Below are 60948 nucleotides of genomic sequence, written 5' to 3'. Positions count from 1 at the left end.
ACTGCAGGTTGTTTGTTATGTGAAAACACATACAACCACTGGGAGTGCCAGTGACTATAAGACAGAGTTGATTAGATCAGTTACCAGTATAAAATGGACCACTGGTGTAGGCTATTCTTCTGAACTGGTTACAATAGCCTTGGCTACAACATAAGACAAATAGTCGTTTTAACATGGTAATAGGAACAGTAGGCTGTTCCAGTGTGTTCTGTAGGTTAGATATAATATTTCAGAAGTTATTTGGCCCTGGTGGTGAGGGAAGTAAACATGTAGGCCTAATCATGATAGATCATAATATCTTACTGCTCAAAGTAAGCTAATGCTTTGGTCTTTTGCTTGGAGTGGTTGTCAGGAACTTTACAATCCTGCATGTAACTGAAACCAATCTAATCTGCTATTTTAGGGTTAGGGCAGTTTAGCATGCATAGCCTATAACCATTTTTTTTTTTTTTCCACTTGTAGGCTAGTTTTGTTTCACTTCAGTAAGGGCTCATTAATAGCCTAGTGGTTTAGACATGTGCTATGCTCTGATGTTTGTTTTTGCCCACGGTGGCCGTCGCTGTTGAAATTCCGTGATTAATGTCGCTTTAAGAGACGCGCTGGTGGGGGCAGACGGTATTCCTACTTGTACTCAGTCGAAGAGTGGAGGTGGGTAGGGCTACACGCTTTCGTCCACGGAGCTGCGCTTTAGGAACTGAAGCCATGGCAACAGCAATAGCAGGTGAGGCAAAATACGCTTTTGAAGATAGTTAATCTTAGGATGCACCAAAAAAAACATTGTATGATAAATTGTTTGAACTGCTCCTCTAGGCTTACAGTTTACTGACAAACCATTTTTTTCTTGTTATCTAGCAGAAGCGGAGACCCGTCAGCGCTTGCTTAGGACCGTCAAGAAAGAGGTGGGTGTTTTTTTCCGCTTCAACTGAAGTCTAATCAAATTTAAAAAACAAACAAGCGCATGGACATTGGGCCACACAAGCTTTCAACACGTGAGCCAGAGTGGATGGTTTAGTTTGGGATTTAGTTTAAACCCGTCATAGGTAGATTTAGGAGACTCGGAATGTGTCCAAACGCATATGGTTGAACCACAGGATGAACTGAAGTTGTAGTCTATATATTTTTTTCGTCGGACACAGTAACGTGATTTAATATCACTTGATAAACTGTCTGTCTGGAATTTATTAATGTTCAAGTTTAAGCCTATGCTGAAATGAAATACACTTTCTCAGTGCCTTTCCTGGTCAATTAACCATAATATAACTTCCAGGTCTGTTGTCTGTTTTGATGAAAGCTATGAATGGTGGTGGTAATGCTTCTCCCATTTTGATCTATTATCATCACCATGCCCCTTGTCTATTGTCAGTGGTCTGGTCTCTGTATGTGCCAATTGTGCATTCTGTGGGCTCCTCAGTGTAGTCAGTCCCCTGTCAATATAGTCAGTCATCCTTGCAGTCTTTATTCTTGATATCTGAGCTTGGAGGAAGTCAGAAGAGGACAATCATTAATCAGCTAGTATTATTGCATGAACAAAATATGTCATCATAGTTCAAAGTTTCTATAGGTTATCACAATATGTAGTCAGTGCCCTTGTGTTGGCAAAATTGGGCAAATAAAACAAGCATAGAGACAATTTGAAATAATTAGGTGAAGAGACTACAACATTGATGGAACCTGGAAAACCTTTACAGTAAATTGTGATTCGTCCGTGGTGAACGGCAGGTAAATGATGGTGGTGAATCAAGAGCTGGTGTTTATTGTAATTCACGAAGACGTGGCTTGTTAGTGTTTTGCTGTCATGAGTGATGAGTCATCGAGCCTTTTGGGGACCGAAGAAGACACCGAACTACAAGATAGCCTAACCCAAGACAGTGCTTGTGAAACCTCTGGTGCATTTCAACTCCATGGTCTGTAATGAGGAGTGGAGATGGAGAAATGTTTGTGATTATTTCAAAGAGCCGGCTTATTGAATTTCATTTCCTGGAATGGTTTTCTTAGGCAGAAGCAACCAGTCACGGAAAATGATTTTTTAAGGTACACTAAAATGTAGATTACATGTCTGCTGTCTGCACCAACCAGAGGCCTCTGGTCATTGACCTTTGTTTTGCTTCAGCATGGACAGACAGGCTTCTTGTTGCAGGCATGAATATGACTATAACTGGCCTAGAAGTGCTGTAGCAAGCAGCTGAATATAAATCAGCTCCATTACCACCAAGATGCATCCTGAATTCCCATTCTAATTGACTCGACTGACTCATTGAGCTTGAATATTGATTTCATATTTTAAGGCAGTTTGCTGCATAATGCATCTTGGTGGAAAGGATGGACCTAGACATATGGGTCGTCTTCTATTTTTTGTTATAAAGGCTTAGATAACCTTTTGACTAATACATTGATTCATGCATAAGCAAAACCCTTACTTGTGGCTGGACTGCATGTAAGTTCTCCTCAGCTACAGACTTTTCAAGTAGCCATACAGTATGCCTTAGTCATAGGCTTTGGGATCACATTGTTCATGTGTAAACATGACAGTTGATCCTGCATTTCATGAGTTCTGACACTGTGAAAAATGTGATGTCCTGGATCAAGATGTCAGAGGGTGGATGTCTTCCCTAACCCATCCCTTCTCAGACTTTCCCTCTCAGGGGTCAGACTGGTGACCGTATTCATGGGACATCATTTTCCCTGGCTGTCACTACAGCTTGTCTCCATGTTCAGTTTTGTTGGGATGGATTTAAGGAGCGTTGCAGAGCTCACCAATTGTCCTACCTACATCACAAGTCATGGAATATTTGAAGATCACATTTCTCACTTAATTTATGACTCAAGTGATCTATTTTAAAGAGCGGAACATCATCAAGAGCAACAGTACATCAACATCATATGTGTGATGTGCAGTAATCAATGATATGGAATCTATGGCAAAAATTCATTAGCTTAAATAACATCTCATGGAAGGCAATTGGCCCATGTCTCCTGGCCATTTCCTCTGCCCACTCTAGGGCTGCTTGTTTACGGTAAAAATCATTATCATAATTATTTTTGTTCAATATTGAGATCTCGATATTGAACGTGATTACTCAGAGATTTTTCAACTGTCATCCATCCATTTTTTGAATGTTTAGAAGTGTAAGATTCAATCCAGTTGGAGAAAAATAAAAGAGACAGTTGTTATAAAACTGAATGTAGTAAAATAATCATTACCTTTTGATTATGTTATTTTCATAATTGTTGGAAGTCAATCACGATTAATCGGCCCTAGCCCGCACACAGCACCTCTCTTGAGGGCTTCCATCTTGATCACTTCACCAGTCCATCGCCTTCAATTGCATTTCGACTTCAGCTAAATGATTGCAGAGTGGAATACGTACTGCGATGCCCAACAAAGTTAGGCCAATGCAATGTGACAGATATTAGATGATGTAGTAAGCATTGATTTGCAAAGTTCAGGGACCCCCAATTCAGGCGACGCTGTCACATTTCTTCTGGAGCGTAATTGTTGTGGATGTTGTTTATTGGTGTTGACACAACCTTAGCACTCCCTTACTTGGGTAAACAAGCCAATAATGTCATCTTGTCAGTGAGAAAAGCAATGATGAACAGCCCTCAAGTAGGGAAGGATATTGAGGGATGCTCTTCGCTTTTCGAGGAAGGATTCACATTTGGGTTGTTGCGTGATCTCTTGGCTACATCATGGCATTTGGCAAAAGAAACCTTATATTATACCTTTCAAAGCCTGCCGATAAAGAAAGCAAACATCGAGCAGCCAGATTTAGGACATACGGTATATTCAGATATTCAGATATACTCTTCCATTGTCATGCATATCAGCATATTAATAAGGACCTGCTCAATGTGTTCTCAATTATGCCAATGTGGAAAAATATTGAGAAATTATCAAATCCAAACCTCTTTCAGCAACAGTCTGCACATGCGTGTGCGCGCGCACACACACACACATAGACACACACACACAGACACACACACACACAGACACGCACAAGCACACACACACACACACACACACACACACACACACACACACACACACACACACACACACGCTCACTCACGTGCAGGACACACCTGTATTTGCTGAATGACAGAGCCAGCTCAGTAGGGCCTGAGCACACACCCAACCACGGCAACGCAAAATTTATTTACTTTTCCCTATCTGGTCCCCTCCCCTGCCTCTGCCCACACAAGGGGATAAGGTTTCAGTTTAAGGCCACGGCCATGCTACAGTAAATCAGCTTGACCTGAGGGAACCCGTGTGTTGTCTCTCTGGCCTCGGGCGCGCGAGCGTGTGTGTGTGTGTGTGTGTGGGTGTGTGGGTGTGTGTGGGTGTGTGTGGGTGTGTGTGTGTATGCCTCTGTGTGTCGCGTTTGGTGAGGATCTCTTAGGAGGGATCTCTAAATGTCCTCCCTCTCGACTAGTAATGGGGCTCTGCACGTTTGTGTGTTGTTCGTTCACTTCACTTCCCATTCGCTTGGCACCTGAAATCTCTGACGATTACCTGTGATGGGTAATGGTGTTGTTGTGGACATGAATGTGAGATTTCCTATCATGCATCAGAGAACAGCAATTCCAATAACCATGCATCATCCTTTCACTCTATTTTTCAGTGTTTTCTCATTCTCTCTCCCTCTCTCTCCCCCTCTCTCCCTGTCTTTCTCTCTCCCAATCGCGGGCGCACGCACACACATACACACACACACACACACACACACACACACACACACCTGGAAACCAGAAAGCCAGGCAGATTGTTTGCTTCAATTTGGTCATGGTGATAGCATCTTCCATCCAAATATTGCCTGTTTTTGCCTGTTTGATAATTGGAGGCAAATGCAAAGGTCAGAAATGTTTTACAGAGCCTAGATAATGTCTCCTTTTTAAAATTCAAATGACTCTGAAATGGAGCGGCGTTGCTTCAGTGCTGCGTGTACTACATGGACGCATGGATGAAAGCACATCACACACAACAGAACACTAGCAAAGGTATCGTGACTGTGCAACAAGAATTTTCACTCAGATGATGTATTCCAAATGTATAGGTCAGCGAAAAGAGAGAATATTTGGTCTTTTTTGTGTCATGAAGCAAATTCATTTGAGCGTCTGGTGTTTTTGGTGTCTGCCATTTTCCATGAACTGCTTGTTTCAAAATCACTTCTTGAAACAAGTATTTTAAGAAAATGTGTCAGAGGTATCTGAAGTACACAGCAACAGAGCTCTAGTGATAGAGCCCTCATTTATTTACATCAATACGTATGTCAATGAACTGCTAGCTGTAGCAAAGGTTATAACTGAGTTAGTGAATGCTAATGCAACAGCTTGCATTTGTTATTGAGATATTGCATTGAGATTCCATTTTCAAACAGACTTGCTTTTTCAAGCAGTAGCAGCATTGTAATCCACATAAAAAGCATCAGTTAGTCACCACATGAATCATTCCTTTTCAACAAAAGAGAAATAATTCGGCACAAAACGAGAGGGATGACATTTCGCTCCGAGATCACTGACTAATTAGTTTGTCATCTTCCTTGCCAATTTCTGGCAGGCCACATACATCTGCTGTCTTGAGACACAAATAAATGTCAAACGAAAACCTTGAATTCTTTTATGGTCATTATACTAACAAACACTACATGGACAAGCCTGCAATGCAATCAGTACTACAAGGAAGAAAGAGTGACGAGTAAAAAAAAAAAAGAAAAAAATTAAAATTAAAAAGCTAATACAAGCTATAGTACCTTTTCCAGCAAAATACATTTAATGTAAGACATTCATTCCTTCATTCATTCCTTCATTCATCCATCCATCCATCCATCCATCCATCCATCCATCCATCCATCCATTCAGTAATTCAGTGATTGATTCATTCCTTTTGATTGAGCTTCATAATGTTTCTCTCCCTTTCACTTTTACGTGTGGCCCTTGTCACCAGCTCATGATTGGTGAAACGACACGGGTATGTAGGTTGCAGCACGAGGTGCCCGGCAGCGTTTGACTCGTTGCGTGGCCTATCGATCCCTCTCCTCGTCCTGATTGAAACAAATGCCAGCGCTGCTGTTGAGCACCGAGAGAGGGCCTCTCCAAGTGTGTGTGGTGACGCACCTGGCCACACCAGCGGGGATGCAGCACTGATTTCACACACACTCAGAGATGTGCAGGGCTTTATCCCCACCTTATGATAGACGTCTGTGCTCTCATCACGCCCCCCCCCCCCCCCCCCCCACCACGACCACCACCACCTGAGTGAGTCACTCTGCAGAAGGCTTGAGAGGACAACCCTCCCCCACCCGTCCCCAAGCCCACCTGTGCCCCTCACTCCCCGTTTCCCCCAAAGCTCCAGGGGGATGTGGGATGATTGGCGAGGCGAGGCGGTGCGAGGCGAGGCGCTAAGGTGGCCGCTGTGAAGGTGGCGCTGGTGACGCTGGAGAAACTCCCACCTCTGATTGGGTTTGAATTTGTTTGTTGTTGTTGGTTTTTTTTTTTTTTTTTTTTTTTTTTTTCTGCGACCACCGGAGGGGATGAGTCACCACCACCAGTGCTGGCAGAGCTGTTGCTGTTACTGTTAACTGTTGGCACAGGTCCACACATGCAGACACAACACAGTCATACTGTACTCACCACAAGAGCACGGGGAGGTGAAGAAACAGACCGCGGGGGGGGTCTGTGCATATGCCATTCCATTTCAAGATGTGTAGGCGGCTATATGAAGAGACGCTGTCCTATAGGAAGGAAATTGAACACAAAGTGTCTCCAACAATAGCATGGTGTTAGCAGAGCAGTGGAACAAATGAGAAAAAGAAAGACATTGCTGTCTGGAAGGCTCTGCTGTGGCAATCATTGATAAGAACATCTTAATGACTTAAAGCCATTGTGTTGGGAACATGGCAAGTTATGTAACTGCACATTTTGTCTGTCTGTGTGTTCGTCTGTGTGTGTGTGTGTGTGTGTGTGTGTGTGTGTGTGTGTGTGTGTGTGTGTGCACGTTTGCTTTAATTCTCTGTGTTGGCCCTTATAATCTCACATCTGGGGAAAGACACACAATAACAGGAAATTGCTGGTGCCTCGGACTGATTATCATAAGCCTGATTAACTGGTTGCTTGGCAGCACTAATTTGATAAAGGAATGGCATGTGTGTCTGTCCTTGTGTCTGTGTGTGGCGAAAGGTTCAGAAGCTCTGAACACTGGGAATCCCTGGAGCACTGGCTCTCTGTTAGACTCCCATTCGTCATTCTCGCCTCACGATCAAAGACTGCTTGTAGCAGTCTCACCTTCAAACCCTACACCTACCACCAAGCAGTTGGAGTGCTCACATTCTTATATATTGATTCACCGCAACCCATGCATCTTTGTGTGTGTGTGTGTGTGTGTTAGTGAGTTTTGTTTGTGTGTGTGTGTGTATATTTGTATATGTGTATATGTGTGTTAGTGAGTTTGTGTGTGAGTGTGTTAGTGTGTGTGTTTGTGTGTGTGCGTGTGTGTGTGTGCGCGTGTATGTGTGTGTGTATGTGTGTGTGTTTATGGTTGCATGAGGCCGTGGGCCGGTGGATATTGTTGATGCTGAAGGGCCGCTCAATGAGACTGGCGAGGCACGGTGCGGTGCCATCCCCGAGGCGCTCTGACATTCTCCCGCTCCCTCTTCACCCCGGCGGCCCTGGAGCCCTCCGTCTGAGGGGCTTTTTCATTCCTCCTGATTTGATCACACCTCCTTAAAGATTCAGCCTCCCCTCCTACCCAACTGAACTCAGCCAGCCAGCCACCCACCCCAGCTCACCTCTGTGACTTGAGAAACCGGCGCAAACTGGCTGATGACTCATTCTCTTGAATGTTGTGCGCTCGTCTCGCTCTAGTCTCTCTCTCTTTCTCTTTCTCTCTCTCTCTTTCTCTCTCTCTCTGTTTGCGTACTCCACTCTGCTTGACGCCTCTCGTGTCATCGTTTGATTACATATCTGTCTGTGTCTTTCAACTTTTTTTCTTTCATCTGCCTTTTCTTTCCGCTCTCTCCCTCTCTGCCCCATCCATCTGTCAGAATTATTTCCCCGACTTGTTACTCTCATGTAACTCCTATGTAGTCCTCATTTGTGTCCTGTGCAGCGTCGAGTCGAGCGTCACAGGTTGATCATGCAACTATAAGAATGGGAAAGATAGATAGATAGATAGAGTATTTATTGTCCTATATTCTTTTTCACACATATCATTATTACATTCCACAAAAAAATTAGTGACACCATGTAGCAGTGTAATTTGCACCACACGGCACACAGCCATCAGAGACGGCAAGTGTTTATAACGGAGGCAGCTGTGTTCGATTTATAAATATCCACCTCAGATTAATCTTAGCTGATATAAAAAGACTGGTTGGGAGGATGTGGGTGAGGCCACTGTCTCTTTACCTGACAGAAAACAGCTTGTTGCCAGTGCTTTCTCTGATCATCCGTCCCACTCCGTTCACCACCCACTGAAGGAGACTCTCTCTCTCTCTCTCTCTCTGCTTTGTTTCAGGTGAAGCAGATCATGGAGGAGGCCGTCACCAGGAAGTTTGTTCATGAAGACAGTAGCCATATCGTGTCGTTCTGTGGTAAGGCTGCTGGGAAATGAACGGCACAGAAATTCATCCATTTGCAGAAATTCTTTTGCAGTTTTTCAAAAGGCCTCAGCGGATCGTAGCAAATATGATACTTAATAACAGCCAAGCATTAAACTGTAGAGCAAGAACTTCTCAGTAGCCAATTATGGACTGCTTAATGAGACTAGAATTTTGTGATCAGATGAAATTGAACATTAGGCTCATCATCATTTCCGACAGAACCCTCTACTCACTCCACCCCACTGGCTAATGACACTTGACTGGCCTGTGAAAAGTCATTAGTATGTCCACAGCAGAAAGAGCGAGCAAAAGAGTGGGTGGACACTGATGGCTATTTCATTCCACTGGCCACTGACTGAAGACTCAAGCTGAGTGATATAGCATTTAGAGTGTGACTCGGGAGAGAGGGAGGAGGGAGGCACTTTATGTGTCCTGAGCCCATATTGAGGGAATTGCAAAATATTCCTCTCTCATTGAGGTGTGTGTGTGTGCGTGTGTGTGTGCGTGTGTGTGTGTGTGTATTTGTATTTGTGTATGTGTGTTAGTGAGTCTGTGTGTTACTGTGTGTGTGTGTGTGTGTGTGTGTGTGTGTGTGTGTGTGTGTGTGTGTGTGTGTGCTTAAGTGTGTATTTGTGTGTCACTGAAAACATATAGCATGTTCCCCATAGCTCCTTTGAGTGTTTAAAGTGGCTGTTCAGAAAGCCACCAGTGTCTGATGTGTGCGATTCCTGTTTTGATGTGAGACCTCAGTGTGGTGGCAGAGGGCAGGTTTGCCACCTCTCCCGTGGAGTGTCAAGTCAGATCCTCCAGCAGACAGGGCATGTCACGCTGCATTTCCCCGCTAATACCTCCGTAGCCATGCTAGAGGGAGGAAGGGAGAGAGAGAGAGAGAGAGAGAGAGAGAGAGAGAGAGAGAGAGAGAGAGATCACTGAATTCCAATCCACTGGGAAAGTTCACTTACAATAAGGGGAGGTCTGGATGCGCACACAGGAAATTAATAAGGTTATATCAAACCATTGCTTTATTTTACAATTCTCCAACAAATCACTTTTGTGCAGACATAGTCATACTTTTCATAATATCCTCAACAAACATGGTAGGGAAGTTCTACAGCTCTGGGCCTGTACATTGTTAACAGCAGAGGACAAGAGGTCACTCTCTGGGCAGATTCTCTGGGCAGCAGTGTGATGGATTATGCTATAACACATTTAGACCCAAGCTAAATAGATGATTTATTTCATGGTGATGCCACAGCAGCTTCTGCTTTGTCAGACCATAGACTCATTGTTCTATCTCTAAAGGAAAATCCTAGAACACCCAAAACCTTTATCAGCGCTACACCCTCTCCCAGTAAAATGACAGTCAAGAACAGTACACAAACTGCATTTAAACTGCATTCAAGTTGAAAACATGATCTACTCCTCCATGTTCAACAAATTCGAGAACAATAAAGAAACCATCAACTCAGCCACTGAAAAAATAACAGAAATATTTGCTACAGCAGCTAAAAGATCCTTCAATACAACAGCCAAAAATAATGGTTTGATAAAAACTGCCAAACAATCTCAAAAGAATTGAGATTAAGCAGATTAAGCCTTAAGAGGACCAGAGGACCATTGTGAACACCCTTCACAAATAGGCTACACATCTAAAAACTAGACTAAGATGCAGAAAGCTGACCAAGTAAAATAAATAGTTCACACATTTGACCAAAATTACTTGGGCCTTTGGAAAAACCTGTTGGTAAAACAACATCATTAAGGGTATGAAAACAAGAAATGCTCACATAAAAAAAACAAATAGGTTATTTCAATTAGACAAAACAGCCACAAAGATTGGAAGATCATCATCTTTAGGGCTTACATCTTTGGGAAGAGACGTTTCTCTTATTCTCACCAACTGCCAGGGGACTGCACTATCCTGAATGAGTAGCATGTGGGCCCTTCCAATCAACATGGATGGATGGATTGAAATGAACACAACTTCACTATTGGCATAAAAACTTCTTGAACAAGCAAGAACATTTTGTTATTTTGGATTACAGTAATGATTTTTTCCTCAGGACATATTCACAGAGCAGTCAAAGATTTAACAGAAAAAGCACACAAAACGTATTGATGATGTGAAAAGATAAGAAACTCATTAATTAAATTTAATCCCTCAACAAAACAAAGCTGTTTGATAATGTAATAAAGCCCCACATACCAGGGAAGTGTAATTTGGGCACCAAAAGGTTTACAGTACTATTGAGACGTTTTTGAAGCATGGGATCAAAAGCCCCATGCTGGTGAGTTGTTTCACCAGACTCACTCACTTCGTGAAGATTCTCTACTCTCCGTTGGTAAATGTTTCCAACCTTAGCATCGTAGTGGGCATAAGTTTCTTAGATACTTGGTGGGTGGGTGGGCAAGGCTACCAAAAGCCCACCTGAGCCACTACATTTGGAGTTTGGCAAGAATATTCTGGAGCTAAACAGCAGTTGCTCAAACCTGGACTGTAGGTCAGAACTCGGACAATACGCTCTCCTTATTACTATACAAAAGAGGGCAGCAGAATTATACAGAAGAGCAATCCAGAGCAATACCACCGCACTGCTGCCCAGCCGAGGGGTGGACACCCAGAGAGTGACCCCCTGAATTACTTTAAGAAAGCCATTAACGGCCCCAGCCGTGGCACGACTGGCTGGGGCACCTGCACCGCACGGCAACGACCCGGGTTCGATTCCCGCCCCGTGGTCCTTTCCGGATCCCACCCCAGCTCTCTCTCTCCCACTGTCTTCCTGTCTCTCTCTACTGTCCTATCTGATTAAAGGCATAACAAAAAGCCCCCCAAAAATAAAGCCATTAACTAAGTACAGGCTCAGTGATCATAGCCTTGTTATTGAAAACGGGAGACACCGACAAACCTCAATATGCAAACAGTTTAGCAATGGAATAGTAGAGGATTAGATTTTTCTAACTACATTTCTTTTCATTTTTGTATTTTTCATACTTAAGGCCTCTAGAGCCGTGCTATGTGACAAGGAATTGGATGCTTTGAGTGACAGACGGAGGAAGAGAGAGAGTCTGTGGGCCAGATGTACTAACGTTTTGCGCACATTTTAGGCGTAACGTGCACGTAATAGCATGGCGATGGTATGTACAAATCGGCCGCAATGAGGGAAACGCGCAGACTGCCTGCCGTGGGAGCTGAGAATGGCTATTTGCGCTTTTCCGTGTCATGCATATTAATATCTGGGCGGATCAGCTGAAAATGGGTGTAACGCGCAAGTACAGGGGAGGAGAGGTGCTAATAGCGATTGATTAAGTATTCCGCCATATGTATGAAAACAGCGCACGTCTAGTTTGCGTTGAAAAACTTCCGCCTTCTGAAAGCAGGTGTAATCCAAATTGCGGTTAAATGCATCTATTAGAAAGCGTTTGGAGACAGCTGAATCAATATTCAGAGCATCAGTTTTCTTCATTGTACTATGTCAAAAGCAACCTTAACTTTTTGTGTTTTCTCTTTCACGACATAGCCTACACTTCCCAATCTGTTAGACAAGCATTAAGTCATATCCTTAGTCTACGTGCAGTAAATAGTTCACAAGTAGACTATTTTTTAAGTGGATTATTAGAACTACTAGGCCTACTCTGTTTGTCGCAGCTCGTTGACATCTCTTTGTATCATGTATGATCGCTAAACTTTTCTTTTTAATGTTGCAATATTCAACTGCGCTTGTAGTTCGAGCTCTACACACGCAGTTAGCGTTGTAGAGGGGGCGGGAACGGGCGGGGATGACCGCTGTTAACGTAATGAAGTGACAGCTTAGTAAATTCCGCGCAATAGAGCAAAGCACAGCGTTCGCAGTCTGCGTATACAAAAACTCGCTGTTAGCGCTGTGTTAGTACATCTGGCCCTGAGTGTTTTCGTGTGATCATGTATCAGTGATTTTACACGTCGTGTGTGTCACAGCGCGCTGTGTGTCTCTGACGTTACATATGTGTCCACGTGAGAGAGTGAAAGTGACCACCTGTCATGTCCTCTCTCCATTCAATGTCCAGCCTCAGTAGCCCCACCCACCATCTGCTTCAGTCCTCCTGAAGTGGCAAAGTGAGTCACTCACCACTCCTCATCTGCCACTATCTGCCCCCCCTCCTCTCTCTCTCTCTCTCTATCTCTCTCTCTCTCTCTCTCTCTCTATCTCTCTCTCTATCTCGCTCTCTCTGTCACTCTCTCTCTCTCATGTCTCTCTCTCTCTATCTCTCTCTCTCTATCTCGCTCTCTATCTCGCTCTCTCTGTCACTCTCTCTTTCTCTCTCTCTCTCTCACGTCTCCCTCTCTCTCACACATAGTTGCAATGGGATTTCTTCTTATTTACATAAGCCTTTCCTTGCCTTCTCTGTCCTTTGTGTGCCTGAGTGCATGTAGTACTCCATTCCTGGTTACTGAGGTGGACTATTAGCAGATGGGTTAGCTGCTCTTGTTGAGCGCAGGTATGAGGAGCTGTGTGCACGTGACAAGACTCTCTTCTGGACTGTATGTGTGAACGAGTGTGTGAATGTAAGAGTAGGTGAGAAAAAGTAAGAGAGAAATTGCTTTGTAGTTTGAGAGAAATATGCAGGTGTTTGATCAATACAAGGAAAGCACACTATTGAACTCATTGAACACAGCCAAAGCGAGAGACAAAGGACAATCAGATACGAGACAAACCTTGTCTAATTGCCTCTAATTGCCACAGGCTGTGAAGCACTAAACAAAAGGCATTTTTTAATTTATCACCAGATATGTGTGTACATAATTGAGTTGAAGCCAACGTCTGTGCTGAAAATGAGGTATTATTCACTCATGAAAACACTAATCTGAACACCAAAGCTTTACAAAAGGCAGTACACAATGTGATGTACAGTAGAAGCCAGTTGTACCACAAAAACATGGTAAAAAATAATCAGGAAGGAAAAGGCACCATTTTGGTATCTCTGTGTATTTGTTGTCATTTGTTTAAACTGAAGCAAACATTTTGGTTTCATTTGTGTAGTTTCACACAGCTGCACGAAACGGACGACCTGTTGCATTTCTCAGCTCACAGTGTAGTGTGGAAACAGATGGATAGCAGCCTCTCTCTCTCTCTCTCTCTCTCTCTCTCTTTCTTTCTCTCTTTCTTTCACTCCATCACGTTATTTGTTTTTCTTTTCTCTCCCTGAGGTGCTAAACAGCATGTCTGTGCCTCTCGATCATGTCTGCTCCACACCATGTGGCAGAGACACAACCGCAGCGCCCAAAGCAGTGTGAGGAGGAGGGAGAGAGGCAGAGAGAGAGAGAGGGGGGAGAGAGAGAGAGAGAGAGAGAGAGAGAGAGAGGGAGGGAGAAATAGAGATGCATTAGAATGGCAGCTCCACAGTAATAGACTTGACCACAGTGTCCACGGTCATTGCAGTGGACAGGTTTAAAAGCACGACTGCTGGACAGTTACCCATAGTAGACCGTGCACAATGCTTTTGCCAGAAGCATTCAGCTGAGAAGCGGGCAGGATTGTTGCTGTCACACTCTGAACAGGCTCCTGTTTGAAGTGTGTGACTCTAGTGACAAGAAGGTGCCTTTGTTGCCAAATGTGGCAAAGAAAGTGACGGCGAGGTCTACTCCCCTGTCAGAGAGAAAGAGAGAGAGATAGAGATAGATAGAGAGAGAGAGAGAACCGCTGCTCACAGCTCTCTCACTCCATAACGGTCACTAGCGAGTGGCAGACCTCTCCTCTGCTCTGCTCTCCTGTCCTCTCCTCTCCTCTCCTCTCCCCCTCCTCTCCTCTCCTGCCATGTCTTATTTAGTAGCGTGACAGAGCGATGAGAGGCTCTTACTCGCGGCTGTGTGATTGCATTTTTCATAAGAGCCTGCGGTGCAGGGGAATCTCCACTCGGCCCCTCTCCCCCCACTCGACACAATTAACCCCAGGCCCCGGTGTGCTGCCGTGGATATCACAGTGGCAATAACGCTGCCATCTGATGTACGGTGGCCATCACCGCCCAGGTCTACGATGCTGATGGACAGTGCTGTCTGTTTTCTCCAAGGGGTATATTTTGGGGCAGAGTTTCCATATGTTTTTTTGTTTTGAAAGTGTGTCATCAGGTAGGAGTGGCAAGGGCTTAGAATTATGATACATTGGTTGTTGATATTTAAGCTCTACATCCAGTCAGATTGCATCCATTCCTTGTGTTCCCTTGAAGCAATGTGTTGATTGGCTGGAGTAATGCATGAGTGACTTTCCTTGTTTCCCATTTATCACGAGTCAGGATCTTGTACGCACACCACAGTTTTGAGTACACACACACTGAACTGACAGCTGAGCTAGCCTACTGTAAACCTTTGCTGAGCTTGACAAAAAGTCTGTATCTGTAAGCAACACATTGATGTTACATGTTCCCATTAACATAGAAGCCTTGTCCTACAAAGAATGGTTGCCCATCTTTTCACATTTCACAGTCAATCTCTTCTATGTGGTTGAACTGTGGATTCGGCAATTGGTTGGCTGTCCATTGCTGAAGCAGGCTCCAGTGCCACGGGCACAGATTGCATTCAGCGTCTGCACACCGGGAGGCCATGCTGGTCTGTTTGCTGTGCGCTTTATGCTGCTTACTGTAAGTGGTGTTCAATTGCAGTCTGTGAATTAATGTTATTGTTTGCTTTCTGTTTCTCTGCGTTGTTGTGCTTCCAGTAACAAGCATTATTGGAATCTCGCTGTTGATCTGAAATGAGAGTATTCTTATGGCTTGAACACAGCCCTACAAGCAAAGAGCAGAGAGTTAATGCTGTGTAGGCCTACTTCAGCAGTGCAAACTATTCACTCGTCTCCAGGAAAACAAAAACACGTGTTTCAGACGATCAAAGAATATCACACACAACCACCTCCACCTCCACTCCGCGTTCTTTGTTGTTTCTTTCCTCAACATCTTCAAGCCCTTTTCTCATTTTGCAGCTCTGTCTCAGCAGAGCCCAGCTGATGCTGGTGAAGCAGTGCTGCGAGTGGTATCAGGTGCAGCTCTTCTGTCCTCTCCACACCTGCTCACCAGCACTCCCTCCTCAGCCCGCGACTCAGAGCCCCATTGTGTTCCCTCGGCCTCCATACACGCCGATATTGATCCCCTCCCGTTCTTTGCGTTTTGCCTAATAGCCATAATAAAGGCCTCTCTCCACTGCAGACCACCTTCCATTAGTGGTGCTGTAGCACCAGGGAGAGCCTAAATGACCACAATCGAGTCTGGAAAGGACACTGTGTGTGTGTGTGTGTGTGTGTGTCTGTGTGTGTGTGTGTGTGTGTGTGTGTGTGTGTCTGTGTGTGTGTGTGTGTGTGTGTGTGTAAGGACCTCCCACCTGGTGAAGGCTAAAGGATAAAGAAGAGATTGAGAGAAGGGAGAGTAGAAGTCAGAAGACAGGGAGAGAATGATGAAAAGAAAGAAAGAGAGAGAGAGAGAATCATAGGCATCACACGATTAACTGATCCTAATTGAGACAGGAAGAAGAGACAGATGGAGACAGTGAGAGAGAGAGAGAAATGGAGAAGGAAGACAGGAGAGGGAAGTGGAGAATGAGTTAGGCTTGTCAGAAATAGATGAAGAGGATTGCAGAAAAAATAGAGACAGAGACTGAGAGAACGAGGAGAAAAAAAGAGAGAGAGAGACAGTGATAGAGGAATAGGGGGAGTAAGAGAAAGAGAGAGAGACAGAGCGATAGAGGAATAGGGGGAGTAACAGAAAGAGAGAGAGAGGAGAGATGGATGAATCACAGCCCAGCTCTCCACATCTCTCGGTTTTGCCAGAGTGCACCATCATCAAGGGTTCCCATGACAACGGCCTTCCCTCTGACCCCATGGCGAGCCAAGCCACAGGATGAGTCCTGGGAGATCGCTCTCTCTCTCTCTCTCTCTCTCTCTCTCCCTCTCTCTCTCTCTCTCTGTCTCTCGGCAGCGACAACACAGCCTAGGGCTGTGCCACGTAGGATTCAGCATTGCCGTGTCTCTGTGTGTGTGTGTCTGTGTGCGTGCGTGCGTGCGTGCGTGTTTGTGTGTGTGTGTGTGTGTGTGTGTGTGCAGTAATGGTAATACATGTGTGGTATTCATAGCAAAAGACCCAACCTGGTAGAGAGGTCCCATTAATCTTACATGCAGTCATCCTGCTTAAGGTCACCACAGTCCTCTGAGCCCATTATGCAGACTTGATGATAAAAACTACATCTAGAGAATCAATGAAGTCTACAACTTCCTCATCGATGAGCTTAATCAGATGTGTTCAACCACTCAGGAGTGGCGCTGTTGAGAATTGACTCAGGGTTGGTCAAGCAGGAATACACAGAAATGGCACTGGGCTGATTGCTTCTATTACAGTTAATATTGTCAAAAGACTCTGTCGGTGAGTGGGTTCTTGAACAAATCAATGAAACAAAGCAGGACTGGTAGGCATCCAGCTTTCTCCCTGTGAGCTTAGCATTATAAACGTCTGTCTCAAATCAATTCAATTCATTCAGCTCCATGCAATAAGGTCTTATGAGTATGGACAAAGCATACAGTAGTAGAGTACACACACTAATACGAGTACTGACCACACACACTAGTACTACTGACCACACACAGAGTAGTACTGCTGACCACACACAGAGTAGTACTACTGACCACACACACAGACTAGTGCTACTGACCACACAGAGAGTAGTGATGTGAAGTCATCATAAAGGGAGGTACAGGACAGGTCAGAAGGTGAAATAAGCAGACAAACAGCAGTGACCTCAAACTAGAACATTTTGTGCATTTGTGTTACAGTGATACTCTTGTACATCTCTTGTACATCTCTCTCTCTCTCTCTCGCTCTCTTTCTCTTGCTGTGTGTGTGTGTGTGTGTGTGTGTCGCTGCCTCTGTCCAGCTGCGGTGGAGGCGTGCGTCCTGCACGGGCTGAAGCGGCGGGCGGCCGGATTCCTGCGCAGCAACAAGGTGGCGGCGCTCTTCACCAAGGTGGCCAAGAGCTTCGCCCCCGCCGAGGAGCTCTGCAGGAAGGCCCAGGAGATGGAGCAGGTCATCGAGAGCAAGTGAGGGCAAGCCCTGGCACCACAACACCCCACCCCCCACCCAACCCACAACCCTGGCACGGCGCTGCGCACACTCTCGACCCCTTTAGTAGGACACACTACGATGTGCTCCGAGGTGCTCTCCGCTAGCAAAATAAATAGTTCACCACACACAGATAGAACTTCACAGTTTCAGATGTTGCGTGGGAACGTCTTACTAGCTTGTCCTTCACTTTCAACTAAATTCCATTGCAAAGTGCTATGGAAGACCTGAATTAGAGAAGCACAAACTCCGGTGCCATTGACAGCGGTCATTATTTTTTTCAGAGGTCCTCTAGCACAAAATAATGACCGGTAGAACTTTGGGAAATCCCATTCAAGTCAATGGAGCGTTCTACTTGCACTGTGAAGAGCCGTATAATAAAATGCATTACATAATCTGGTTTTACTAGAAGGAAGTCCCCTGTCTGTGCAGCTCCAGTTGACATACAGTATTGAGCTCCTGGTAGTAGTTTACAGTAAGTGCTTGTAATAATGATTTCCAAATCTCCATGCTAAAAGAAAGCAAGAGCCAATAATACCATGCTGATATTTTGTATTAGTATGTGAAGTGAAGAGGGTTCAGGAGGTAGCCTAAATGTCCTGCCATGTTATTTCTCCACCTTGCTGCCCATACCCAGCTGACTTCAATCAGTTGTTTTGCCTCAGGCTGAGCGTCCGTTATCTACCTTCAGTACAAAACACTGAGGCGGTCTTGAACTCTCAGTACCCGGTGTGCTTTGGCCCAGTTTGATGTCCTGTCTGTCTGTTTCTGTGTCTGTCTGTCTGTCTGTCTGATTGTGTGTGTCAGGAGGAGTCAGACCTTGCCCCACCAGGACAGCACACGTAGGCTGCCCAGGCTTCCTAGTCTGTCGCCGCAGGGCTTCAAGCATCTGTGGATCCGCACCGCCCTCATAGAGAAGGTGCTGGACAAGATCGTGCTCTACCTAGTGGAGAACAGCAGGTGAGCTCAGACAGACACGAGGCCTGTACATGCATTAAGTTATAATGCTTCTTACAGTAAATATCAGACAACACTCCCTGCTACAAAAGCTACTGTATTGTCTTTGATAATGAAGTGTAGTTCTCATAAATACTGACACTGATGTCTCCTTATGTTCTAGTAAGTTCTATGAGAAGGAAGCCATTATGATGGATCCTGTGGATGGCCACATTCTTGCCTCTTTGTTAGGTATGTGTTTTGTATTAGATATATAAGGAAGATTGATGGTTTGTGTAATTCTATTAGTATAGCACTCATATAACTCTAGCAGATACACATAGACATCTCCATTTGTTATGCACCCAGTATGGCATTTGAAATGAACTGGTGTCCTCATAAAAGAATATGTGATGAAAGATGCAGCTTGTGATCATGGTGCTTTGATGCTGCACTTTAAAGAATGATAGTAATATTGTGGGTCTGAGCAGCCATCAGACCTCATTCAGATAGTAGACCTCTATCTCTCTCTTTCTCTCCCTCTCCCTCTTTCTCTTTCTCTTATCCCTCTCTCTTTGTGTCCATTTTCTTTCTTTAAATGTATCTTCCTCTCTCTCTATCACTCTAGCTATCTTCCTGTCTCATTTTATTCCTTCTCAGCTCTCTGTTTTGGTTTCATCCTCCTCTGTGCCATCTCTCTCTCTGGCTCTCTCTGTTTTTATGTTGTTTGTTTTGCTGAAATAAGTATAATATAGTAATAATAGTGTATTTTACTGTTATGTATGTGTTTGTTTACATGCGCAGGACGGTGCTGTTGTGACAATCAGGTTTCCCTCAGGGTGAATAAAGTATTTCTTATTATTTTAGCTTATAATAACTGAGACTTCCTCTCTCTCTCTCTATCTCTCTCTCTCCTTCTCTCTTCCTCTCTCTCTCTTCCTCTCTTTCTCTCTTTTCCTCTCTCTCTCTCCTTCTCTCTCTCCTTCTATCTCTCTCTCTCTCCATCCATCTCCTGCAGTGGGTCCGTGTGCCCTGGAGTACACTAAGATGAAGACGGCCGATCACTTCTGGACGGACCCGTCGGCGGACGAGCTGATGCAGAGGCACCGCATCCACAGTGGTCACTGCCGCCAGGACTCGCCCACCAAGAGACCCGCCCTGTGTGTGCGTAACTCTGGGGACCGGCACGGGCAGTGGGCACGGGGCCAAAATGACCACACTTCCTCCGTCTGTTGAGTAGTGACCTTAAGCTGTGAAATATGCCACGGTGTAATGTTAATGCCAGATTGGGGAAAATGCGGAAATCCTAAAGTCGTTGTGTCATACACTCCTATGGTTATGGCTATGGTTATGGGGTCTGGCAGATGCTTTTTTTTTATCCAAAGCGACATGCAAATAACAACAATACAATACAGATAACAGATATTTGTCTGCACTCCTCCTTCAATTGAGTGTTTGACCAGTGTTGTGAAACCGCACTACGCCATAATGTGAAAATTAGAAAATCCTGACACCATTCATGGATTCTTATTCAGTTCAGTTACAGTTAGGAATGTAATGATATGCTCAACTCACAATTTGGTACGATTCACGACTTTAAGTTCACAATGCAATTTTCTCACATTTAAAAAAAAAAATTATTTAGTCGAATGCAGATAAAGGATGACTAAAATCAGATTGTGCCCTATTCTGTTTAAATGCATTTTAATGCTTTTTTTTTTTTTTTATCTCAACACAATCTTCACACATGTTTATTGATTTTGTTACATTCTAACATCCTTAGTCACAGTTATTTCTGAAATACAGTATGTGAAATGACTCTTATTCAGATGCATCTGCTACCTGTACCAGTACCTTTCTTTTCCCCCCTTCGGTATATCATTGATTCATATAGATGCAGTGAGCTGCAGAACTTAGCTCACTCACACACCGATGATTAAAAGCCCTCTGTGGCTGGCACAGTGAGGGATGTGCCGTGATTCAGCGGAAAGAGCCGAAGATTTTTTTCCCCCTAGCAGCTCCCCCCCCCCCCCCCATTAGTTACATCTGTTCCAAAAAGGCCTTCATGTGGCTGTAGAGTACCCTAAGCCAGAACAGCTCATCTGATCGCACACTAACACCACAGACACACATAGACACACACACACACACACACACACACATACGCGCTCTCTCTCTATCTCACACACACAATAATAGAGGTGCTTTTTGTCCCTCCTTTTCTCTCACCCAGGGAGAGAGAGAGCACAATCTAGTGTCCATCCTGAGAGGCGAGCAGAGATAATGTTGCTGAAGCCCATTTGGTAATGCATGGTTAAACCCCTCCGTGGTCATTGTGACCTTGAGAGCGTGAGGAGGGGACGTGCTGGGGTAATTAAACACGGCATGGGGCTTTTATGGGCCTGTTTGTTGTTTGCCTTCCCAGAGCGTCAAGGTGGAAGAGGGAAGGTGTGTTAGATGGACCATGGGGATTGTTAAAACATTGACAGTGACAACAAAGGCGAAGTGTCGTTAACTGAGCTAAAAGGGACTGTAGACCAGGGTAAAGCTGGTCTGAATGCTCCAGACTAGATTTCTAGTCTAGATAGTTGCATTGTATACTCCATGAATTATTCAGCCATTGTCTGAAATGTGTTTCACTGCATCAATGTGAAAGTGCTTTGTTACTCAATTGAATACAGTAGTTCCTCATTTATAATAGAATGCCGTAGTGCCTATGATTACTAGACTATAATTCATTCTGTGAGAAATGTGTGAGAAATTGTGTTTTGTTCAGATACGGGGAAGCTGTTCTATTGTGTCCAGTCTCTTTTGTTTCAGGCTAAATTCAGCAACGCCATTTTGACTATTGTGAGAATAGATGCAAAGACACATACTGTAGATGGATGCACAGATTAATGGATGTGTAGAATGATGAGGAGATAAGACAATGATGAGGACTAGTGGATTTCTAGATGTGTAGAAATGTGGATAGGTGAAATAGATGGTGGACTAGTGGATTTCTAGATGTGCAGAAATGTGGATAGGTGAAATAATAGAGATAGATGGTGGACTAGTGGATTTCTAGATGTGTAGAAATGTGGGTGGATAGGTGAAATAATAGAGATAAATGTCAGCAACATGAATGGATCGATGAAGAGAAGATCAAATTCATAGGTCTGTTATCGACTGTTAGTCAGACAAGCCTGTTGTTGAAAACGTATATGTGTCTCCTCTCAGATCCAGAAGAGGCATTCGAGCAGCAGCATCGACGAGAGGCCCTCCCCCTCCCCCTCTGCCAGGGACTACGTGGAGTCTCTTCACCAGAACAACAGAGCCACGCTCCTGTTCGGCAAGAACAACGTGCTCGTACAGCCGGTACCCACAACCCCCCAGTTTTACATCCTCTCCGAAATACCCCACAGCTTTCAACTTTTTGATTCATGCACTAATAAAGGGTTTATGTTACCTTTGTTCCATTATTAATGGAATGAACAGAATCCTTCCACCCAAAAGCTGGTGGTTATATTAGCCGTAATATAAGAAAATGACCTCCTTTTCAGTTCTTTGTGAGCTATTAGCTCAACTAATGGAATAAGATAGTGGGACGGGGTGGTATGATGTGATAAAGGAACCGTTCTATGAATCTAGACTGCTCCTTTGACCTCGCCATGAATCTGAAAGGGCTTTGATATTTAGTGAATGTTTCCTGATTGTCCGTGTTCTACAGAGGGATGACATGGAGGCTATCCCAGGGTACCTCTCTCTCCACCAGACGGCCGATGTCATGACCCTGAAGTGGACACCCAATCAGTTGATGAACGGATCAATGGGAGATCTGGAATATGAGCGGAGGTGCGATCAATGCTCCGCAAAATGACCAGCCCTCTCCAATCACTCGTGACAACGCCAGCCCCTCAGGGAGTTTATTCTTCGGGGGGCCAGAAAGAACCTTCCTCTGCAGTCTGGAAGAACTTGATGAAATGATGAATTTCATATACAGGCTTGCTTATTCAAAAGAACATTTCATGGCAGTTTATGAACTCCCATGACTCAAGTCGATATTACATCTGTCCACAGCTGTATCCTCGGTGCATGAGACTATGAGATATATTCAGTGGTACATTGTTGTCATTGTGCTGCCAGTCTGATGCTGGGTTATGTAAGCCACCCTTCTGCGACTCTGGCCTCAGTGTTCCAGCATAAATGGCCTGAGGACACAGGAAAGGACTGTAAAAGCAGCCTTTGGAGCAGGATATAGTCCTCTTTTTTTATATCTGCCATCTAATACTGCTTCTGCCTACTGGCAAGCATTGAAAAGCTGCAGTAAAACCGAGAGATAAAGCTTCAGCAGATAGAATGCATACATCCATAGTAGATCTGGAGATTGAGATGGAGCGGATTTCACCTCTTAACAGGCGAGGCTTGACACTTCCCGAGTCAAGCACAGCATTAGAGGTGTATGTAGGCTTTTTGCCAATTACATGTAAAAAAAATACTGATGTAAAGCCCCGGGATTAGCTCCAAATCCTGGGAGCCAATTACGTAGAAGATTCGGTCGGTGTGTTACTTTAATGCATGGCATTGCCTTCCAAAACCAATTTCACACTGAGGGTAAGCAAACAAGAGGCTTGATTAAAGAGGTGCCTGTTTTGGTTAGATAGTGACTGAGACTCCGCTGACACTGTGTGTTCTATTTTAGTGTGTACTGGGACTACGCTATGACTATTCCTTTGGAGGAAATTGTCTATCTACACTGTCATCAGCAAGGTAGGAGCAACAATCTCATGCAGTGGCTACACCTACAGACATGGTTGATACGAAACATTTAAGACCTGAATTTGAATTTTGAACCCCCTTCCCCCCAATCCGGCTACATTTTCTGGATACCACAGGGATAAAACCATAGACTGTATGGATAAAACACGGATCTTTTTCTTTATTCAGAAACAGACCTGACATGGTGCCGGTAAAGTGCTAGAGCTGAAATTACTATACACTCTCCAGCAGGCAGATATAATAGCTGGTTTCATGCATAATTGCATATTTTCCAATGATTAACTTAATCATGGTGTAATTTCCATACAAAATCACCTACATTGTGGCCAATCAGAAGAATAATGGCTTCGGATGAATAAAAGAAAGGTCTACTCCACTCCTGTGCTTCTGTGTCCTGTTAATGACCAGTGTGTCTGGAGATTCAAAAAGTCGAAAAGAAATTGACAACAAGGAAAGATTTCGCACATGAACTATAGCTATATCATGCTATCAGTGGGAGTGTCGAGCTGACTCAGCAGCTGACTGTTCTCTATGTCTGCGTGTATATTCCTGCAACATGCTTCATGATTCCTGCTTCCTGTCTGGAACCCCGTTCAGTGGACAGTGGCGGCACGGTGGTGCTGGTGAGCCAGGACGGGATCCAGCGGCCCCCGCTGCGTTTCCCCCGGGGGGGTCACCTCCTGCAGTTCCTGTCCTGCCTGGAGAACGGCCTGCTGCCCCACGGCCAGCTGGACCCACCACTCTGGTCCCAGAGAGGAAAGGTCGGTCCAACAGAACCACACGACTCTGGGTGCCTCTCATTGCGTGTTTTATACGTCCTTCCTTCCTCCTCGGGCCTCGATCGTCACTGATCTACATAAAGAATGATGGGGCGGCAATAAAGGGATAGTCTATCCAGTGTTAGTAGTACACGGTACTGTAGTTCATATGCCATATCCATACAGGATTAATGTACTGTATTTATACATACAGTATATTTGCTACATTGAGTAGCTTTGCAATGAGTAATGCTTATGAATATCATAAATATAGAAGGCGGTAAGCAATGGAGAGCCAGCCAACATGTGTAGCTTAGTGAGTTCAAATGAAACGTATTGAGTTGGATAGCATCTGGATAGAAGTCATTTGGCCCTCTCCATTCTTCATCATTATTAAACAACCTGTCCTTTTGCAGAACTAATGCCTTTGAATGTCAAACCAAAGAGCCCCATTTAAAACCAGCCTCGACACACGCAAAGCACCGCCCCTCCCCTCTCTCTCACACTCTCTCTCTCTCTCTTTCTCTCTCTCTTTTTCTCTTATGTCATAATGCAGCTTCAGAGAGCAGCATACTGTATGTAGTGCGGGATGGCAGTCACCTGAGTGTGTCGAAGTATCTATGAATAAGTGATGAAAAACACCCACGCCCCCACCGCTCAAGCTCAGCCTGGAGCGTCTCTCCGCATAGCCTCTCCCGCCATCACAGGCTGTGGCTCTCTCCGCTTGCCTTTTTACACTCACTGAAAAATTCAGTTCACGGCTCCGGGTTTGTGGCCTCCACCAAAACAACTGTTCTCTCTCGGCTAGCCAAAACAGTAGTGGCCGTTTTTACGACGTGCGAATTAGAGACGGTGCTGATGACCGCTTGCTTTCGCTCGTTTATGGCTGTGATCAGTTTTGAGTCCCGTCCAGGTGGGCTTTATGAGTTCACACTGAGGACTGTGGGCAGGTTTGATGGCACCGTAATGAAGTGAGTTGGTACGCCGGGGTGGCGTTTATGGAGCCCACGGGAGAGGCACATTCAGTCAGGCCCCACACCATTAACTTCATTGTGTTGTAGAAGGCAGTGGAAGGGAGTTATTGCTCTCTCTCTCTGCCTCTCTCTCCCCCTCTCTCTTTCTCTCACTGCCCCTCTCTCTATCTCTCTCCCTGCCTCTCTCTCTCTCTTTCCCTCTCTCTCTCTCTCCCCCTCACTCTCTTTCCATCTTGTTTCAATTCATCCAGTCTGTCTCTGCCTTTACTTCCTTGGCCCTATCTCATGATTACATTTCTCATATACTGCATTTAACCTCTCTTTCCTCTGATGGATAACATAATACAATCATATATCCATCCACTGCATTCTGTAGTAGGCTTCCATTACTTTGTATCATGGAATATAGTACTTGAAAGATTTATGATGCTTCTAACATGATATGAAGGGATGACTACTACTATTTGACTGGATGACTGACTATGTAATTGGAAAGGTGCATGCTGGTGCACAGACTGAAGCAAAGCTCTGTGTTCGCAGGGGAAGGTGTTCCCTAAGCTGAGGAAGAGGGGGGCTCAGGGATCCTACGACTCCATCTCGGATAAAGAAGAAGATGAGGCCACAGACTATGTCTTCCGCATCCTGTTTCCCAACAGCCAATCAGAATTTGGTAAGACAACCTGAGATGTTCTGTTTTTGTAAAGTATTTGAACGAATGATTCAGTGGTAATGAATGTCTCGGGGACAGTTTCTCCCAAAAGAGAACAGATATTTGCAGCTCTGTTAGTCACTAGTATGAGAGACACACTACAGTGTACAGTCTAAGTCCTTAACACACATAAGCTGTTAAACAAATACTCCATTTGAACAGGTCTTTCATCTCCTAGAGTTGCACTGTTGGTGACCAAACGAAACACCAGAAGGCTCGTTGTTTAAAAAAGTGCTCGCCAGTGCGCACGACTCGTGACTTATCATACTAAATCGATATTAGAGCTGAGAGTGCCAGAGGCAGAAGGAATGAAGCCATTCCAAGTGCACCAGCTGCTGCTACACACTTGAAGGCAGTAAGGAAATCAGTGTCTCAGGGCAAAGCCATCAGTTTCCCCCCCCCCCCCGCGCAGATCTTGTCCAACCTGGCAACGCCTCAGCAGCAGAGGAAGGACTGAGAGCAGAGACAGAACAGTTTCTTGTTTACAATGAGGCTTTTGCCCATTCTGTTTCTCTTCATAGCTCATTTATTTGGTTTGGTATATTCTCTTAAAGCTAATTTATTGGAAATGATTCGCTGTTAACAAATTAGTCATCCCACCAACTATTAAAATTAATTTTGAGTTGTTGCCTCTGGGTATAGCACAAACTCAGATATAATTTTTCCCCAAAAAACTTTGTTTCATTCCTTCTCTCAAACTGTTTTTCATTGTTTCATGTAGTTTAGCATTTTGACCTCTCTCATTTCACCCACATGTTGTTTTCATTGTCCTCTCTCTCTCATTCCTTCTGGTATATCTCCATTGTAGTGACTGTCACCCACCCGTCCTATGCCTCAGTGGGGGGCAGTCTCCTGTCCCGCACCCTGTCCCGGAACGCCCCGCCCAAGCGCCAGGTCCTGGTGGTCCCCAAACGCTCCTGCAGCTGTCCGGGGGAGACCCCGACACCCCCAGAGCAGACCTGTAATCTCATCCCTCGTTCCCTCGCGTTGTCCTGCTCTCCCTCTGCATCTCTCCGTCTCTCCATCTCCCTCTGCATCTCTCCATCTCTCTTACGGTTCTATATCCATCTCTCTTTCTGTCGCTCCATTACTCTGCCGTGTCTGAGTCCATGGACCATGTCTGTCTCTATCTATGGCATTGACAACCTGTCATTCTGCATTCTCTCTCATTTCTCAACTAGTGTAGTAGTGTCTCAACTACTGTATATCTTTCACACTATATCATTTTAATTTACTATATTTCATACCATCTCATTTCCAACTACATCTGATTTGGTATCTCTATTCATCTTTGTTTAATGTTGATGTACGTGTTGTCTTCACCCCCCCCCCCCTTCTCTCTGTTTTCACCTCATGTTCCAGTGTATCACTCTCTGTCATCTCAGTGTCCATCTGTCGATCTCTGAATCCTCATGCTGCTGTGTCCGTCACTCGTTTTTTTGTGCCACACTGTTCATCCCTCGCTCGGGTGGGGCTTGCGTTCTCTCTCTGCCTGAGGGTGCTGTTGCTCTGACGAAGGACGGATGATTACTCTTCCTCTCGCTTTCATTTCTGCTATAGCACACACATCTTCCCAATCCTATTTTGTTCTTTTTATTTACTCGGCCTAGACTGTTCTCCATGCCGTGAGTAATCTGCGTTGGCTTGGGGGACAAATGTCTCCAATTAATGTAAGACATAAAGTTATACTGTTTTACCCCATGAACAAACCGTCTGGGAATCCGGCTGATTAATGAATGTGAAAATCATCAGTGTTGGCTTTGATGCTTCTCCGCTGGTTTGTAATTGCTATTAAATTTGTCTTCCGGCAGGCGGCAATGAAACATCTTCTAATGAGTTTATTTTGTTTGTTTAATTTATTTATTTTTTAACTCGTTTGGGCCCTCCAGCTGTTTACTGTGCTTTGTAATCCTGCGGCGGCTCTCTCGGATCAATAATCTTTCTTTCTTTCATAATCTCTTGGGCTCTCGAGAAGGGGGGAAAAAAATCAAAGGTCCAACCTGATCCTGTTTTGGCCTCGCAGCTTGCCACAAGAGCCTTACCGAAGCTTTTATGTTGGTTATGTATTGATTGAAAGTATTCTCACTCTCTCTCTCTCCCTCTCTCTCTCTCTCTCTCTCTCTCTCTCTCTCTCTCTCTCTCTCTCTCTCTCTCTCCCTCTGTGTATGTGTATTCATGTGAGTTTCCATGTATGTGTGTGTTTATGTCTGTCTTCATGTGTATGTGTATGTGTATGTGTGTGTGTGTGTGTGTGTGTGTGTGTGTGTGTGTGTGTTTGTGTGTGTGTGTGTGTATGTGCGTGTGTGTGTGCGCTTGCGTGTCTGTGTGTACTACATATGTGTGTGTGTGTGTGTGTGTATGTGCGTGTGTCTGTGTGTTTGCATGTCTGTGTGTACTACATGTGTGTGTGTGTGTGTGTGTGTGTGTGTGTGTGTGTGTGTGTGTGTATGCGTGTCTGTGTGTCTACTACATGTGTGTGTGTGTGCATCACGTGTGCTGTGCGCAGCTCCACCCCCTGAGCTGATGGACCAGGCGGCGTCCATGTGGCAGCCCACTCCCAGGAAGTCGTCCTGCTCCTCCTGCTCCCAGGGCAGCTTCTCCGAGGGAGGGCCTCCCAACGGCTGCAACCACGAGAGGTACTGCACTATGCGCCACGGGACTGGACACTCTGTCCACTCCACTGAGCTGTCCACTGGAGTGTCCATCAAGGTCAAATAAGACCCCCTCCACAATCATACATGTAGATAAGCCTTTCATTTAGCATCCATCAAAGTCAAATTATTATGCCCCCCCCTTTTCCATAGTCATATGTATGCAGATAATTCACTGATCTACTGTCTATCAAGGTCAAGCCAATACAGTAATTTCCTGTGTATTAGCCACATTGTGTATGAGCTGCAGGACAGTGTTTTATGCAAGTTAAAAGAAACAAAATCCTATTGATACCATATGAATTGCCCCTGTGTATTAACCTCATAGCTGAAGAAATTTTGCAAAATCAATGTACAGTATAAGCCTCAGCTAATAGTTGGGAAATTATGGTATGTCTTCTCCGCAAGTAAAGATATAGATAAGTCGTTAATTTGTCGTGCACTTCTGCAGTGCTAATGTAGATTCATGATATGCTGTTGATTGTTGCTGACTTGATGTACAGTATGTACTGTAGCACATTTACAAACACATAATTATCTGTATGTTGCTGCTGTATACAGACCTGATGTGTGCGCCATAGTTAAAATATGATCACTGTTGTGTACAGACTGGATCTTTGGAGCATATTCATGATTTTAGGACTTCCTGTTCCTCTGCAGAGCTCCCCTTAAACTCCTCTGTGACAACATGAAGTATCAGATCATCTCCAGGGCTTTCTATGGCTGTATGTATAAATCCCCAATAACCAGAGGTGGAAAACTCCAGCTTCAGAAAGTAAAAGTCCTACCACATACTGTATCTGTGCCAACCATTCACTAACACCAGCTGATTCTAATTAGCATAACTCTTCAGCCAGGGAGCAGCTAATTGATGAGATCACCTGTGTTAAGCGTACAGGTAGAACAAATACATAATTGGACTTTTACTCACTGAAGCTGGAGTTTAACACATGGACTTGATTGTAAGCTAATGATGCTAGTCTGTTTTGGAAATACTTGCACAAATGTGTTGAGCATGTAGTGCGTTCTTAACCACCGATTGTCAAATACAATTTGATAAATATGTATATGATTTGATATTCATATCAATAGTTTTCTCTTAGAACTAACACTCTGATTTCTGATATTTTTTCTATACTGTATGTATTAGTTGGACTGATTGAATAAGAATTGCTGTTCACTCAGTATGTTGGTGTATGTGAATGTGTCTGTGCTTGTCTGTGTGTGTCTGTGTGTGTCTGTGTGCTGCTGCCCAGGGTTGGCCTACTGTCGCCACCTGTCCACCGTGCGCACTCATCTGTCCGCCCTGGTGAACCACGCCATCGTGGACCCAGACGCCCCCTGTGACGCATACGCTGGCCTCACCTCTGATGTCTGGCAGAGCTTCCTACAAGACTGCAGCGTAAGGGATAGCCACCTTCTCTCTCCCTGTCACTCACTTTTTCTCTCTCTGTCTCACACACACACACACACACACACACACAACCTTTCTCTCTCTGTCACTCTCTCCCACAAACACACTGTCACAGACATACAAAAGGATACCCACACTCACACACACACAAGTACTAGCGTAGTTGCTAAGGAGCTTGGTTTTCAGGCAAGAAGTTGTCTGAAAAATTGTGGGTCCAGTACCTGGCTGGCACCGTTGTGCCCTTGAGCAGGGCACTTAGCTCCAAATGGCTCTGGCGAGACGGACCCTTTTAATAGCTGACATAAGTCGCTTAGGATAAAAGCATCAGCCAAATTAATAAGTAATAATAATAAGTAAAGGAAAAATAACAATACAGCTTGCACATTGATTTTGCTAAATGTCTTCAGCTATGAGGTGAATACACAGGGGCAATTAATATGGTATTAACATGGTTTTGTTTCTTTTAACTTGCATAAAACACTGTCCTGTGGCTTACTGTATACACAATGCGGCTAATACACAGGAAATGACTGTAGGTAATGCAACAATCAGTCACCCACTGTCACAATCAGTCATTCCTCTACTCAGTTGTGCATTGTCTTCCAGATGTCCTTATGTGGTCAAACACACAGTAGTTTTCCATGCAGGATGGAGCGTTCATTATACATGTATGTACCATATTATTGGAACTTGTGTGATTGTCCCTTTGTGGCTGTGACTCAGTCTTCTACTCTCCCAAACTCAGCATGATCCTGTGATTAATCAAGCAGTGCAATCAGGGACCCCATTCATTGCAACGTTGATGCTGTTCATTTGCACTACATTCTACATGCAATGAAGGCGATCAGTCGCTCCAGCATCCCCGAAACCCCAGCACGTATATGGCCGTTGAATAATTGCGTTCGTAGTTAAGAGTGTCGATGTCTCTTAATTGAGGGCCCGCTGCTTCCGAGCTCTGCCCCAGCCCCTCGCTAAACCGAGTCAAAAGGATGTCGTCGCCCGGGGCTCATGAATAGTCATGTGCGGCTAATCACGTCTGCTACGCTCTCAGCCGGGTAAACAATGGACCGGGAGCTAATGCACAGGCTGAATGGCACGGAAGGGATGTTTCTGCAGCGTGATATTTATCTGCTTCACACTCCTAAGAGACTCCCTATTCAGCCCATTATATATTTTTTTTTGTTCCAGCCGGCTGAATGTCCCGATGACTCACCTGGGTTTATGGAAATTGGCCATTGTGCCTCTGAGATGTAATGAGGGAACATGGTGATTTATTATGCACTGTCTGCCGAATAGATTATAACAAGGGGGTTCTCCCCACAAACCCCACGGCCCTTGCAGAGCACCCACTATTCCTGCTGTAGGTTGACGTCACGGTTTTTAAAGCTTTTGTGAAACAGTGAAAGTTTGAGTATTTTGGAGTATATTCCCAAATGTGTAGACATTATGTGCATATAAACACAGGCCTGATAGAGTTGTGGCATGGTGCCTGAATTCAGGCTTGAGCTCGTCCATGTATGATGTCGAGAAAGGCTAATCTCTATATTGTCTTAGAATGTATTTGATAATTTCAGGCACAGATCATTTCCTGTCTATCAGCCCATATAACCCTATATATTGGTGCTTAATGAACTCATAAGGGACTTGTTAATTCATTCACCAACACTGGTGGGGGACCTTTGCCCTACCCCCCCCCCCCCCTCTCTCTCTGATCCGCAGTCCTATGAGGAGACAGAGCTGCTGCGGCTGGTGTACTACGGAGGCGTGGAGCCCTCGCTGCGGAAGGAAGTGTGGCCCTTCCTGCTGGGGCACTACCAGTTCGGCATGTCTGTGGACCAGAGGAAGGAGGTGGGTGAACAGACACTGTGGTATTAGAGTGTTACTTGTACAACAGACACACAATGGTATTGCATTGTTACTTGTACAACCGACACAGTGGCATTAGAGTGTTACTTATACAACAGACACACAGTGACATTGCATTGTTACTTGTACAACAGACACAGTGGCATTGCATTGTTACTTGTACAACAGACACAGTGGCATTGCATTACTACTTATAGACACATCTATGAATTTAGCTTTATTTATGTGTAGGCATAGCCATGGCAACAGCTGTCTATTTTTTACCCAAGATTATTCTTTTCCTCACTGTCAGTGGAGTGATGGTGCTTCTGTTGCACCTATTAAGTTCAGTAGTGCACCTATTAGAGGTCTTGCATGTGACTCCTTTGTGTTCAACACTCTATTCAGTGCACGTTATCACTCTCAACTAGAGTGCTTTGACTTGACTTGACTTGCTCTAGCATTGTTTGAATTGATCCTCGACCTCTGACCCTGTGCTGTGTGTGTGTGTGTGTGTGTGTGTGTGTGTGTGTGTCCCTGGTACAGGTGGACGAGCAGGTGCGTCTGTGCTACGAGCAGACCATGAGCGAGTGGCAGGGCTGCGAGGCCATCGTGAAGCAGCGCGAGAGGGAGCAGCACGCCGTGGCGCTGGCCAAGTGCTCGTCCGGGGCCAGCATAGACAGCACCTCCCAGAAGCTCCTGCACAGGGACTCCACGCTCAGCAATGAGGTGAGGCCCAGATAAGGCAAGGGGTCTGGCACAGACCTGGCGACGACACTGTGAGGGGCTGTGAGGGTCATGCAGAGGGCAGCTTAGAGGAGATGAGCATATGATATGAGAGAAGGATGTGAGATAAAGGAACCAGTAAAGAACTACAGGCTATAGCTTAGCAGAGGAGGATATGGAGGTAGGCTTCTGGTATTAGTTTCTCATAAACGTTGTGAACTAGTCATTATGTTGATGCTAGCATGATGTTTACATATTCAATGTGGAACTGGTCTGATTCTCTGTGAAGTACTCATGGAACGTCAAGCCCATTTAGCCTACAGCCATTTTGTCCATGCCTTGCTTACTGCTGCCTACAACTAGTGATTTTAGTTGACTAATTCATGAAACCCCTGATTAGGTGTTCAGTTAGTTGACTAGTTGTTGAAACTGGTAGGTGTTGGTGGAGGTTTGTGAGGACACATGGGGTCTAAGAGAGTGAGAGAGTAGTGATGGGAGTGCTGGGAACTTCTCTGAAATAAACACAACCTATACATGTAGGCTTTCAACTTCATTTTTTAAACTATTATTTTTAACAGATGTAGTGAAGCGTCTGCCAAATACCATAAACATAAACATAGAATGATGTTTCTGACATTATGGCAAATCATGGCAGCTTTCTGAAAATAATGCTTGTTCATTGTTTTGTTCCCATCTGTTGCTTGTGCTGTCCTTGTGTGTGTGTGTGTGTGTGTGTGTGTTGACTCGTTGGCGCCCTCTAATGGCAGTCCTCCCAGAGCTGCAGCTCTGACAGACAGAGTAACGCACGGATCCAGAGTGACTCCAGCAGCAGCACACAGGTAGCTGTGCACCTCTAGCCTTCTCACATTTCTCTTGCTTTGCTGTTATTCAGATTCTTACTACAGGATCTGCAAATTGCAGACTAGCTTACAATGACTCATGTGCTAAATGGATCCTGTGCAAAACAATCATGTATCAAGTTGGAGTACAACCAACATATCTATTGCAGTATACTGTAACAGCCAGGCAACTCATACAGTATGTCATGAATGTGAATTTGTGATTCTGAGAAAGAAGGAACATGCATATTATGTAAACAGTCTACTGTCAATCTGCTGTGCTCTTTTACTAAGCTCTTTCTAAACTGACACCCCCCTTGCCCCGACACTCTCCTCCCCTTAGTTCTTCACTGCCTCCCAGCCCTTCCCCTGGAGTAGCCTGCTTCCCTCTGGCTTGTTCTTTCAGGTGTTTGAGTCGGTGGAGGAAGTGGAGCAGATCGAGACGGAGCCCAGGGCGGACGAGCTCATCAAGCAGGCTCCCAAGGTGCCCAACGGGGCGCTCCAGAACGGCACCAGCTCGCCGGACTCGGGCCACCCCTCCTCCCGGAACTTCTCCGTGGCTTCGGCCCTCTCGGACTCGCTGAGCACGGAGGACAGCGGCATGCACGAGCCCAGCACCAGGAGCACCGGTGCTGCCCAGCCAACGGCCGTTACCACACCCCAGCAGGGGGCGCCACAGATGCCGGCTCAGAGTCAAACGGTGGCACCGCCGAGTTCCTCTGTCGGCACTGAGGCCGAAACCCAGCCGAGTGAAAGCGAAGAGCAAAAACAGGAATCGCAGACAGTAGCCAAGGAGAAGGAGGTAGTTAAGGAAGAGAAGGAAGAAGCGGATATGACCTCAGACGAGGGGAAAGAGGTAGAGATGGAGGACAGTGATGTCACATCGAAAGAAATAGAGAAGGAAGAGGGGTCAGAGGTCAAAGATAGTGTCATGGAGATGGAGGCTCTAGTGACAGAGGAGAGAAAAATAGAGTCAGTCAAGGAAGAGGCTGATGAACCAAAAGCTGTTGAAGATAAAGAATCTATCACAGAACAAGCAGTGGAACCAAAAGCTGTTGAAGAGGGAGAATCTATTAAAAAACAAGCAGTGGAACCAAGAGCTGTTGAAGATACAGAATCTATCAAAGAACAAGCAGTGGAACCAAAAGCTGTTGAAGATACAGAATCTATCAAAGAACAAGCAGTGGAACCAAAAGCTGTTGAAGATACAGAATCTATCAAAGAACAAGCAGTGGAACCAAAAGCTGTTGAAGAGGGAGAATCTATTAAAAAACAAGCAGAGGAACCAAAAGCCGTTGAAGAGAGAGAATCTGTTAAAGAAGAGGTTGAGGAACCAAACGCTGTTGAAGAGAAAGAATCTCTCAAAGAAGATGCTGAGAAACCAAACATTGTTGAAGAGAAAGAATCCCTCAAGGAAGATGCTGAGGAACCAAAAGCTGTTGAAGAACTCGCCAAACCTGCAGAGACAGAGAAGGAAAGAGAGAGAGGAGAAAGCATGACTGTAGACACAGGAGCTGAGGTAACGTTGACAGAATCAGGTGAACACAAAGACGCAATGGAGGCTACAGGAACAGTGGATCTCAGCAGTGAGCAGGGTGACGTTACAGTCGAGTCAGGGATAAAAGATGAAGCCGCATCAGAGACAGAGGATAACGCTCCAGCAGAGGAGGAAGAGACATCGGAGACAGGAACACCTGCTGAAACTAAACAGGACATGACATCAGAGGCAGCTAATGAAACAGAAGAGGATGTATCCTCTGTCGCAGAGATGCCTGAAATAAAAGAGGACAAAGCATCAGACACAGAAAAAGAAATGATACCAGAGAGAGAGGAGACCATCGAGCCAGAAACAGAGCCCGTAGAAAGTACGTCTGTGGACACAGAGGTCACAGGAATAAAAGAAGAGACACTACTTATAACTGTGCCTAGAGAGGATGCTGAGTCTGTAGAGATACCTCAGGCTATCGCCCTGACAACAAAGACTGTGGTTGATGACACAGAGAATAAGATGGCAGCAGCACAAGACAGTGCAGTCTCAAAGGGAGACATGGCAACAGGCTGTGAAGATAAATCAGACAGAGATGCCGCTGCCTCCATTTTAAAAGAAGCAACAGGAACACAGGAAGAAGCAACATCAGGTTCACCCAAGTCAGACAGAGAACAGGAAATGACCTCAGAGGTGGTGACAGGCAAGTCAAAGGGGGCAGACACAGAAGAGTCATTGGGTGCATGTGAAGAAAAGGCCATGAGAGAAGATGTGGAGGAAGCAAAGGATGATGGGAGGTCAGAGAGCACACCCCCTCCTCTCGAATTACCGACCCCAGCATCACTTGCAAAGGGTGCGGCGTCCAGAGTTCTGGAGGTGGTCAGGAGTCGTCAGCCAGAGGTAGCCCCAGCTGCCCCGGACTCGGACGACTCTCCCACAGCCATCGAGATGGAGGACATACCCATGGCGAGGGTGCCCACCAAGGTGCCCTGGCAAGGCAAGCCCTCTTCTGAGGGCACAGGGCACCGGGCAGAGGGGGGCGGCATGGCGGCCCTGGAGCTGAGAATGGAGGAGGGCCGCCAGCGCAGTCCGGAGGGCGCGGGGTCTGCCCTGTCCGAGGAGCCGGAGATGGAGAGTTTCTACCCCCACTTTGACTCCCTCGCTGTGGCCGCTGAGAAGGCTGCAGCCACCTCTCCAGTGTCTTCCATTGGAGCTACTTACTCTGTAAGCGGTCTGTTTTACCCCGCCTTCATTGCATCCATTATGTAGAATAAGACAAAGTGCATGAAATGTTTACTTAACAAAACAGTATGCATAAATGGTACAATTTCACTGCATTTTTACTTATGTAATCATATGTATATGACAAATAAACCTCCTTGTATCTTGCACAGTACACTGTAAATATTCAATAATAGTATACTGTAATGTATACAGTATGTGTTTGAATTGTCATGAATGTGTTAGACATTGCAACATTAGTCGCATGATTGGATTACTCCTTCGTCTTTTGTGTTGTGTTGTGCAGCAAGAGCTTTTGGATATGTACACTCTCAATCTGCACCGCATTGACAAGGATGTCCAGCGATGTGACAGGAATTACTGGTACTTCACCCCAGCTAACCTCGAGAAACTCCGCAACATCATGTGCAGGTAAACAGCACGCCGCGTTCTTGCCTTCTTCTGAAAGCTTGAATGTTTCAGAAAATTACAACACTACTTTTTGTGCCATCCAGCTCAATATCCCCATTATTCTGAGCGCTTCAGAACTGGGACACAGAACAACCCCCAAAAATAATATCAACTGTCTCATCAGACTGTGGCCTTTCTTCTCACTTTTCTGTTCTAAAACGTTACTTTGCCACATCTGTGTTCTGCAAAGCAATACCCATAAATTCCACCTATGTGCTGATGCCAAATGGCAGGCAGTGTTGGGATGAGATAGCCTGACCTCTGTTGCTCTGTGCAGTTACATTTGGCAGCACCTGGAGATTGGATATGTGCAGGGTATGTGTGACCTGCTGGCCCCACTGCTAGTCATCCTGGATGACGGTGAGTCTCATTTCTTCTTGGCTTCCTTCTCTCTCTCTGTCTCTCTCTCTCTCTGTCTCTCCTTCTCCTGTTCTCTCATTTCCTCCTCCCTTTTTTAATACCACACTATTGTGAGAGTAAAAAGGCCAATGATTCAGGAACAAAAATGTCTGTAAAAAGAGCTGTATCTGGTCGTTCTTGCCTGTAACGCTTGACTGTTTTGTTAGTCAACACTGTGCACGCACACACACGCACACACACACACACACACACACACACACACACACACACACACACACACACACACACACACACATTTGATTATTTTATTTGGAATGACCAATACTGATTAAAACAACACAGCATTCAAATAATGACAAAGAGCCTGTTATGTCTCACTAGACAATACAAACATTATGCTGATAGTCACAACCACACACACACACACACACACACACACACACACACACACACTGATGTTCTTATCCTCTCTCTTTATCCTTAATCACCCGTGCTGTCTGAAGCTCTGTTTGTGTGGCTTCTCTCTCAGAGGCGTTGGCCTTCAGCTGCTTCACTGAGCTCATGAAGAGGATGAACCAGAACTTTCCACACGGCGGCGCGATGGACACTCACTTCGCCAACATGAGATCGCTGATTCAGGTGAGACATTTGAACTTTTTTACTCTTCATTTTTCACTCTTCACTATTTACCCACAAAAAATGAATTCCAAATTCATTGGTGTCCTAACACAAACAAACACCAAGGTGTTTGATGCTTAATCTGTAGTTTGATATGCTGTCTATTCATAGTCTGCCAGACAGCACACAAAGGAAACTCTTTGATTACATTAAAAAAATATTCTGTGAAAGCTGCACCTGTTCCTTCAGTTCAGCTTCACCTGTTGCAAGACAGTTTTCAAAATGGAGCATCCCACATGTTGCCACTGCTAGTTGTATTTCAAAGGTCGAGCTGTCCTAACCGACCACCCGCACCTTCTCGCGCCCCTCTCCTCCTCCGCCCCCCTGTCCTCCCCATGCAGATCCTGGACTCTGAGCTCTTTGAGCTGATGCACCAGAATGGAGACTACACCCACTTCTACTTCTGCTACCGCTGGTTCCTGCTCGACTTCAAAAGAGGTAATGATGCCCTGCCAGGCGCCTGTCTGTGTGAAAGAAAAGTGCCACTTATAATGAGGGGGAAACTCTTCCTTTCTTCAAAGCCATTGGCTGTCGAGGAGATGTCAAGCAGTGTTCCTCGCCAGCCGTTAATGAGTGTGAGTGTGTGTGTGTGTGTGTGTGTGTGTGTGTATGAAGAACATGAATCTCCACTTTTTAAGCAGGAAGTAAAGGTCTGGTGTAGAAATTCGTATAAGTCTGAAACGAGAGTGCTGAGTTAAAGACGGTTTTAGAAAGTGTTTGGCAGGGACCTTTTAGTGAAAAAGTTGACGAAAGTTACAGTTTAATGTGCGTTCCACATGTGCATACAGTACTTACTGTATGGCTATGTGTAGTCTGAGATGTTATCTCTCCCGTCTTAGTCATTTGTTAGTTTGATTTCATCAAAAGCTTGCCGACAAAGACAGTGCTCTTGTTTGGGTCTTGTCATGTACGCTACTGCATGCGCTCTGGGCAACTCAGAGACACGTAGAAACATCTCAAAGACCTATCATGTTGAATGTTGTCTGATGGCAGTGAAGGACTCCCATTCCACTGGCATACATACTGAGGCATCCAGCCGTTTGACCTCCTTGTCATCTATCTCTGTAAATATAAACTCCGTATGGGAGTGAGCGCAAATAAAGCGCACTGGCAGTCATGTGTGGCAACTATTTTTGCCAGCAGTCAACAAAAATCACTAACTCACGTTTGAGGATGATCGATTTCACACCATAGCAGAATCCATTTATTCCCACAGTTTTATTCTGAATAAAACTGTGGGAATTAATGGATTACGCAGGTTGTACTGTTATAAAAACAGTTTTTATGCTGTTGCACCCTGCCGTGTCAAACTTTAATGAACAAATCTGAATCGTATTAAAGCCTCTACCCCAAGGACCAGATCATAGCAGGCACAGGAGAAGATGTACTACAGTAGCTTAACATGCCCTTGTCAATCTTGAGTTAAACTTAATGTGCATTGGAGGTTTGTCTATTTGTAGCTATTGAAGAAAGCAGAAGTGCAACTTCACAATGGCTGAAAGCTTCTCTCTCTCTCTCTTTCTCTGTCTCTTTATAATCTTTGTGGTGACCATCAGAGCTGGTGTACGATGACGTGTTCTCTGTGTGGGAGACCATCTGGGCGGCCAAGTATGTCTCGTCCAGCCACTTTGTCCTGTTTATCGCCCTGGCTCTGGTGGAGATCTACAGAGACATCATTCTGGAGAACAACATGGACTTCACAGACATCATCAAGTTCTTCAATGGTATGGTGTTGATGAAACTACAACACACAGTGACCATGAAAATGGAAATTACAATAAATCACCCTAACATACGCTGCAGGCTACATTTATGTCTGCTTGTACTGTATTTATTTATCATACTGTACTCTTGAATTTGCCCTTGGGGATCAATAAAGTATCTATCTATCTATCTATCTATCTATCTATCTATCTATCTATCTATCTGTAATATTTGTGCATTAATTATTTGAAGCATGTGCAGTCCACCCAATGCTAATTGAGAAATATTAAGCTAAAATAATGTTTTTCTTCTTGTCGTTATACAGAAATGGCGGAGCACCACAACATCAAGCAGATTCTGACTCTAGCAAGAGACCTGGTGTGCCAAGTCCAGACTCTTATTGAAAACAAGTAACTGAGAGCCAGTAATCTCTCTCTCTCTCTCTCTCTCTCTCTCTCTCTCTCTCTCTCTCTCTCTCTCTCTTTCCAACTCTTCTCTCTCTGTCTCTTTCTCTCTCTGTTTTTTAAAAGAAGAAGCTTCCCACTGTCCCCTGCTGCATCTCACTAACAGGAGTCTCTCAGACTTCTTAGGCCTTAAGCAATGGAAACCTCACAATGGAAGAACTGAAGGGTCCTCCTCTGTTTCTCCCATGTACCTTATAGTACCACTACAGCATTTTCCTTGACAGTGTGAAACCCTCTGTAACGGTTGACAGTTACAGCTCACCATTGTTCACTGCAGACAGTCATGATTTCAGTATTTTGATCTATGTTTTTGGGTGGTCTTTGGTGACGATGACAATTATTATGAGGCTCAATTATTTGTGTTTTCTTTGATAACAGCTCCAGTTAGGGTTCTGTGTCTACACTGTGTTGACACGCAGTGTTTGCAGGCAGTGGATCCTGAGTGTTTTTGTCATGTTTTGTCAGTGTTTGTGTGTGTGTCGTTGTGTAGGGGTTTAGAGCTTCTTTGAACAGTCTTTGTGTATGTGTGTGTGTGTGTGTGCGTGCGTGATCAACATGCTAAATGCAAGGTCAGTCAGTTTGTTAGGCATCAGTTTGTTTTACTCTCCGCTTCGTTGTTCAACAGACAATAGGTAATATACTGTACGTTTGCTCTGAATTAATGATATGACAATGTCTGCATACTGATGGACCTCTAGATACAGAGGATATACAGAAGCTTGATTCATCACACATCAATTATTTCACTCGTGCGTTCCAGAGGAAGTTTGGTAGAATGCCAACAGCATCATCAGCATCTTAAACTTTACTGTAGACACACACACAAAGTCCATTTGCACAATTCTACCTGCCATATATCATTATTTACACCATGCCAGCATGGAGGAGCAGTTGTAGTATCAGTTGGTTGGCCAGGGTTCAGGTCCTGAACTTGCCATTTCGAAGTCTGGGTTGCTTTGGATAAGAGTGTCTACTAAATGCCAGTCACCTTGACCATCACATATCATACAGTACATACTACATCAGCAGTATAGAACAGAACAGATAGATAGATAGATAGATAGATAGATAGATACTTTATTGATCCCCAAGGGGAAATTCAAGAACAGTCTACGGTACCAAATCCAACAAGCATACATTTCTTTCAGAAGAATTCCCTTGCATTGCTCTGTGCCATTGTATCTTTTTAAGACTCAATGCCATTCATAGGAAAGAAACAGTCAGTTGAAGGTGCTGGCATTGCACCTCGTCTATGGATCAGGGAAAAGGCGTCCAAAGGAATTGTGTACAAGTTGAAACCACATCAGTGTACTCCATTGTGTGTGCCTATTTCAACAATATCTCTGAACAGATGTCCACTGTAAGTGTGTGTGTGTGTGTGTGTGCGCGCGCCGCTAGGGACTGAATGTGTATCTGTGTATGTGTGTGTAAGTTCAAGGGAGTGCCAAAGTAGAGGCAATTTACGAAAAATATAGTGCTTCATTTATAAAGATATATTTATTGTACATCCAGAGAAATATATAGAAGTTACTTGGGTGAAAAAAAAAGAAGCAGACATTCTGGCCAGTGCTTTTATTTACAGTACTTTCCTTACTCTGCGATGTATTGTATATTATGCAAACTGCATTGCTCACAGATGACCTGGTACCGGCTCTTCTAGTACTTCTGTCTTTTCTGCGTAGATCCTTTGTACAAGACTCCCCAAATGCGAATGCTGTCAAAGGGGCATTTCTAAAAATCTTGGCTTTATATTGTATACCCTTTCAGCTGTCTATTTTTACTATACTGCTGAGTACAATGCTTTGTGGAGAATAATTATCAACCTGTCTGGAAACACACTACTGAACATGTGATTGTGTGTATGTGTAGGTGTGTATGTGTGTGTGTGTTTATGTTGCACACTCCAGAACACCAGCCATGATAACATACATCACAGGTAATTCTATGGACCGTTCTCCTTATTCAGGTGGTGGCCATTGTAAATCAAAACGAAGGGTACACATACCATAGGATTGTTGTGTTCTGTGCCTTCACCAGTAGGTGGCAAAAATGCATCAATGATATAGTCAGTGTAGCCTGTAGCCTTGCCTTGGTTTACGCAATGGCCACCACATGAATAAGGTGAATTCCACCCTACAGTATGTCTCAGAGCTTGAAATGTCACTGGTTCTACAGTCATTGCTTAATCCATGGGTGTAGATGTCAGGCAATGAATATTGATCGTTCTTTGTGATAGCAAGCTGCTACATGTTACCATAGTGAAAGAGAAAAAAATATTTGTACATTGTGTCTTATAATTTATTTATTTACATGCTTATTTATTCATTTGTTTGTTTCTGCTTTTGTATGTAAAGCTATATTTGTTATATTGTGGTTGATTCTTGATATATCACAGTCAGATCCTATATATCTAAATGGTCTATGTGTTTATATAAAAAATATATAATAAAATGGAATTGTTCTATTTTTTCCAATGCCGTTGGTGGGGGCATTTTTGCTGGTGTAATTTTTCCAAAATAGTGGGCAAAAATAACGTTCCTTTTCTATTTGTTTATATATTTGGAGTATTTCTGTATGAGAGCTAAAAGACAGTAGAGGATGCTACTGAGCAAATCTGAAAAGAGATTTATTATTTACATTACGAGGCTTAAACGTTCAATCCTACAACTTTCACGGGCACTTCAAGTTCTTGCTTTAGGTTGACTTTTTTTTCTCAATATCTTTCACACAGATGCACATCACTCTGTGATCTATATTTAGAAATGTTCTCCATACCTGGGGTTACTGTACATTGATATTATCATCATTAACATATAGCAATACTATTTTCTATGAACAATCAATATGTCACATCACAGAGGAAGGTCATGAGGTAGCACCTGTGCTGAATAAGACAACTCTACTCGGAACTCCACTTTTATTTGGAATCAGATTTCTTCAAAATTGCTTGCATCATCAATATCAAATAATACGGTTGCTTGGCACACAAAATATTCTAATAAAGAAAATGAATAAAACTAGAAATGCAATTCCAAGGAATTACCAGTGCATGAAAATGCAAAAATAGATAGATAATGTAGATATGGTTACTAAGGTGTAGCTAGGGTAAACATGGTGGTTGCATAGTTTACAGAGAGTTGATAGTGTGAAGGTAGACAGTTTAAAGATGAAACATTCCAGTTCTAACTTAACTAATGATTTCTATTCATGTTAAAATGTTGATTAGCTAACTTAGCTAATGATTTCTAGCAGTTACGCTAAAAATGCTAATTATGCTAGCAATGCTAACTTTACTAACAATGCTAACCAGGTTGATTAGCTAACTTAACCGATGATTTCTAGCAGTAATGCTAAAAATGCTAACTATGCTAACAATGCTAAATTTGCTAACAATGCTAACCAGGTTGATTAGCTAACTTAGTTGATGATTTTTTGCAGTTATGTTAAAAATGCTAACTATGCTAACAATGCTAACTATGCTAACCATGCTAACTAGCTACCTTGCTAGTGAGGACTTTTATTTTGAAACATTTGTTGCTAGGGTATCCATGGTGGCCACTATCAGGAAACAAGAAGTTACTGCAGTATAATCATGTTGGTTGCTATGGAAACGGTCATAAACGCTTAATTTTAATGGTTGCTATGTTGGTTGCTAGGTACATGGAGGTTTCATGTAGTTGACTGGAGGCATAGTGGATGATAACTGACAGTTGGAATGGTTGAACAGTTCAATAGTTGAGTAGTTTCAATGGTTAAATGATTTAATAGTGTATTATTGCAGTGAGGACTTTTATTTTGAAACAGTTGTGGACAGAGGAAACAGTTAACAGGATATGTAGTCTTCTGAGAGACTGTATGCTTAAAGCCAGAGAAACTGACAGTTGGTGCCCAGGTGGCCGGCCACCTGGCCTAAGATTCTAATTGCTGCCGTGATGTCATAATGAGCAATGTTAAGTCTATGGGGGAAATTGTAATAGTTTTTAACTAATAGTTTAAAAAGTATAAAAGTTACAAAGTTGAAAAATACAAAGCAGGCATGGCATAAGCAAGACCTACGCAACAACGTTTGAATGAAGTTTCTACGTTAAACGGTTGAAGCTGAATTGGCTGCGTTAGAAGAAGAAGTTTAATAATAAGAAGACTTGGAATAACAGTATAGTGCATTTTCATGCACTATAATTACAAAAGATCAGCAAAACAACATTCCCTCTCCCACACACAATACTTTGCTTCACATGCATGCACTTGTACTCTCTCGGTCACACACACACACACACACACACACACACACACACACACACACACACACACACACACACACACACACACACACACACACACACACACACACACACACACACACACACACACACACACACACAGTTTGTGCAGTTCTAGCGGTGTCCTGCTCCTTTGAAGTGAGCTTGGATCTGCTCTAGTGATTTGCCTTTGGTCTCGGGCACAAAGAAGATGGTGAAAAAGACGTTCAGAGCACACAGGCCTGAGAACAGCCAGAACGTCCCAGCAGAGGTCAGCACATCCTGAAGCCATTAGAGAGAGAGAGTCAAAAAGAGAAGAAGAAGAGACTGTCACAGACCTACTACAGTATCATCCACCATGGTGGCATTTTACATTCTACATGGTTTAGTGACAAACCTGGCTGTGTTGACTTATAGTAAGTGGTACCGTTAATTTCCCAACTAGTAGTCGCGGCTCATACTCTAGCCCCTTTCACATTCACCGAATTTAACGCTAAATCAGCCGAATTTAACGTTAAGGCTGTTCCTTTCACATTGACGACACGGGGTGGGGAGTCAACCCGCCTCGGCAATCCAACCCGTCTCGGGGGGTAGTATCAGAGCCGAGCCGTGTTGAATATGAAAGGAACAGAGGTCAACCCGCTATTAGGGGTGTGTGACTGATGACGTATTTAGCCAGGCAGGAGGTTAAAATACAGGAAACACACAAGAGACTAGGATAACTTTAGCTGCTGTGTCCATATATGTGTGTCCAACAATCACGTTTTTTATGCTGAGAGTGCCCTGAACCTCCTTTTCTCAGCACTTCGGTCAAGTGTTTATTGTTGCTAGGTTAACAAAACCGTCTGCTGCCAGCAGCACGTCTCTCTAGAAAGTTTGCCTAATGATAGCTAACTAGCCAACGAGCTAACTGTCAGAGCAGAAGTTGTTCAGGACTCAGCACACTGAAATATGACTTCGACAGACAAAAGGACCTCATTTGGCATTCAAATAACATAAAAAGTGGCCCGCCATCATTTGGAAGCTAAACCACTTAGAACTAGCATGACAGTTGTGTTTATCAGTTTATCTCCGAGGTCCAAGGCATGCTTAACGTCATTGTTCACTCCCAAATTGCGTGTGACGTGCTGCTAGGCAACGCCTCCCATAACTCGCCTCTGAAACCGGCTTCAGACAACCCCGGGACCAGAACACGTCTACCGTTCACATTGCGAAATCCCCTGAACCCGCTATTTCTTAAACGCTAATGTATCGTTTCTGAATGTGAAAGGGGCTTCTGATTTTGCAAAATAGCTTCAGCTATGAGGATAATACACGGGGGCAGTTAATATGGTACTAATATGGTTTTGTTTCTTTTAACTTGTATAAAACACTGTTCTGCAGCTTATATTCAATGCGGCTAATGCACAGGAAATAACAGGACACCATGAACTTGTGATTCTAATGTGGATGTAATGCAATTACCAAATCTACTGAGTAAGTTAAGGGGGCCGTTTCCACCCAAAACAAAAGACGTACCATGAGATTGTGAAAGGTCTTGGTGACGACGAACGCAGACGCCCAGTTGGTCAGCACGCACAGCGAGCTTCCCAACCCTCTCGCTCGCGTGGGGAAGATCTCCGACATCACCAGCCAGGGCGTGGGGCCCCAGCCAAGAGCGAAGCCTGAGGAAGGGGACATTGAGTTTACCGCCATTGATCATTGATTCAGTATCAGCGTGTCTCATCAATAGAGTTAAGTGCAAATAACTTGTCTCTGCAGTGGCTCTGACATAATCGCTGGAAAAACAAAAAAAATAATCAAATGGCTTTGTCTAGCGGAGTTTAATCTTGTTTTGCAGCAGCCGTGTTCCATTAAGAGACTGCGCTGCGTTGGAGCGGAGCCCGGGATGAGGGAATTGGCGACACCACTCCCTGTAATTTGTCTGTGAGAATGTTCAGAGGGAAACATTACACAAGCAGCCCTAATGCGTTAACAAGGCAGCAACTGACTCTTTTGTGCTAAACATGGGAGCTCCAGTCTCTGAACACAGTGCAAAGACATGACGTGAAAACACAGTTCAGATCATGAATGATACCTAGATACTGTACTTCCTCTTTCATTTATCTTGCTGATTGTATTGTTTAACGGCACTTCAAGTCACCTGCACCAGATGACATATAATCTGTTAATTTCTTACTGTACAGGAGGTGATCATGGGGCAGATCACATCTCCCACAAGGCTACAACAGCAGATGGCTGCTTAACCTTGGCTTGTTGCTCGCAAAAAAAGCAATTAACAGTCTATCTCCAATCACTATAAGTATTTCCTGTCAAAAATCTCCTGTAATTGCCTTTTCAATTACATTTCAAGGTCATTCATACTTTTTTTCACGGTTGGAAAATGCTGACCTGAAACGATGCCGTTCATCATCAGACTATCGCATCATCTTCCTGTGATTCAGAACATTTCAGACCACGATATTTTGGAGTGCTGATCAGGACCCATGAGGAGCCCTTTCTATGGTCATACCAGAGACGGTTGAAAAAGCTTATTACGGTTCTTCAGGTACTTAAGTATCTATGGTCACACCAAAGGGCAGTGGATGGAAGTAGAGAAGAGACCCTCTGATAATAACTACCGTGTGTCCGTAGTCTGATATAGACTGGAATGAATGGGGAGGTTGTTCTCTTCTCTTCTCAAGTATGGGTGTTTGTCTCCACACACAAATAGCCAGCCAAGAAAATCAAGTTATCAGCCCAGCCCGGCCATGTAACATTCTTAGAGATGGACGGTGGGCACCTCACACTGTACTCTGACCTCATAAAATCCAACTGTAAGTGACTGTAAGTGAGAGTAATGAAAATAAACAGCGCTCAAAGGAAGCTACTTGGCATCACCTAAGCAGTTACATAATTGCCTAAGTTGTCTGCTGGGGCTGGGCTTGTAACTCGAGTCACCAGATGTTGCTTTGTGGTGCCTTGGCTGGCATCACGAGGTTGTTTATGCGGTGGCCATTCCAGGAATCATGTGATCTGTAAATCAACCGTCCGAGGGAGTGAAGGTCCAGAAACTACTAGGCAGTAGGCACTGTACAGGGATGAGCTTGGGTCACACTTAAGTTAGCCTAGCTACTTAAACAGCTCACGACAAACAGCCAAAACCAGACCAGACCATGACCAGAGCTCTTTCAAACAAAGAGGCTTTTGTTTTGCTAAATTATTATTTCATATAAATGGTTTACACATGACCGGTGCATAGGTTAACATTATTGGCACATTTCTGACCATTTTCCAATTGTATTCAATAACTGAATGGAGTCCCTTACCTGTGATGAAGAGGCCCATGCTGACCAACGCCAGCCACGCCAGGTCAGGTTGAGGGGCCAGGCTGACAGGACCTGGCGTTTCCATGGAGACCCCAGGCACCAGGGAACTTCTGTGATTTGGGCTTGAGAGCCAGAAGTAGACGCCGAACACCGCGGTGCTGATGGTCATGGCAACACCTTACCACAGAGACAACAACACGAGCAGCTGAGTTATGTGAACTACTGAAACATCTACAAAAGACTGCAAAACACTCGTCGCAACACATCTGCTTAAGATGATATGGGACAAAACAGACTATTGATGCATTAAAAGCATCAACATGGCTACGCCTACAGTTCTCACGCATACAGAAGTTAATTAGCTACTGGACGGGATGAGTGTCAAGCGTGTCCACATACATGGAGTCAGTTTAGAGGTATCAGTGTACCTGAGACGACGAGGAGGATTTTCCTGCCTGCCCTGTCCATCAGCAGAGCCGCCACGGCTGTGAAGACCACCTGGATAGCGGCTACTATCACCGTGGCAACATCACTGTTCTGCAACAGCAAACAGCAAACAAAGTGACAAAATTGCTTCCCAAAGTCAGTGAATGACATTCACAGAGAGAGTTTGTTACAATCTACACATATACAAAACCAATCTATACCTTGAAATGGGCCTTTTCAAAAATGGACTCAGCATAGAACATGATGGCATTGATGCCGGTGAGCTGCTGGAAGAGCATCATGACGATCCCGATAGCCAGGGGCTTGTAAATGACCGGGTCCTTCAGATCTGACCATCCCAAACTGTCTCCCTGCAATCAACAGAAATGTGAAAATGGCCATTAGCAGATCTAAAACAGTAGCCAACATGTAGTTACAGTAAATATGATCACATGAAGGTTTTAACACAGCATGCAACCGAAGCAGATACCACTGAAATCATATGACTGGTTTTGCTACACGTTGGTCATGCAACGTAAGCACTGTGACAAACTGAGTCAGGAGTCAGGACCCCTTCAAGATGTGTGTGTGTGTGTGTGTGTGTGTGTGTGTGAGAGAGAGAGAGTGTGTGTGTGTGTGTGTGTGTGTGTGTGGTGAAAAATGGATGGAATGACGTATTTTAAGGACTGATGAATGGACATAAGTATGAATGGGAGAATACAATACATGAGTGAGAACCTGCTTGTTATTGTGTCGACTTTGTCACTCTCTCTAGTAGCATATATCTCCTTTGTGCAAATGGATCCAAATATTATCCATATAATAATATAATATTCAATAGTACATGCACACTTATAACTGTGATTTGATTTCACTAACTGCCATGTATTTCATTTCAGAGCTATGATTTGTTGACAGGCGGCAGCCTCACCTGATCCTCCATAGCGGCGTCTATCCTGGCACACTCTTCCTCAGGTGAGGCGTCTGGCCCCCGCAGGAACCGCAGGGCCTCCTGGGCCTCCGCCCTCCTGCCCTGGGACAACAGGAAGTGAGGCGTCTCCGGCATGAAGCACATCAGCACCAGCATCAGAGCCGGGGGAACCGAGGAGGTGACCGCCAGCCATCGCCAGCCCAGGAACAAGCCTGACCGAGTGGGAGAGAGAGGGAGGAGGGACAGTCAAACCAGTGGAAGAACAAATCAAAGCCATCACAGACTGGGGATTGAGGATAGTGCCATACGATGTCAATAGTGAAGTGCTTTTGATACAACACATGACCTGTTTGTGTGCTCACAAAAGTTGCTCTTACAGTATATAGTAGACAAAGGTAGGTTCTCCGCGCTTCTGCAGTTACTGTAAGCGTCGATCTGGTGCAACCAGGCCAGGACAGATAGTGTATGAAAGGAAGAGGGACGCCGGTGCAACTCAGATATCTTCTTTAGTTTTTATTTAGAAGGTGCAAAACATTGACTAACGTTTCGATGTAGAGACATCTTCATCAGAGTCCCAGCATAGTCTCAGCTAAGATTTGCGGCCCCTGCTTGGACACGCTAATTATTCAATGTCATGGTAGCTGATCTAAAGCAGCTCGAGGGAGGACAGACAGATTCCAGGCTAGCAGAAGTCATATTTCAGATGAATTGAACTAGTTTACAGCACACATCCTCATTCCCCATAAACAATGACAACATGCCATTTTGACACTAACTTCCTGTTTTTTCACAGAAAGTAACCTCTAAATCCACACTATGGTCTACTGAGATTGACATTATGCAATGTTACAACCCATCTTATCCTGCGCATAGTTCGCAATCTGGCCAAGTAGAAACGTAAGTAAATCTGCACATAAAGAGCTGATGTTCCTCACCTGCTATGTAAGCGCCCATGATTCCTGTTACCACCATGAGCTGGACACAGGAGCCCATTGTCCCGCGGACACGCTCATGGGCCATCTCAGAGATGTAGAGCTAAGAGAGGAGGAGGAGGAGGAGGAGGATGAGGAGTTGGTGAGATGGAACGCATGTTTATTTAATTTAATTCATTAAACAGATGCTGTTTTTAAATCTCCTTTCTATGGGGGTCTCAAGACTTGTGTTTCGGAGGAAGTGGAAGTGTGAGCTTGATAACGCTGACACAAGCTGACACAACTCACATGAGGTTTGACACACAAACAGAAGCATGACGAGTCAGACAAACGCTTCATATTTGTCCAGTCATGTTTACTCTCTTCACAGCACACACAGTTTACTGGATCACACTCTATGAAATTCTCTTTGTACTTGCACATAGCACAATGCACAATGACACACTTTGACACACTTAAGTTCAATTCAATCTAGATTCGCCTACTATTAAAATGTAATAAAGGATGTTAGCAGTCAAATATGAAATCATCTGCACAGCACTAGACCAAGCTGTGTCATCTGTGATTGCTAACATGTGAGCAAATCTAAATACTGAACTAATGACATTTGTGAAAAACCAGGAATATATCTTTAGAGAAGATACTGCAAAATGCTATCTTTTATACCACAGCATTTCACAAGGACATGTCCAAACACACACAAGCCAGCACAACACACAATAGAAACAGTAAGTGCTGAGTGTTGAGGACAAAGGCAGTAGTCAGCCTTTAGCCTTATCCTTGCAAAGACTGACAAACACTGCAAAGAAGTGAAAATCTGTCTTTGGATATTGAATTCACGGAAACTATATTCACACAGAGACATTTTTATCCAATTACACACAAAAACGTTACAAAACACTACTTGTATGTCAGACAGATATATTTGCCAAACTTACGGGTACAACCAGAGAGGTGACACCACTCGCCAATCCCGTCAATATCCTCCCCAGGTAGAGCATCCAGTGGTTCTGAGCAGCGATGATGATGGTGAAGCCGAAGATGTACGGCATGGCGCAGAACATGAGGGTCAGTTTCCGCCCAAGCTTGTCCACCACCCAGCCACCCAGGAGGCCTCCAAGAGCCGCCCCTATGGTCACCACCGACTGCAAGGCCATCAACAAAGCCACACGACCACATCAACACAAAGGCCATGAGATCAAGTCACTTGTCCCTCAATTTGTATGATTGGATTGAAATCTTATTCTAATATCACACATATTTATATTTATTTGTCCAGCAGTGAGATTATGGTTTGGTCCATGAGTTAATATCATGAATGCTTCCATTGTGTTAGGGCTATTTGCATGCATTGTGTGAATACCTTGTGAACTTGAAACAGACATGTAGTTAAACAAAATTGTTGCATGTGCTGTATGTTATTTGTATGTGGAATCGATGTGTAGATATTTGCATAATCATCTATTATGAAGAAATTACTTTGAAACAGCTGTAGCCTGATACATAATATCAAGGAATGTTGTTCTGTCTTACCCCAAACCAGGAGGCTTCCTCTGGGTCGAGCCGCATGTGTGGGTCAGTGATCCTACGGAGATCCGGGATGGCAGGGGAGCTGTAGCCCAGCACAAAGCCAAAGCTAAGGGGACCCAGGATGGCTGCAAAGGTGGCCAAGTAGAGCTTGCCATTTTTCACCTTGCTGTCCACAAAGAAACAGGAAACAGAAAACAGGACAACAAAACTTGAGGAAATCTAGAAATTGGACTCGCAAAGACCATTAGCTTGCCCTTGGTATAGGTATATTCAATTAGTGATTTTACATGAACCTCTTTGAAAGTTGTGAAGGATTGTCTAGTATTCATGAATTACTGAATATAATGGTGTGAAATTTAGGCTAGTCTATGTGGTGTCAATTGTTTCCCATAAGCCTACCAAACAAATGGTTATCCTGATTGAGGGCCATTGGTCCATTGGTGTTTACTTACAGCCTACAAGAAAAACGGGCTAAAAATGCAAATCTAAAGCGAGCTTCCCCGCACACACAGGTATCCTTAGTGTTTTCAAACCAAATTTTATTGACTTCCAGAAGACTACATTTACTCGAAAAAATCATAACCAGACAAGGTTTCATACTACAACTTGAAGATGAACCACTTTTGAATGCAAATGCCCAAACTCATGTTTCCTATATAGAATACAGGCTGTCAAAACATCTATCATATCTGTGAGTTAAAAAAGCTGACACGTCCATTTTGTTGTCACTTATGTTAAGAGTAGCCTATCTTTTTTTCCAACAACTTTTTGGCTGAGGTTAGGGTAGGCTACTTACTCTAGGTAAGAGCTGTGTTCCAACTCCCCGTTCTCAGATCCCAAAAGAGGTCTCGAGGCTTCATCTCGATCCATTTGCTGTACCTTGTCGTGTTAACCTCAACTGCACCGGTGTCGTTTTCTGAAGCTGGGTCTTGCGACTCGCCAAAGACATAGCGTGGTTGCCTGAAACACACTGACTCTGTCTTCCAAAACAATCAATTCGTTTACTATGTCAGATGTCAGCTGATGTGCATGCTAAAATGTTTAAAAATGTTTTCCGGGAGCCTTGATTTTTCAAAATAAAAGTTCTTTCTGATCGTGTCCGTCACGCCCGCTGTAGGCTAAAGTTAAGAGAAGAATGGCCAATTAATTTACTCTGATTTTTTTTTCTCAATTAAACTATATTTACAGATGCAGCATTTGCACATAGCTGAAAATGACATTAAAAACGAATGTTTACGCAAGACCTTTCCACACTTTCTGTGCAGCTGTTCCCCTTCCTGCGTAGGATCACGCCCCTTGACTGGAATCTTAGAAGGCAAACTCTCTGAAGACATGACAGATTAATTTTATCTGTGGCAATGTCTAGTGCAAGTAAATGCCTTTCCAACCAGGTTGTCTCCATTTATAGCCTATGCGTAGGCTTATACAAGCTTATTTAAATTATATAAATGTAACCATTATGTCTAACTTTTCATCGGTGCCAGAACTTCAGAACAGCACTCTGAACAACACAGTCCTCCGTTTAGTTGTGCGTTCCCTTGGTTACACATCCCCTTACATGTTTCTAACAAAGATTTTAGAGCCGAGCGGTTTTTTCTGCTTCTGTGCTTCACAGATCAGGTGATGCACAGGGAAACGTGAATAATCTAACGTTACAGTTTATAAAAAATGGATCATGATCTGCAAGGGAGCAAGTCTGATTTTACCAAGGTCAGTTTTGCAAAGTGTAGGCTGAGTAGAAAACAGAATTGCTTGTAAGCTGTCTGTCTTTGACATAATTTCAGTGCGTGATTCTTTGAAATTTCGCTGTTTCTGTGTGTAGGCCTAGGTCTAGCCACATCAGAACAAACAGCAACCCTGATTAGATCAGTTTAGTACACCTAGGCCATCTCGGCATGTTGTCGCAATAGGCCTAACTTGATGAATGAAAAGCACAGTCTCGTGATGTTGTGAATAATACCTGCCAGAATGATCTGAAGAATAAAAAATCTGGCATCTTGAATGAGAAGGCCTAAGTGAGAGCATGTCTGAACATGTCTCGTGAAATTAGGCCTAGCCTAAATGAGAGGGCATATCTAGATAGGCCATAGCCTATTTCCATGCCCATCAAGTCACAGTGATGTGTTTTTTTTAACCCCAGTCAGATGATGGCACCACTTCACTCGCAACATCAGACTCACAGCATCAGAAAGCACCAGAGCATGCTTTCCCATCTATTTTTGGCAGCAGCAATATCTTCAGAATAACAGGAACAAAACCTGATCGACCTGACCTGTGTGGTGACCTCATAATAAAAAACAAGGTCAAATCACTGTGAGTATAAAAGGCAAATAAAAACAGATAATTGTTTATGTTCTGTAAAGTATAGTCATTGTATGGACAGTGAACGGATAGATGAAGACTTTCACCTTTTCTTTTTCCCAGCTGTGAGTCAGGGTTAGAAGCCATGTCAAAGTCACTGTTTGAAACTGCAGTAAATTGTTTCAACAAAGCCAGCTGTCTACAGCCAAACCAGGTGAGTGTACTGTAAATGACTGGAAAGAAAACAAGGTTACTTCCTCTTCCACCCTTTGGGTTATTTCAGAGCATGTAAAGCATCTTTCTGGGAATAATAGCCAGTGTGAAAAAAATATGTCTGAATAGTAGAGGTTAAATGAGCTGTTCTACTTCCTGACAGGTTCATTTGTATGTTGATATGGGAGAGGCTTATCTCCAACTATGTGATTTCCAGTCCGCTATCCATAGTTACAGGCGAGCTTACTATCTCGACTCAGAGGACAAGAGTATCACTCACCGTCTGGCATTCATCTACTACCTACAGGTACATTTTGTACTTACTACGAGTATGGCAGATTAGAGACTTGTCAGAGACTTGTCTCCACTTTGTACCGCTTGAGCTTGACAAGTTCAGTCGGTCTAACACACATCCATCCATAGGCCTACTGCACAAGTGCAATATGTATCAGCTAGCTGGTTTTGAGTCTGCACACTGTGCAGATGCACAACTGAAAAAACAAAACAATCTTGACTGTGTTTGGGTGGACACTACACAGTGCTTGGGTGGACTTAGCCCCTGCCTAGAGCCGTCCCTGGACACAACTATGACATATGGTGTCTGTGTCATGTATTGCAATGTCAAAGTGTAGTCCAAGAATCTTCTCTGATACACTTTTTTGTCACATGGAGTGAATGTCTTCCTCTCACAATCCTCAACCTGTCCTTAGTAGTTCAGACCAAGCTGTACACCATTCCCACCATTGAAAGATGGCTGGTGATTTAAAAAAAAATTGAAGTATATTTTTGGGGCTTTTTTATGCCTTTAATGATAGGACAGTAGAGAGAGACAGAGAGAGACTGGTGCAGGTGCTGGGGCCTGATGGCTGGTGATTTTGATTGTCATTTCACCGGAATTGCAGCCTCTACCTTTAAAGGCTTACCTCCTATTTTGTTCCTTTCCTTTTCCGCAGGGTCAGTGTCTCTATGACGACGAGATGTTTGTAGAGGCGCTTGAGTCTTTCTCCAAAGCGGCTGAAATGAAACCAAATTTTATGTCCTATCAGTTTAGGAGGTCAGTCTGAAATTTGGTTCATCATAAAAAAGAACAATGATAAGTCGTTTGTTTATTTAAAATCTTTGACCCATTTTGTTACCAAGCCAAACATCAACTGGCAATAACACAGTGCTTTATTCATACATTAAGCAATCTAATTAAAACTAATGACTTTAGAGTTTATTCTAAAACAGATATCTTCCATTTTAATTAATTTAATGATTTTAATTTAATGGATCATTTTTATGATGCAATTCAGAAAATATTAAACTTCAGTAAGGTCTGGATTTGATTTGTTTACACTTAATCAAAACAACCAGCTGGTACGTGTTAAACCAGCTGGATATTGTGATGTTCCAGGTCAAATACTGTACAAGTCTAAGAATAATTTCTCTCCCTGTTTTCCCTCTGTAATGTTATTGTTCAACGTGTAGCTTGGCATGCTTGACCGCACTAGGACGATACAGTGACAGCCTGAATCTGGTCAGTAAGTGGTTGGAGGTGCTTGAGCCAACATCAGATCTCTTTGTTCTCAAAGCCCGGCTACATCAACAACTCAACCAGGTGGGTGAAGAAATGACGTAGGTGGTTACGCACATGTACAGAAAGGGTAGCAAAACTAGATGAGTGAATGGTTCTTAGCTAGCAATGGATCGCAATTATTATCTGCATGACGGGATTCTCATATAAACTACAGTACTAAATGATTGAGGAAACATTGAATCATTCTCAGCTTTACGTCATTAAGGGACAGCAAGACAAAACTAACAACAGATATGTAATGACATTTCTAAATCACACACAGGTTTACAGTGTCCTTAAGAATCTTAAGAAATCCTTTAGAATATGACTCTTAATCAGGAAAATCAGTCAAATTATGAGCGTCATCAGTCGAGTCAGCCTCGTTCGAGCTGTAATGCCTGATGACTCCCTGCAGGTGTCGCTCTGCTACCACAGCCTGCAGTCAGCCCTCCAGCTGAACTCCACTTGTCCGGAGGCCCGAGAGCTCATGCGGCAGCTGAAGGAGACTGGGCAGCTGGTGCGGCAGCAAGCCTCCAATAAGGCCGTGGAGGGGGACCTGCAAGACGCTCTGGTGAAGATCAACAACGCCATTCAGTACAGTCCTGTGGAGGCGTCATACTTCCTGTTCAGGTGAGGTCTGCTACTCAACTGTGCGACACAAGCAGACATACTACATGTACCTGTTCAGGTGAGGTCTGTGAACTGCAACTCAACTGTGCATAATAAGCGGACATACTACCTGTTCAGGTGAGGTCTGTGAACTGCTACTCAACACTCAACTGTGCAAAATAAGCAGACATACAGCACTACCTGTTCAGGTGAGGTCTATCGTAATTTCCCATCTATTAGCCGTGGCTTATACATTGATTTAGCAAAAATTCTTCAGCTATGAGATAATGCGTGGGGGCAGTTAATATATTATTTATATGGTTTTGTTTCTTTTAACTTGCATAAACACTGTCCTGCGGCTCAACTGTTTTACTCACTCAACTGTGCATAATAAGCAGACCTTTAGAGATCACCAAAGGTATTGAGAGTGTAATGAAGTACCTTGTTTGTATAGAGTACTGGTTGGTGGGCCTCTTGGGTACCTGAGACGAACAGGCTGGACATCAAGGGCAACGTAACACCACAGTTCTTGTCAACCATGTACTGTGTGTGTTAGATTTTTTATCTTGTGTGAGAAGTCAATATACTGTACAAAAAGAGTAGCTGTGTGCACATCCCACCTCTTGGCAGGTGCAGGACAAATGGAAAGTAGCTTCAATAAAATTAATGTAATGTCCGCAGCACTGCTTTTAGCTCCCATTTAATGTTTTTAAAAAGCAACATTTCGACCCTACTGGGTCTTCATCAGGCCTGATAAAGACCCAGTGGGGTCGAAACGTTGCTTTTTTTAAAACATTAAACTGGAGCTAAAAGCAGAGTTGCAGAAGTCAATATACAGCCATTCTATTTGTCACCTGTGAATGAGTTGCTGGCTGATAAATCTATGAAAACACCACAAGCCGTTATAACCCATAACCCATAACCCATAGATGTGCTTTGGTGTCCGCCGCCAATTTGCTTGCTGGTCTCCTCCTCTAGAGGGACCCTGCGGCGCCGACTGAAAGACTTCACCCCTGCCATCGAGGACTTCGTGCTGGCCATCGAGCTGAACGAGTCGGCGCGAGCGGACGCTCTGGGCGAGGGGCAGGAAGGAAGCGAGGGCCTGCGGGACGAGGCGCACGCCCAGCTCGTGCTGACCTACAATGACCTCGCCGTGCGCTGCTTCTCCCACGGCTTCTACCAGGAGGCGGTCGTGCTGCTCAGCAGGGCCATCGAGGAGCAGAGGGAGGCGAGCGGCCTCTTCATCAACAGAGGAGGTGAGGGAGCTGGACAAGGCCATCAGCAGCACTCTTCAGAGGTGGATTGTCCTGTTATAAGCCCAATTCACACCAAAGATTCCCGACGCGACGAGACCGAGTTGCAGCGGTGTGAATTAGATGTTGCGCGTAGTTGCAAACCGTCGCAAAGTATTCAGCATGTTTAGTCGCAGTTGCAAGGTTTTAGAACGTCGCGGCTCGTCTCGTTGCGAATCTTTGGTCTGAACCCTACTTTACATAGTTCAAAAGATCTCCATAAGAACATTGCGTGAATCTAATACTAATTAGCACTTCTGTACTTGTGTGAGATGTTTGATCTATTCTGATAATGCAATTAGCCTGGTGCCGGTGATATAAATAGTGGCAGCATTATCAGAGTAATTGTGGGGTTAATATTGGTCCAACATACGAGTAAGTACAGCGTTACAGAGAAAAGTGGTTGAGGCTTTACACTACATGGCTTAAAGTCCACAGGCTCTCTGTCGGAATTCAGGCTGTTTAAAAAATTGAAAATAGATCATTAAAACATTTCTGATAGCTTCAGGCACAGACATTTCCCTTGTTTTAAACCCTGAGACTGTTCTGGATGTGTTCTAGAATAGGGAAGGTCAAGGGTCACGTGACTGAGTGGGGAGGGGAGGGCAGGCCTGCCTAGTGCTGAATTAGTCATAGAGGAAAGCGCTGACCTCTGTTCTTCCGCAGCAACTCTTTAAGACTCATTGTTTCGCCCATAGACATTTTCAACCACAGTACACACAGCACAGCACATACTGCATGCCACTGGGTCTTGTATCCAAATGTTCTTAAAGAATTTAAGTTTCCTGGGATCTGGGTCAGGTTTCCTGATAAAGTGGTCTTTTAATGCTGAATATTGTAAAGGTATACCCTACTTAAGCTTTTCTAGGCGTTGTTCCCAAACCATCTCTTAAGAGACTACTCTGACAAATATTTTAACTGTACCTTAGAAGCTAAATCAATGTTTATTATTGTCATTTCCGTAGATCTGAGCATAAAGTGGATATGCCAGATATGCCCATGCTGGTAATGTAGGGTGACCAGACGTCCTCGGTTTCAGGGGACAGTCCCCGTTTTTGGTTGCCTGTCCCCGGGAAAATACAGAAAAACCATCTATGTCCCCGTTTTTTTAATATAAAACTTGTATACAGTATATTTCAGTCAGATTGATGGTCAAAATGGAAATGTTTTTGGGAATATGTCCCCGGTTTTGGTCTCGGACATCTGGTCACCTAATGGTAATCATAATATCAAAAAACAATATCCAAGTCAAAATGTAATAAGTTACCAAGTGTGGCGTGTAAGACATTGTTATAGAGTTTAAAGGTACACTGTTGCAAGATTTTTACCTTTAGGAAGCCCCAGTTGATGGTAAACGAACTTGTAATAGGCGAATCGTTCACCTAGCATAGCTATACAGCTTAGACATAGCGACATATTCACTACCGAGAAAACCAATCATTCGACTTCAAGAGTGGCGGCCCAACAAATCTTGTGAGAATCGTGAAACATTACCTTGTCAGTGGATATAGATCTTTGGAGATAGTTTTCACAAGTCACAAGAAGTTCGCTATTTACAACAGCAGAATAAAATATAAATATATCAGGACTCTAGAGGGAGCTTTACAATCACCAAAAATACCTAAATCTGCGTAGTGTACCTTTAAAGGGATTAGACTCAAAGAGGATTGAGGCTAATTAACTTGTTCTGACATTTTTTTTGTTTTTGTTTGATGAAGCGCAAAATTTAATGCAATATATGTCGCACCTCTAAAACATTTTAAAGCTCTGAGATTGAGTTTGTTTTATTTGAAAGTTGTGTTAAGGTATATCCCAAGGTTGGTCCAGAACAATCTTACGAACGTATGACTTACAGAAGGTGAATGTAGCTACGACCATTTTTGAGGAAACATCAAAACCTCAAAGTAGAGCTTATGGTATGGCATAGCTTCCGAACAACGTTGAGTTAAGAAGTTTGGCCTCAACTTGGCCTTGTTCACTGACATTACTGTGTGTTCTGTGCAGATTGCTTCTTTAAGCAGGGGGACTTGACTTTCGCTCTGGCTGACTACCAGCAGGCTGAGGAGCTGGACCCACATAATGAAGCCATTTGGGCTCGGCTGGCAGTTGTACACAACACCCTCGGCCTCCAGAGCCAGAAGGACAGGTCTCTGACACAACTCCTTTGGTGCTCCAGAGAGGGAAATGTAAAATACCCTGGCTTTATCCTCAAATGTTTACAAGCTTAACAGTGCGTTGCATGTTTTCATGCCCACAGAAAGTATCAGGAGGCGGCTAAGCAGTTCTCATTAGCCATTAAGTACAACCCAGGAGTCAGCCAGTACTACGAGAACCGTGCTAAAGCACATTACAAAGGGCAGAAACTGGACCTGGCCAAAGAGGATGCTGTCTGTACCCAAATCCTGGACCCCAATAATCACCAGGCGAGTGTTCCCAATGCAGCTCACAAATGCAAAGGAGGGAGGCGGGAGGGGCGGTGCTGACTTCATATTTGACTGGATATTTCCATTGAAAATTTATTTTATTCTTGGACTAGACTTAATCCATGTATGGGACCTCCAACTTCCAACAGCTGCTATTCATCAGATGTGAATGTGAATTGAATTGTATACTGCGCTAAAGACGTGACAGTTTTAATTCAGAAACCTAAAACTGCTTTCTTCGTCCAGATGGAGCTTCTTCTCCTGAGTCTGTTCCCAGGATGCTCTCTGTCCCACATCCTGTCCAGTGAGACGGCCCAGGCTCTCCGGTCTCAGCTCACAGACAGCATTAATGCCTGTAAACAAGCGGTAACTCCTCCTGTGTCAAGGTAAATCAAGTCAAAGAACTTGCTCGCACACACACACACACACACAGATGTACAGTAAAGGTTCCCGTACTGCATGTCCATCCATGGATCCATTATGTAGGCGTACTCGGGACAGCGTTACATTTGTTCAGTCCTCGGGCTGATTTTTTTGTAAACCGACAAAATTGTGTTTAGTGTTGTGTTTGTGTTTGTTTTTAGACTGGCCGATGAACTTGACCAGTTGAAGGTTTTGGATGAAACAGATAACCAGTCAGAGGAAACGGTCAGTGACTTTGGAAATGAAGATAGTTCAGACGCCTAGAGACCATGACGAGTAGATTGTACACATGACTGCTTAACATTAAAGAGCAACCAGCTAAATCCCTGAACAAACACATTAGCTCTGAACGCTACACACAGATACACCTTTTGATTTGATTTTCTCAGACTCAGTGTTTGGACATTAAAGGGATAGTTCGGATTTTAAGACACGAAGTTGTATGGGTTCCCTGTCAGCAACGTAGTGCATCAGCACTGACTTACCCCCGACAGCGTCCTGTGAGCCGAGATCCAGCCGGTTTTTGATCGTTTTTGATGCCGGACTATTTTCTTCAGCAAGTTTCTGGGGTCACGAAAGTAAAGTGTTTTTCTTCTCAAAACCATATGCGTTCAACAGAGTGATATATTTGCACCACAAAAACGTTGTCCAGCTGTCAGTAGCGCGCAGTGATCGGAATCGCGAAAAATAAGTAAGTGATAACGAGGTTTGAATTTTTCCTGGACAACGTTTTTGTGGTGCAAATATATCACTGTTGAACGCATATGGTTTTGAGAAGAAAAACACTTTACTTTCGTGACCCCAGAAACTTGCCGGACTACTTTCTTCAGCATCAAAAACGATCTAAAACCGGCTGGATCTCGGCTCACAGGACGCTGTCGGGGGTAAGTCAGTGCTGATGCACTACGTTGCTGACAGGGAACCCATACAACTTCGTGTCTTAAAATCCGAACTATCCCTTTAAACACTTCTTTATGGAAACCTGTATATGTTTCCTTACACTTTGTTAGGTGTTATGGGGTTTAAAGTTACTGTAATGAGTTATTGTAAGTATGGGGGAAAGCATTTTTATGAAGGAAG

At 44.1% G+C, this 60948-nt stretch overlaps 3 protein-coding genes across 5 annotated transcripts; 2 read left to right on the top strand and 1 right to left on the bottom strand.

Annotated features, from left to right (window-relative positions):
• The first annotated feature begins 624 nt into the window (after nucleotides 1-624).
• Nucleotides 625-42141, top strand: sgsm1a (small G protein signaling modulator 1a). 2 transcript variants are annotated; one of them, XM_062542807.1, is made up of 25 exons: nucleotides 625-721; nucleotides 856-899; nucleotides 8513-8588; nucleotides 17485-17647; nucleotides 18477-18629; nucleotides 18790-18857; nucleotides 19624-19769; nucleotides 21825-21962; nucleotides 22315-22439; nucleotides 23287-23354; nucleotides 23961-24124; nucleotides 25636-25765; nucleotides 28311-28440; nucleotides 29116-29180; nucleotides 29712-29857; nucleotides 31589-31717; nucleotides 32261-32443; nucleotides 33208-33279; nucleotides 33686-35989; nucleotides 36294-36418; nucleotides 36735-36817; nucleotides 37347-37456; nucleotides 37837-37933; nucleotides 39052-39219; nucleotides 39525-42141. In XM_062542807.1, exons 1-25 carry the CDS (start codon nucleotides 703-705, stop codon nucleotides 39611-39613), a joined length of 4995 nt encoding a protein of 1664 aa, XP_062398791.1. In that variant the 5' UTR covers nucleotides 625-702; the 3' UTR covers nucleotides 39614-42141. The 2 variants fall into 2 exon arrangements, with proteins under 2 accessions (XP_062398791.1, XP_062398790.1); XM_062542806.1 differs by having other exon boundaries at nucleotides 662-721; nucleotides 853-899.
• A 1702-nt stretch (nucleotides 42142-43843) lies between these two features.
• On the bottom strand, nucleotides 43844-52074 carry slc2a8 (solute carrier family 2 member 8). The gene is made up of 10 exons (XM_062542804.1): nucleotides 51846-52074; nucleotides 51053-51215; nucleotides 50458-50664; nucleotides 49523-49622; nucleotides 48588-48799; nucleotides 47878-48027; nucleotides 47659-47767; nucleotides 47231-47407; nucleotides 45441-45586; nucleotides 43844-44204 (listed from the first exon to the last, which is right to left on the bottom strand). Exons 1-10 carry the CDS (start codon nucleotides 51917-51919, stop codon nucleotides 44058-44060), a joined length of 1485 nt encoding a protein of 494 aa, XP_062398788.1. The 5' UTR covers nucleotides 51920-52074; the 3' UTR covers nucleotides 43844-44057.
• Nucleotides 52075-52339: 265 nt separating this feature from the next.
• On the top strand, nucleotides 52340-60271 carry LOC134089546 (tetratricopeptide repeat protein 16-like). Of its 2 annotated transcripts, XM_062544000.1 has the most exons (13): nucleotides 52340-52420; nucleotides 52665-52759; nucleotides 53190-53362; nucleotides 53474-53564; nucleotides 53727-53870; nucleotides 54517-54617; nucleotides 55034-55163; nucleotides 55537-55751; nucleotides 56709-56986; nucleotides 59027-59168; nucleotides 59280-59445; nucleotides 59692-59831; nucleotides 60030-60271. In XM_062544000.1, exons 2-13 carry the CDS (start codon nucleotides 52718-52720, stop codon nucleotides 60130-60132), a joined length of 1725 nt encoding a protein of 574 aa, XP_062399984.1. In that variant the 5' UTR covers nucleotides 52340-52420; nucleotides 52665-52717; the 3' UTR covers nucleotides 60133-60271. The 2 variants fall into 2 exon arrangements, with proteins under 2 accessions (XP_062399984.1, XP_062399983.1); XM_062543999.1 differs by having other exon boundaries at nucleotides 52347-52759.
• The last annotated feature ends 677 nt before the right edge of the window (nucleotides 60272-60948 follow it).

Source organism: Sardina pilchardus, chromosome 8 (genome assembly GCF_963854185.1).
Source record: "Sardina pilchardus chromosome 8, fSarPil1.1, whole genome shotgun sequence".
NCBI classification, from domain to species: Eukaryota; Metazoa; Chordata; class Actinopteri; order Clupeiformes; family Clupeidae; genus Sardina; species Sardina pilchardus.
Note: the sequence above shows the minus strand (reverse complement) of the source record. Positions and strands in the feature narration are given on the sequence as shown.

Coding starts and splice junctions, on each gene's coding strand:
- slc2a8 (XM_062542804.1), bottom strand. CDS start 51,919: ATGGATCGAGATGAAGCCTCGAGACCTCTTTTGGGATCTGAGAACGGG. Junction 50,665..51,052: donor AGGAAGCCTCCTGGTTTGGG/GTAAGACAGAAC, acceptor ATGGCCTTGCAG/TCGGTGGTGACCATAGGGGC. Junction 48,028..48,587: donor ACGCCGCTATGGAGGATCAG/GTGAGGCTGCCG, acceptor TGTTGATTGCAG/GGAGACAGTTTGGGATGGTC.
- sgsm1a (XM_062542806.1), top strand. Junction 19,770..21,824: donor CCAAGAGACCCGCCCTGTGT/GTGCGTAACTCT, acceptor GTCTCCTCTCAG/ATCCAGAAGAGGCATTCGAG. Junction 23,355..23,960: donor TCTACACTGTCATCAGCAAG/GTAGGAGCAACA, acceptor AACCCCGTTCAG/TGGACAGTGGCGGCACGGTG.
- LOC134089546 (XM_062544000.1), top strand. CDS start 52,718: ATGGATCATGATCTGCAAGGGAGCAAGTCTGATTTTACCAAG. Junction 53,565..53,726: donor GCTGTCTACAGCCAAACCAG/GTGAGTGTACTG, acceptor ACTTCCTGACAG/GTTCATTTGTATGTTGATAT. Junction 53,871..54,516: donor CATTCATCTACTACCTACAG/GTACATTTTGTA, acceptor CCTTTTCCGCAG/GGTCAGTGTCTCTATGACGA.